The sequence below is a fragment of the Thalassophryne amazonica genome, chromosome 2 (genome assembly GCF_902500255.1).
Source record: "Thalassophryne amazonica chromosome 2, fThaAma1.1, whole genome shotgun sequence".
Lineage (NCBI taxonomy): Eukaryota > Metazoa > Chordata > Actinopteri > Batrachoidiformes > Batrachoididae > Thalassophryne > Thalassophryne amazonica.
Genome location: NC_047104.1, coordinates 47,242,437 through 47,314,525, shown reverse-complemented (window position 1 = coordinate 47,314,525; position 72,089 = coordinate 47,242,437). Strand labels below are relative to the sequence as shown.

The 72,089-nt window shown below is 42.3% G+C and overlaps 2 protein-coding genes across 2 annotated transcripts; both read right to left on the bottom strand.

The window, feature by feature from the left end:
• Window positions 1–5,316: 5,316 nt before the first annotated feature.
• Window positions 5,317–7,042, bottom strand: LOC117524006 (growth arrest-specific protein 1). The gene is made up of 2 exons (XM_034185725.1): window positions 6,424–7,042; window positions 5,317–6,390 (listed from the first exon to the last, which is right to left on the bottom strand). The coding sequence occupies exon 2, from the start codon at window positions 6,328–6,330 to the stop codon at window positions 5,578–5,580; it is 753 nt and encodes a 250-aa protein (XP_034041616.1). The 5' UTR covers window positions 6,331–6,390; window positions 6,424–7,042; the 3' UTR covers window positions 5,317–5,577.
• Window positions 7,043–26,900: 19,858 nt separating this feature from the next.
• Window positions 26,901–43,030, bottom strand: cplx3b (complexin 3b). The gene is made up of 3 exons (XM_034185737.1): window positions 42,720–43,030; window positions 27,366–27,453; window positions 26,901–27,207 (listed from the first exon to the last, which is right to left on the bottom strand). Exons 1-3 carry the CDS (start codon window positions 42,875–42,877, stop codon window positions 26,983–26,985), a joined length of 471 nt encoding a protein of 156 aa, XP_034041628.1. The 5' UTR covers window positions 42,878–43,030; the 3' UTR covers window positions 26,901–26,982.
• Between the last annotated feature and the right edge of the window lie 29,059 nt (window positions 43,031–72,089).

Below are 72,089 nucleotides of genomic sequence, written 5' to 3'. Positions count from 1 at the left end.
TTTCCGATGATTTAGATTTGGGTTATTTTGTGGATTCTAAGTGTGAAGAACAATTGGCAAAACATTCAGGAATACTCATACGTATCCAAATAAACAAATTTATAGACAGTTATGTCCATTCACTTGCAATCATATAACCTAAAATTTGTACCCACTCCATTAATAAATGTGAGTAGTATATTTCAGCTGATCGCCATGAAATTGGATCAATCAACTGTATCAAGAGAAACTGTTAAATTTGGGTGTTCACTGAAAGCCATGGTGCAGATTTTAACTCATTAGCTTGTTTTATATATATAAACATGGAATAGTTTGATTTATTTATGTTTTTGTTCTCTTTTTCCTCAAATGTTTTCTTTTCCCCCCCCAGTACTGACATTGTTTGTTTCTCTCTGACACACACTAATTTTGACATTTTGAACAATTTCTCCAAAGTTTTACAGCTGATTTCCACAACATTTGGTGGAATGATTAATGACATTTCGATATATCAAGAGAAGGAAGCACATTAATTTTTGATGTTGATTTTGATATGGATCTGAATTCTGGATCAGGTCTTTACTTTCAGTAAAGAGATTGACAGAGATTGGGCCCTTATTTTGTTTTCTTTGTTTTTGATATTTTAATCAGTTTCTCCAAAACTGTGGCACTGATCTTGATTAAACCTGCCTGTCATAGATGATTAACAGATATGACTATCACACAAATCTGAATCCTTATCCAGATCTGTTCCAGCTGGACTGGGTGCTTTTAAATAATTTGCTGCATTGTAAGAAATAAGGTTACAGATGTGCTGTTATGTTAATTCCAATGTAAAATTTGAAGATTGTATTAATTTTTATTTATCTTTAACCTTTCCAGATATTTGTGTTTTTCATATCTTCCTATTCATGTATTTTGATGACCGTCCTTTATGGTAAAAACACTCTACAAGTAGCATTACATCCCTTTGACAAACTTTGTGTGTTAAAAATATTTGGGTAAATATGAAGACAAAACTTGTTGTGCCAATCCTTGATTTATGCTGGCAGATGTTTGATGTCTCAGATTTAAGAGTTGAGATGACTGGATGATCTTAAGCGGTGTGTGTTGCACAGGTGCCCACTCATTCACACAAGGAGCACACAGGTTTTCCTGGGTTGGCGTTTCAGTGTGAATACAGTCATAAAAACCAGGCTCTTTTAAGGGTGTTAAGCCATAAGAAGGGGGTCGGAAGAAAAGTTCAATAAAACAATCGGGCACAGGGTCGGCACCCCCTGAGGGGCTGCTGCAGAGGCACTTCAATTAGTTTAAACACTTGGTCCAACACCATCGTGTGCTGTCTGGCTGTTCTCACAAATATTTGAAGTGTGGTTGATCCAACAATGTGGCCGCCCCTGAAGTGGAGAGGAGAGCAAACAGGGACTAGACGGTCCAGTGTTTGTCTAAGGTCTTAATAAGGCCATGCTCCAAGAGCACTTGAAAGCAAAGCAAACAAACAGCTATTTTAAAGCACCCAAACGGAGGACACGGTTTGGCCCGTGCATCCGGGTTCTGATCGCTTCTTCTCATCATCACCTGAAAGTGATCACAGCTTTACATGACACTTTCCAGCTTAGCAAATTTACAAAAGAAGAACAAGAAGAAAAAAACACACCCAAACCTTTCACTCAAAGGTCACAAGCTAAAAATAAGTTTTTTTTTTTTTTTTGTGATGTAAAGTGTATGGCTTTGTGCACAAAACACTACTACTGTGTGTAAATTCAGCAACCCCCCCCCCCCCCCCCCCACACACACACACACCCCAACTAAAGTGGGAATGGCATGAAAAAACTGAATTTTCATAAGCCAGCACAACTGCCAACAGGTCTAATGCGAGTAACGTGGACTTACAAGTTGCTGCAGCTGCAGGCGCTGCGCTTTTGTGTTATTCACATTATTGTAACAAATAACTTTTTGGAAGGTCCACACGATTGTCTTGTGCGGAGGAATGTTATGCGCACCATATGTTCCAAACTACCAGGACACACACACACGTATATTATATATATATATATATATATATATATATACATACCAGGACACACACGTACCAGTCAGTATCTGGTGTGACCACCATTTGCCTCATGCAGTGCAACACATCTCCTTCACATAGAGTTGATCAGGTTGTCAATTGTGGCCTGTGGAATGTTGGTCCACTCCTCTTCAATGGCTGTGTGAAGTTGCTGGATATTGGCAGGAACTGGTACACGCTGTCGTATACGCCGGTCCAGAGCATCCCAAACATGGTCAATGGGTGACATGTCCGGTGAGTATGCCGGCCATGCAAGAACTGGGACATTTTCAGCTTCCAAGAATTGTGTACAGATCCTTGCAACACGGGGCCGTGCATTATCCTGCTGCAACATGAGGTGATGTTCTTGGATGTATGGCACAACAATGGGCCTCAGGATCTCGTCACGGTATCTCTGTGCATTCAAAATGCCATCAATAAAATGCACCTGTGTTCTTCGTCCATAACAGACGCCTGCCCATACCATAACCCCACCGCCACCATGGGCCACTCGATCCACAACATTGACATCAGAAAACCACTCACCCACACGATGCCACACACGCTGTCTGCCATCTGCCCTGAACAGTGTGAACCGGGATTCATCTGTGAAGAGAACACCTCTCCAACGTGCCAAAAGCCAGCGAATGTGAGCATTTGCCCACTCAAGTCGGTTACGACCACGAACTGGAGTCAGGTCGAGACCCCGATGAGGACGACGAGCATGCAGATGAGCTTCCCTGAGACGGTTTCTGACAGTTTGTGCAGAAATTCTTTGGTTATGCAAACCGATTGTTTCAGCAGCTGTCCGAGTGGCTGGTCTCAGACGATCTTGGAGGTGAACATGCTGGATGTGGAGGTCCTGGGCTGGTGTGGTTACACGTGGTCTGCGGTTGTGAGGCTGGTTGGATGTACTGCCAAATTCTCTAAAACGCCTTTGGAGACGCCTTATGGTAGAGAAATGAACATTCAATACACGAGCAACAGCTCTGGTTGACATTCCTGCTGTCAGCATGCCAATTGCACGCTCCCTCAAATCTTGTGACATCTGTGGCATTGTGCTGTGTGATAAAACTGCACCTTTCAGAGTGGCCTTTTATTGTGGGCAGTCTAAGGCACACCTGTGCACTAATCATGGTGTCTAATCAGAATCTTGATATGGCACACTTGTGAGGTGGGATGGATTATCTCAGCAAAGGAGAAGTGCTCACTATCACAGATTTAGACTGGTTTGTGAACAATATTTGAGGGAAATGGTGATATTGTGTATATGGAAAAAGTTTTAGATCTTTGAGTTCATCTCACACAAAATGGGAGCAAAACCAAAAGTGTTGCATTTATATTTTTGTTGAGTGTGTATGTATGTGTGTGTGTGTGTATATATATATATATATATATATATATATATATATATACACGTGTGTGTGTGTCCTGGTAGTCAGGAGGATATTCAGTTTAATTTTGCTGAACTTTGACTGCAGAAAGTGTTGACCTTTGTGTGGCCAGCCAGTGAGCGTAGAGGAGGGTGACAATGTGGCATAATTACACAGCAACAAATTACTTTATTGTCAAGATAAAAATAAGATAAAGAATCCCAACTTCTAGAGCTGATAATATATATATATCTATATAGACCTTGTGAATTGAGGTGAAACTGCGCATGTGTTCTCACTGAAATCTGGGAAATAGTTTGGATATTGGCTGTGTTTCTATATATGGCCACCAGGGGGACAAGACTCTTAAAGGGTAGGTGATACAGTATTTCTTGCTTGACACTTGCACAAATTTGATCCCCACCCTGGCATACAATCTTGCATGCCGATGAGTAAACGTGGTGTAAATTGTTGTAAACTGCGTGTGCCAGTGGGCAAAGAAAATTTTGAAATGTTCAAAATTTCTGGCATGCATAAATTTTGTGCCACTTGCTTGAACTCGTGAACATTGCGCAACCTATTTCAATGTGCGACATTATGCACAGTGCATCTGAACCTGAAACTAGACTGATGAGATGTTACATCTATAATAAACATAACTTTATAGATACATTATCTAACTTATAAGAAGGAATGAAAATGTAACTGTTTTACCAATCATTACAATATCTATCATAAATAATTGCCTTTGAGACAAGATTACAAATGCGTTCTCCACCGCACGACAGGCACAAGACAGCCTGTAGCTGTAGATAATTTCTCTGTAATTCTGGGAGTGATGAGAGAATGGTTTCATCAGCCAAGTTCTGAGAGCAAATGTGTCATTGGCTATGAGGGTGATTCTTTAACTACGGGCACTATTGGCCTTGTAAATGTAATTTCCACCACACCATTGCCTTACAATATAAAGCGTCTTGGGGTAACTGTTGTGATTTGGCGCTATATACATGTGCTCTGATGTCACTGTTTATCTCCATAGAAACTACCCAAACAATCTTTCATACAAACTGTTTAGGGACATTACAGTGTTGTGGTGGAAATTACGGCAATAGTGTGGGACAACTACATTTTGTTTAAAAAAAAATCACAACAGTTGTATGACATTGAATACCCCAATTATGTTTTGGTTATTTTACTGATATTTTATTCAGAGATATTTTAAAACATTAGAAAAACGTTTCTTTACCATTCATTTTTATCATTGAAGATCAAAAGTCTGGGTGTGGGACAAGCACAAAACGGCAATATTTGCATATAATGATGCTGAAAAAAGGTGAAAAAGTCATCATAGACTACTAGAACAAATTTCTTAACACACTTTCATTGTAAAGGTAACTATAAAAGTGTGAAATTTCCCCTTTTTTCTGTTTTTCATACAATATGATCAAAGGACATAATAAGTGCCCGTAGTCTAAGAATCACCCATGAAGCACTTTATTTTATATAGCGTGGCATCAAGCGAGACAAAGCGGGATGCATTGGCACGACAAATTACACCGCAGAGTGGGGATCAAATTTGTCCAAGTGTCAAGGTGCCTTAAGACCTTGCTCAAGTTTGAGGATGGGCTCAGTGATGCTTGTAAAAACATGTAGCTACTAATGGTAGAACTAATGCCACCACTGGCAATTTAGCAACAGGTGCAATGTGAAACAGTATTGTATTGCACCGACAGTTCTGGGATGGTGAAAACTGGTGCAGATCAGTGCAACACGCACAGCGTAAGGCCGCAATAATACAAACAAGAATATGAATGTTCTAAGCAAGCTAATATGTAGCATAAAATCAAAAATAAAAAACAAAGCGTGACAGAAGTGATATTAAAAATCATCAAATCAAATGAACTTTTTTTAAATGTGCTTGTCACTTTAAATGGAAAGGAGCTGACAGACTGGCTCAGTAGGCTGTCTCCAAGGCTTGCACAGTACAGATCTCCACAAGTGACAGAATTTTAAATTCAACTGATTCTGGCATAAATTTTACAGGAGAGTTTCCACATTTACAAAAAGAATCGCGAGAATTTACTTGAAACTCCAACCAGATTTAATGTCTCACATGACCCCTTTAAACTCCATGCCGGGTAACAGTGCGTTAAATCTATCCACATGTTGCGATCAGCATAATATCCGTGTCAGCGGGAGGAAGAGGAGCATCCTGACGCTGGACAACCGCTGGGACCCAGAGGAGCGGTCTGGATCCACCTCCTCCCTGCCCGGTTTAGGCTCATAGTCTTCATCCTCGTAGACTTCATCCACATCCGGCTGATACGAAACCACGCTGTGGTCTTCTATGAAGCAAAGTTTGATCATGTTCTCCTTGATCACCTCGCAGAAAGGCCTCTCCACGCCGTCGCAGACGCAGCGGTTGAGCAGCACGCCGTTTGGGATGTCGAGCATCTGCTGGATGGTCGCTTTGCACCTGGAGGAGCACTTCCGGCCGTTGAACAGCTGTCCGCAGTAAGACAAGTACGCCGTGAGGGACGTGTGACAGCTGGTGTCCTTCTCGCAGCGCTGCCGGGCCTCCATGCACCCGATCTCCCCCCCGTCACTGGGGTGTCTGCGCGGGAGGCACGGCTCGATGGCGCGCTTGGCGCTGGTGCATTCCGCGTCCTGGGCGCAGTTGCAGGTCTCCAGGTCCGGCCCGCTGTGCGTGTGGTTGAGCCTGATGATCGCGTTGATGCAGTGGCTCGGGCATTGTCTCCTCGTTCCTCTGAGGTTGCCTTCACAGGCCGTTAAGTACTGGTTGTAGGCGAGCTCGCATTCGGGCTCGTCGTGGCACCGAAGGACCGCCTGCCAGCAGATGAGCTGGGCGTCCAAGGCCACCAGCACCCACGGGAGAAGCGCCAAGGCGCTGCGCCAGCATTTCATGCTTGGATGGCGTTCTAGTTAGGTGACGTGAAGGTTGTCCAGGAGCGCATCGGGAGCAGGGCATTCACAGGTTAAAGTCTTTCATGCGCATAAAAAAAAAAAACTTCACAAAATGATCGCAACAAATGCGCCAAACTTTACGTTTGTTCTTCCTTTTGTTGAGCCGGATGCGCTCAGAAGTGAGGACTCGTGCTCCAGACGGGGTCCTGTCTTTGCTCCATGGCCCGCCGGCGCAGATCCGGAATGGAGGAACAAACGCGCCGCGAGCGAGTTTAGCCGCACTTATCTTATTTTGTCACCTTGAACTCCTTTTTGTTGGACTTGTTTGTTTCGGATCCTCTTATCCTGCCGTCCATCTTCGCCGTCTGCATGCGTGTTTTCTTTCTTTCTTTCTTTACTTTCAAGTTTCTCTCGACATTTTGGCACACACTACGTGCGTCTTTGTCCCTCTCCTCGCTGTTACGCTTCACGGTCCGCCGAGCATTCTCCCCCAAACACCCCTCCTTCAGCAGGAAAAAAAAAGAGAAAAGTTTTCTTTCCCCTCCCCTCCCTTTCTCTCTCTCGCAGCCTCGGACACTGATTGGTCGTCACGGAGGACCGTGGGAGCCGTTTGTCCGCCGGCAGCGGCGTAAATCTGCGCGCAAATCCTCGGTGCCTAACGAGACGTGCTGGATGAAAACGTTTATCATTTTCCCCGCGTCAAACTCCAGGATCTGTGTGGTCGCCCCCCTTTCTCATAAAGGGGGAGGCAGTGGCTTTGCAGAAATCATTATTTTTGCAAGACGTTCACACGCGCGACTTCTCTGAGCGCGTAAAAACAAATCTGCAGCCACAAACTGAAAGGAAACCTCTCCGATAACTGCGTGCATTCTGCGGCTTTTCCTCTCGAATCGCGACTCTTTGCTTCTGTTCCTCTCCTGCCTCTGCTTTGGTGCAGTTTTCAGGATCCCACTGACAGGAGGAAATCACACATAATAGTATTTTCTGGCCCGTTTCACACCAATTGTGTCAGATTGGCCATGCAGCCTGTGTCAGAGCTGGGGAATGTTCAGGTGCTGCAGCCAATCAATGGAAAGCTGTTTCAGCATCAATATACCTGTTATAGGGAGCCCCTCTAACAGCAAAAACGTTACTACTATGAAATTGTGTTTTGTTTTTGCACAGCACTTTCATAGCCACCACATATATAAATTACACAAATTGCATACAATATTGTAATGTAATACATATGTGTAATGTGTTACATCTAATATACAAGAGCAATCAGAAATTTGTGATGTCTGCCAATCCTGATCCGGATCACCTCCAAAACTCAGTGGAGTCTTCCATGCCCTAATATGTATCTGTTGTGCAAATTTGATGAGAATCTGTGAAGTAGTTTTGATGTAATCCTTCAAAGCCTATATAAAGTAAAACTCCAGATCTGCATCTGGAACACCTCCAAAATTCAGTGGAGTTTTCCATGGCCTAATATCTATCTTTGGTGCAAATGTGGTGAGAATCTGTGCAGTATTTTTGACGTAATCCTGCTAACAGTAATCCTTTAAAGCCTATATAAAGTAAAACTTTATCCAGAATCCTGATCCGGATCAACTAAAAAATTTAATGGAGTCTTCCATGGTCTAATATCTATCAGGGGTGAAAATTTCATCAAAATACATGCAGTAGTTTTAACCTAATCTTGCCAACAAACAAATACATAAATAAATGAATGTAGATGATTTTATTGCATCCTTGGTGGATGCACTCAGAAATATTTACCCTAATTTTTAAGATGTATGTAATTTTATTACATGACAAATTCCCATTTACTTTTTTAAGATAATTTTAATACAAACCTACCAAATAAACCTTACATGATGTATATTCATTAATCCTATTTATTTGAAATGCATAATCCTCAGCTTTATGTATTTATTTTTAATAAAATATAATTACTCTACATCAATAATAATGAGAGTATTTATTTAAAATACATAAAGTATATTGTCTGAATTGCATAATAATTATGTTACCTATGCCATTTATCTTGTATAGGTAACATAATTATTATGCAATTCAGACAATATACTTTATGTATTTTAAATAAATAGTGTCATTATTAGTGTCATTATTATTGATTTTGAGTAATTATATTTTATTAATACTAAATACATAAAGCTGAGGATTATGCATTTCAAATAAATAGGATTTATTACAGTAATGAATATGCATCATGTAAGGTTTATTTGGTAGGTTTGTATTAAAGTTATCAAAAAAGTAAATGGGAATTAGTCATGTAATAAAATTACATAAATCTTAAAAGTTAGGGTAAATATTTCAGTGAGTGTGTAATAAGGCCGAGCGTGTGTGCGTTTGTTATGCACAGCCACAGTAATTAAGCAATTGACACCAAACTTGCTATGGTGACTGGGGGCACCAAGGGGGAGGTCATTGGGCCCCTTAGGTTGAAAGTGTATGTGTGCTTTAATTACAATCACAATCCGCTCACTGGACCCCTTATTTTCACTGTTCACGTGGTACTCAGGTCAGGTAGCAAGCACCAACCTTTACTTAGTACGTAGTAGCGGTTGGCTAGGGTGCACTTTAGAATCCAAATGGGCCAGCGCACACAGTGTGCAAATTAAAGTGCGCGTTTTTGCAATTAGGCCTCCCAAGAAGTCCCAGGGACAGTCACTGAAAGTGGTTGGGCTAAATCCGTACACGCCATGCTTCTCACACGGTCAGCGATACGTAGGGTGCTCCCAAGCATCCTATAATATATTTGTGCACCTCAGAGTCACACAAAGAACATTATATAACCCAGAGCATTGCAGTGATATGACATGCTGTCACCTTTTATCATCATTCACTTGAGCCTCATGAATGTCACAAATTGCTCTATGAAAATTAATGATGACAACATACACACAGTGCAATACAACTTACTAACTTAACTAACTAAAGTGACATGAAATATACAATGACATGGCTAAAATTCTTCTCTATTACCCATGCGTAGAACAGGTAATTCAGCTAGTAATATAACACAGGGGTTATTCATACTTGTAACAAGTCAGGCTCATTAAAAAGATCCCCAGTTATTTAGGATTTTCTCTTCTAATAATCTATTGTCAAGCGTATTAGTGGAATTCAACATGACTTGCTCCCTCTTACATATTAGAACCCAGGAATTGAATGAATGCAGTGACAACAAACTATAATCTGCATTGTGTTTTTGGCAGAACTTTAGTTTTATTTGTTATTTATTTAGTTTTATTCATTTATTTTTGGTGTCTGGAAAATTTCCATCTTTCCTTGCATCACAGCACAGAACATTAGCTTCTTAAACGCACTGTCTCAAATTGATGTTTAAAGTTGAATGAATAATGTATTATAAATTTATTATTTTAAGTTATTTAAAGTTTTATATGGTGTTTAAAACACTTAATTTCCATCTTTAGATTAATATTGCAATGTTATTATTCTTAATATTGTACATCATCAACTTCAGCTAATTAACTTTGACTTTAAAAACTTTTGTGGCCCACTAGATGGCGCAACAAGGCCCAGGATGCAGCCTAGTGGTTGCTCAACACATTAAAGGACAATATACATATTGCGTAACATGTAATGTAATATGTGTTTGATGTTTACATATGTAATTATACATATATATTACATTATGTAATATTACAAATATATTAGATATGTCATGTATGAAATCTGTAGGTGATGATACATAGATTACATTCTAGTCCATTACACATATATTAACATTCATTAATTTTCTGTACTTGCTTACTCCAGTCAAGGGTGACCAGGGTGGTGGTGGTGGGAATCTATGTTTCTTAATAGGATTTCTGAGATAAAATCTGCCTTTAGCAGAAAGGGGCAAAGGAGAGCAAAAAATACATGTCATCTCCCATGGTTAGACTCTGTAGAATGTTGATGGAAAAAAAGAGAGACTCACTATTTAAATGAAGTCTCAAGTCTTGGCTACTTGTCGACAGACAGAGATTTACTCATGCTCGTAACAAGGCAATACAACTATTAAGAAGGGCCAAGACTATTTTTTTTATTTTATTTATAAATACCATTAAAGGGGCCAAAGGGAATGGCAGAAAAGTTTGGCAACTATTAAACAAATTGCTAGTGAAAGAAAACAAGCAGGAGCACACTGTACTTGAATTGAGAAATAATGATGTCCTGGTTAAGGACTCTACAATATTGGCCCAAACGTTTAATGAATACTTCTTAAACAGTGTGAAAGACATAACAAAGCTTTTTGCCCTCTCTAATGTTTTGCCAAGATCATCATCCTGTTTTTAAACTAGAGCAGATTACTGAATCAGAGGTTAAAAACAGTATTTCTTCTGTGAAACGTTCAAAGGCCAAGGATACATCTGATTTAGATACCGACTTCCTAAAAACATATTCTAATGCACTGATAAAACCAATCACTATTCTTGCTAATCAGTCAATTATCTCAAAGGAAGTACCATCATCCTGGAAATTAGCCACAGTAATGCTCATCTTTAAATCTGGGAATAAGATATCAGTGGTTAATTACTGGCCAATCAGCATTCTTCCTGTGATTTCTAAAATAATTGAAAAATGGGTCTCAAAATTACTGATTGAACATCTGAATAGACGAGAGGACATAATCTACTTCATCCGATGCAATTTGACTTCCGTCCCCATCACTCCACTGAGTCAGTAAAGTGTATGTTTTTAGAACAGGTTAAGTATATGCTGGATAAAAACTCGTATGTGGGTGCTGTGTTCCTTGACCTTAGAAAGGCATTTGACAAAGTAGACCACCAAATTCCCAAATACTTCTGAAAAAACGTACACATTTTAACTTCTCATCTGAAACAATACAATGGTTTGAATCTTATCTAAAAAGAAGAGTACAATGTGTCGCCGTAAATGGTTTTAAACCCCCTTTTCTTAACCCAGTCGGTGTCCCACAAGGATCAATCCTTGGACCTTTACCTTTCTTGCTATACATAAATGACTTACCAAATATGTGCAAAGATTTCAATGCACAAATTGTACAGTACATGGATGATGTGGTCATTTTTACTCATGGAAACAATGTCAAAGACATCTCTTCAAAACTCATGGATGTGCTACACAATATACAATGAATAAATGACACCTGCCTTCAGTTAAATACAAAAAAAAGTATGCATGATGTTTAGCAAACGTCCCACTGATATTGGAAGGTCCAGTGTGTTCTCTGACGGGGAGGAGTTGGAGCTGGTATCTCAATTTAAATATCTTGGAATTATCTTGGACTAAAAAAAAAACCCATTAAAAAAGTCAAAAACAGTAAATTTTAATTTACTGAATTTTAAACATATACGTCCCTGTCTAATAATTAATGCAGCCAGAACATATCGCTTTTGCATGGTTTTTTCACACACATTGACTACTGTTTTACTAACTGGGCATTTGCAGCCACCTTGGTATTCAAATCCATAGAACAGCTGTATAATAGAGCAGTGAAGATATATGATAGACAATCTAACTCTTATCATCACTGTAAGGTTCTGGAAAAGCACAAGTTTCTAGACTTTGAAAATCTGAAGGTATTCAAATATGCCTGCTTCATATATAAATGTTTACATGGACCAGCACCAACTCCTGTTAAAGAATTCATCCACATAAAAAGACTCACAGGGTATGTTACAAGATCTGACACAAGAGGTGACTGTGAGATTACTCATAGAAGGAAGACCTTTGGTCACAACGTGTTATCCATTAAAGGTGGGCAAGCTTGGAACAACCTCCCAGTCATAATCAGGGGGAGCACCACTTTCAGTACCTTCAAAGGACAACTGAAAGCTCGGTTACTGGTAAATCAGACATGCAACCATCTGTAGTCTAAAACACAATTCAGCTGTGGAGGCACCATTCGAGTTTCTTTTTCAGTTATATGTACACAATATCCTTATGTATTTTATTTTATTACATGGTTTAGTAGTCTTTACATAATAAACTTGTGTATGATGCCCTGTGCAATATTTACACTTGTGCATGTGCAAATGAGTGTATTGGGCATCATGCAATACAACCTAATTACAACCAGGCACTAAAGCACTTAGCACTTGTCACTTTAATACAGTACTTTTGCACTTTAACACCCAACATGACACCCTTGGTTCCTCCACCTGTCGGCTGCTTATTAACTATCAGTTATTGTTACTTTGAATTGTAAATCTCTTTGTGTATTTTCTTTTGCTTTTCTGTCATGATTAATTTACTTTGGTAGGCTGTGTGGTCTTAGTCTGTTTTTATGTTACTGGGACTACGGATGGAAATTAGCACTTTGCTATAATCCGGCATATTTACATGTAACTATGTCCATTAATATGTGCTGTTCCATTTCAAATAAACATACGATCCTACCTCAGCAGTCATAGGGCAAGAGGCTGGTACACCGTAGACAGGACACGAGTGTATCGCAGGGCACATATATTACATGTACAACTCATATTAAACGTATATGTTATACATGTAATTATGCACATATTTCACATACATTATAATCTAATGTGTGTGATGTATGCTTTGTATGCAATTATATAATGCAACATCCATATTTTACATGTATATTTAATCATGTAATATGTTACCGGAATCAGAATTGAATTTATTGCCAAGTAAGTTTGCACATACAAGGAATTTGATCTGGTGTTATTAGTGCATAAACAACAATAATAAAAAGAAAGGAAAAATACTTCTGTAAGAAGTAAAAAAGTCACTGCAGTCTGCTCCCATCCTTAGCAGTGGCAGCAGCGAACCAGATGGTGATGGAAGAAGAGATGATGGACTCAATGATGGCAGTGTAGAAGTTAACCATCATTGTTTTTGGCAAGTTGAACTTCCTCAACTGTTGCAGGAAGTGTATCCTCTGTTGTGCTCTCTTGATGAGAGAGCTGACATTCAGCTCCCACTTCAGGTCTTGGGTGGTGGTGATCCCCAGGTAACGGAAGGACTCCACAATGGCCACATCCATTTCACAATGAGCAAATATTTGCACAAAAACAATAAAGTTTATGTTTGAACATTAAATATCTTGTCTTTGTGGTGTATTCAATTGAATATAGGTTGAAGAGGATTTTCAAATCATTGTATTCTGTTTTTATTTAAATTTTACACAATGTCCCAACTTCATTGGAATTGGGGTTGTAACGTATGTAATATATATAATTTATATGTATTAAGTAAGTTCCCCATAAGGGCATGGGACACAACTGTAAGTTGATTTTTGTGGTCAGCCCATCTTATTTTTTTATTTTTGCCAAAAATTAACTTCTCAAATGAAACAGTGAAGACCTTGCCACCCATCTGAGCACACACACACACACACACACACACACACACACACACACACACACACACACACACACACACACACACACACACACACATATACATATACATATATATATATATACACTCAAAAATATAAACGCAACACTTTTGGTTTTGCTCCCATTTTGTATGAGATGAACTCAAAGATCTAAAACTTTTTCCACATACACAATATCACCATTTCCCTCAAATATTGTTCACAAACCAGTCTAAATCTGTGATAGTGAGCACTTCTCCTTTGCTGAGATAATCCATCCCACCTCACGGGTGTGCCATACCAAGAGGCTGATTAGACACCATGATTAGTGCACAGGTGTGCCTTAGACTGCCCACAATAAAAGGCCACTCTGAAAGGTGCAGTTTTATCACATAGCACAATGCCACAGATGTCGCAAGATTTGAGGGAGCGTGCAATTGGCATGCTGACAGCAGGAATGTCAACCAGAGCTGTTGCTCGTGTATTGAATGTTCATGTCTCTACCATAAGCCGTCTCCAAAGTCGTTTCAGAGAATTTGGCAGTACATCCAACCAGCCTCACAACCGCAGACCACGTGTAACCACACCAGCCCAGGACCTCCACATCCAGCATGTTCACCTCCAAGATCGTCTGAGACCAGCCACTCGGACAGCTGCTGGAACAATCGGTTTGCATAACCAAAGAATTTTTGCACAAACTGTCAGAAACCGTCTCAGGGAAGCTCATCTGCATGCTCGTCATCCTCATCGGGGTCTTGACCTGACTCCAGTTCGTCGTCATAACCGACTTGAGTGGGCAAATGCTCACATTCGCTGGCATTTGGCACGTTGGAGAGGTGTTCTCTTCACGGATGATGCGAAGGAGATGTGTTGCACTGCATGAGGCAAATGGTGGTCACACCAGATACTGACTGGTATCCCCCCCAATAAAACAAAACTGCACCTTTCAGAGTGGCCTTTTATTGTGGGCAGTCTAAGGCACACCTGTGCACTAATCATGGTGTCTAATCAGCATCTTGATATGGCACACCTGTGAGGTGGGATGGATTATCTCAGCAAAGGAGAAGTGCTCACTATCACAGATTTAGACTGGTTTGTGAACAATATTTGAGGGAAATGGTGATATTGTGTATGTGGAAAAAGTTTTAGATCTTTGAGTTCATCTCATACAAAATGGGAGCAAAACCAAAAGTGTTGCGTTTATATTTTTGTTGACACACACACACACACACACATATATATATATATATATATATATATATATATATATATATATATATATATATATATATGTATGTATATATGTATGTGTGTGTGTGTGTTCTCCACTCAGATTGCAATAGCCAATCACAGATTAGCCTTTCTGTCTATAATTTACCTGTATTTTGGCATGCTTGGCGCCAGAAAGTTATGTTGGATCCAAAAGGATCCAAAAAGGCTAGGACCAAAAGTTATATTGGATCGGTTCCCAATGACCAATAGCGTTAGAGCTTACTGCCAACAGCTAGCCAATCAGAGCGCAGCATACGAAGGTCAGGAACTAGCTGACAGAGGCTGGTTGAAAAAATGGCAGCAAACATGTCAACAACAGCAGAAAATCGTCTGCCAGCGAGGTTTGCTGAGTTCACAGAGGAGGAACTGGTGGAAATATTAAACTCCAAGGATGCCAAAAACACTAAGAAGGTACTCTGAATCAATCATATGCTGTTCACAACGAAATAAATTGATCTAATTTGACTCTTTGTTGTTTGCTTAATTTGGGAGGGGGTGGAGAACAATTGATGGATGGCAAGTCGTCCAATATAGAGAAATATTGGATGAAGAAAAGTTATATTGGACTTGGCTACACCTCGTCCAATATAACTTCTTCATCCAATATTTCTCTGTGTTGGACGACTTGCCATCCATTATATATATATATATATATATATACACTCAACAAAAATATAAACGCAACACTTTTGGTTGCTCCCATTTTGTATGAGATGAACTCAAAGATCTAAAACTTCTTCCACATACACAATATCACCATTTCCCTCAAATATTGTTCACAAACCAGTCTAAATCTGTGATAGTGAGCACTTCTCCTTTGCTGAGATAATCCATCCCACCTCACAGGTGTGCCATATCAAGATGCTGATTAGACACCATGATTAGTGCACAGGTGTGCCTTAGACTGCCCACAATAAAAGGCCACTCTGAAAGGTGCAGTTTTGTTTTATTGGGGGGGATACCAGTCAGTATCTGGTGTGACCACCATTTGCCTCATGCAGTGCAACACATCTCCTTCGCATAGAGTTGATCAGGTTGTCAATTGTGGCCTGTGGAATGTTGGTCCACTCCTCTTCAATGGCTGTGCGAAGTTGCTGGATATTGGCAGGAACTGGTACATGCTGTCGTATACGCCGGTCCAGAGCATCCCAAACATGCTCAATGGGTGACATGTCCGGTGAGTATGCCGGCCATGCAAGAACTGTGACATTTTCAGCTTCCAAGACCCCGATGAGGATGACGAGCATGCAGATGAGCTTCCCTGAGACGGTTTCTGACAGTTTGTGCAGAAATTCTTTGGTTACGCAAACCGATTGTTTCAGCAGCTGTCCAAGTGGCTGGTCTCAGACGATCTTGGAGGTGAACATGCTGGATGTGGAGTTCCTGGGCTGGTGTGATTACATGTGGTCTGCGGTTGTCAGGCTGGTTGGATGTACTGCCAAATTCTCTGAATCGCCTTTGGAGACGGCTTATGGTAGAGAAATGAACATTCAATACACGAGCAACAGCTCTGGTTGACATTCCTGCTGTCAGCATGCCAATTGCACACTCCCTCAAATCTTGCGACATCTGTGGCATTGTGCTGTGTGATAAAACTGCACCTTTCAGAGTGGCCTTTTATTGTGGGCAGTCTAAGGCACACCTGTGCACTAATCATGGTGTCTAATCAGCATCTTGATATGGCACACCTGTGAGGTGGGATGGATTATCTCAGCAAAGGAGAAGTGCTCACTATCACAGATTTAGACTGGTTTTTGAACAATATTTGAGGGAAATGGTGATATTGTGTATGTGGAAAAAGTTTTAGATCTTTGAGTTCATCTCATACAAAATGGGAGCAAAACCAAAAGTGTTGCGTTTATATTTTTGTTGAGTATACATATATATGTGTGTGTGTGTGTGTGTGTGTGTATATGTATGTGTAGTGGTAGAATTGCTGCCTTTGGAGCGACAGACAAAGACCCCCCCCCATGCTTCTTCAGCCTACCTCGAAACCATGAGTGAGACACATACGAGTATATAGGCGCCTGGGTTAACAAGGTCTGCGTCAATTGTTGAGGAACCAGGACACACTGATGGGAAATGGGCCACTGGAATAAGACATACATGGACAAGGACTGACAACATGGAACTGATGGAGTGCTACTATGACAGCAGTCCTCGATGAGTTACATGCAGTGCATATAGGAACATCAGTAGAAGGAAGCTATAATGGAAACTGGAGGCTACAGCAGCACAGCACTGAACAGTGTAAATGCAAGCAACAGATGCTGGCAAGAGAGAGCAGTGTTAAGGATTACCAAATAAGATTGTGGCCAGACTAAAGGGGGACGACGGCAACGCGACCAAAAATACAACTCTCCCGTCTGGCCCATCAGAAGAGATTGATTGCAGACATTAACACAGCATATTATAGATGGTTTTGTATTTGTATAGGGTTGAGGTTTTTGTCTCCACCTGGTATTCAAACTGAAGAAAAAAAAATCCACAAATAACACATTCTTTTAAAAACCTGTTTATTGCCATTTAAACTAAATATATAGATAATTAAAAAAAAATCACTATCACTGTAGTTTCAGTCACTCATTAACAGAGATATTTACAAAAATAAAGTGGACAAGGAAGAAGGAGGAAAAAGTGTGCCGTGGCAGCCGTTTCCTGATTTATCGGCGCCGTAGTAGGACAAAATAAAAATCACATTGGTCTCTAGCTATTATTGGATTGTTCTTTAAACTTACAAACTTATACAAAGCAAAGAGTTTGCTTTATGGCTTCATTCCCATCCATGATGTCGCATAATCAGACACGACATTATCTACGAGTTTTGTTTTACATATTGCAGCTTTTTCTCTGTTTCTTATCATTGTAATGCAACAAATACACAATTTATCTATTACATGACAATAACCACTGTATTCTACAAATATTGCTTTAGATTTCATTCATGTGCAGCGTGACAGTGAGGAATTTACCACTGCTTTTACAGAGTTTAATATGCTAAATGTCACTTTGTCTAAATTTGTTCAAACATAAAAAGATGTAAAAATTAAATAGTTTATCGTCGTTGGAGTTACAGTGTGTAGGATTTATTGCCATCTGGTGGTGAGGTTACAGATTCCATTATGCTGTCTCCAGCCACAATTTTGCTTCCCCACACATTTTTGCTTGTTTGGTGACGGGGATTCATACTTCCTTGCCTTCCTTTGTGATAAGCAATATGTATTATCCTCCATTTCACAAATATGAGGACTGTCAAACTTGTATCGTGGAGCAGCCACTGATTCCTCTACTTTTTTCAGTCCTCCAAAAGACAGAGTATGTCCCTTTTAGGCTACTGTATCAACATGGCAGCCTCCACGTGGGGACCCACTCCCCTATGGATATGAAGGACTCACTCTAAGTTCATGAAAACACACTGATTGGTTGTTGAAGTACGATCGAACAGATGGTCATTGGTCATGAATGCTATATTCAATTTATGCTCATAAACGCCCCTAAATCCTACACACTGCAACTTTAAATCCAAAAGGAAAACCATTTTTGACATTAAAAGTAAGATACATCAGGTACAAGGACATAAATAAAGTTACTCAGCACCACTGGTGCACATACTGGCAAAAAGTCAAGGATAGGGGGAACACCGCAATGAAGGCGTCCCGCCTTAAAGGACAAGTTCACTTTTTCCAACACTACTCATATTAAAACATTGTTAGCAACCAAGCTTCGGCATGCTATACTCAAATCTGATGTTTGCTTTGTTTTAATTGGTATTATTTCTTATTTAAATTATTGAGGAAGGAATGAAGGCGTGAACAAAGTATAGTGAATGAGTATAAAAAATACACTCAAATTACCAAAAAATTAAAAATGTTTCTTGCAACCTATTTTGTCATCATTGACATGTTAGTGATACAACAATACTGTAAGTGTTTTTGTTTTAATATACCTCCTACAAGTGTGACAGAAAGCCTAGATTTATTTGGGATAGGCATACGGAAAATAAGCGCAAGTTGCATGTGACAGATACTAGTCTACATTGTAATGAAGCTGCAACAGGTACAGGCATATAACAAAATTTTGTAAATGTTCCTGAAAAAAATTACACCTTAATCACAAAGCTGTCACTATCGGTGGCTGTTGGTAGTAAAAGCAAACAAGAATGACAAAACCAGCAGCAAAAGTATGATATCAAATTTGTACTCACCGTTACTCTCAAACTGACACACATCAACGATTACCACCTGCGACAGTATTACAATAATGTTGCTATTACATGTGTTACGTATAAACTGTCACATTTTTGTAGACTATATGAGAACACCATTAGAAATTAACTTGGCAGGGGTGGTGGCCGGATCCACCTTGGATCTGCTGAGAGCTTTTTCCAAACTATGAACGCAACATACAGTGTAGTAAACAAAAGAATAAAACAAAATTAGGCAATATAAATAATAAGGTTAAAACCTATAATATTGTGAGCCTCTCTCGTAAGCTAACCTATGTGCAAGTGACACCGATTACTACCCCTAACCAGTGAATATACAGCTATATTTTTGAAACATTATTATTAATGTAATGTAATGCCATGAACACACAGTCAAGTAAATAGAAGAAAAACCAAATCAGGCAACATAATAACATTAAAGCATAAAATATGTTCTGAGCTTCTTTGGCAAGCTAACCTAGGCGTACGTGACACTTACCATTAGTCAAACCAGCTAATATACAGCTTTGCTTTTCATCCATCCATCCATCCATCCATTTTCTTCCGCTTTATCCGGAGTCGGGTCGCGGGGGCAGCAGCTCAAGCAAAGCTGCCCAGACCTCCCGATCCACACACACCTCCCCCAGCTCCTCCGGGGGAACCCCAAGGCGTTCCCAAGCCAGCCGAGAGATGTAGTCCCTCCTGCGTGTCCTGGGTCTTCCCCGGGGCCTCCTCCCAATGGGACGTGCCCGGAACACCTCTCCAGCGAGGCGTGCAGGGGGCATCCGGGAAAGATGCCCGAGCCACCTCAACTGACTCCTTTCAACGTGGAGGAGCAGCGGCTCGACTCCGAGTTCCTCCCGAGTGACCGAGCTCCTCACCCTATCTCTAAGGGAGCGCCCAGCCACCCTGCGGAGGAAACGCATCTCAGCTGCTTGTACTCGCGATCTCGTTCTTTCGGTCATGAGCCAAATCTCATGACCATAGGTGAGGATCGGAACGTAGATTGATCGGTAAATCGAGAGCTTTGCCCCCCTATTCAGCTCTCTCTTCACCACGATGGTCCGATACAGTGACCGCATCACTGCAGATGCTGCACCGATCCGTCTATCAATCTCACGCTCCATCCGTCCCTCACTCGTGAACAAGACCCCGAGATACTTAAACTCCTCCACTTGAGGCAAGGACACTCCACCGACCTGAAGAGGGCAAAGCACCTTTTTCCAGTCGAGAACCATGGCCTCGGATTTGGAGGTGCTGATTTTCATCCCGGACGCTTCACACTCGGCTGCAAACCGCCCCAGTGCACGCTGAAGGTCCTGATTTGATGATTTGCTTTTCAAACTTTTATTAATAACATATTGAACATGCAGTATAGCAAACAATAGAATCAAACAAAACCAGGCTATGTAAATAGTAAAGATAGTACGTAAAAAACATTGAGAGCCTTTGTAGTAAGCTAACCTTGGGGAGAAAGTGGCACATATATTTAGTATTAGCCAAACTAGCTAACATGCGGTTTTTGTATTTCAAACATTATCAAACATTGACCAACAATCAGCAATGTAATAATATCTCCTGCAATATGTGCTGCAAGTATGCATAAAATGCAACAAATCATTAATAATGATACTATGCAATTTTAAGGTTCTGGAAAGTGCCGTTTGATTTACTCCAGGCATTTTATTGATACCTGTGTATTTTCTTTTCATGAGTTTTTTTTGTAAATATGACTTGTGCCAAACACTGCAATTGTGAAACGGGAGTAGAAACTCATGTTGGCCTGCTAACAATGTATTAATATAATGAATGTTGTTTAAAAAAGGGGGAACTTGTCCTTTAATTCTCTCACATCCTCACCTGCACATGGTCAGGAAAGATCAGACACAAAATACCAGCTGACGCAGGACATCCGCCCTGACCACTTGCTGTGTGACATCATGCCTCAGCCAAAGGACAACATTTTCAAAGACACCACGTAACGCATCACATCAGCTAAAAACAACACAGACCCACCGGCACGACACAGCACCACCGATACAGAGGGGTCGGCGGGGTCGAGAACACGTCAAAGGCCATGTGAAGGTCAGAAACACAACTTCAAACCAAGATCCAGCGAGCTGTTGAACACATTAAACGAATGACTCCTGCTGGTCACACTGTAGACAGACAGGAAATACATTTACAAAACAGATATATTGTTGGCTTGTAGATTTATACACACAATGCAGTTACACATTTTCACATGAACTTGTGCCTTTTTTATGTTGGTCAGCAAAGGCTTTGGTATATATATATATATATATATAATTACTATATGTAGTTTATATTGATGTGAGGATAATTTTTAAAACACTTATTGTACACATTTCACTGTAAGTACTTATACAAAATGCAGCAAGTGTATTTTTATTTTCCTGTTACATAAGACATTGTTGCTTTAAAGGGTCATATTATATTCCTTTTCAGAAGGCTAACAAGTTTGTAACCAAAACAAACATAAATCATATCTGTAACTGGACAGGCAGATTAGCTACATGAGACAGAGGCAAAGCGACAAGCTGCTGTTAATGATCAGTCAAAGTGGGCGTTTTACAGCGACAAGACCCAAGTGGGTACTGTGCTGCCAGCTAGGTGGCGCCAAAATTAATGAGAAGTCTATTTATTGCAAATGCTGACCAATGCGACATGGCGACTGCCAGTCCGAGTGAAGACAGCATGATTTAAATTGGTTGGTTGCTTAAACCAAATCATCCAAGATGGTGGAATAGACTCTCAGATACAGTATTTCGGGTAGAAATCTAGCATTTTTGCATTTGTTTCAAATATTTTGTAAAATTTAGTGAGAAATAAACTTTTGAATCTAAAAAATAAATACATTTAAAAAATGAATCATAACACCTCTGAGGTGATTTACAAGACAGCTTACTGTTAACCAATAATTAGCAAGCAGGAGCATCACTGTGATACACGTTTTACTGAAATAAATCAATCAAACTTTAGTTCTGTCAAGCAACCACAAGCCAAGTAACCACGAGGTGGGCTCACCCGTGAATGCCCATTAAGCCATAAATGCCAACTGCTTGTCACCCTCATTTGCAGCTAATCCGACCATAGGGTAAGGCTATGTTCACACTACAGGCAAACTGGATTATTTTTTCTCAAATCTGATCTTTTGAGACAGACAGTCCACAATGATACAATAAACTGTGTCCAGGCATTACAAAACTACAGCTGTATCAGCATGAATTCCAGCATTTCTGTCTCTCTGCATCTGATGCTGTTGGCCGTTGGATTTTTAAATGACTTTTGAAATCCAATTTGAATGTCCAGACTGAGACGCTTCTGTAGAAATATGATTGGATTCACATTACAAAACACTTCAAATGTGGCTTTGCAATAAATCAATCAATAAATAAATAAATAAATAAAGTGCTTGTTTTTTTGAAACACACTTTCAGAAATCAATGTGGATACATTTTGGATATGCCAAGAATCAGATTTGAACTGACAGTCTGAACATAGCCTAATACTGTCTTCCTGGTTGAAATAACCTGAATTAGATTTTTTTTATTTCATTTTAATGAATGCAACACGGATGTGATCCTTTTTTATGTGTAGTTTGAACATGGCAAATGTGACCCCCCCCCCCCCAGACCCCAAAAATAGTGCATCATGAAATTTTCAAAAGTAAACATGATAAAACAAAATCACACATTTTGCCATTAATAATCTGCATATGTTTTTAAAATGATAATTTACAATTTATGTCCTAGGTTAAAACAAATGTGACTGTCCTTTCAAGGACCTTTAAAGTGTAGTCACTATATCATGGGGCTTGTCCAGGTTCAGGTCGGCTTTACATGCTCTTTCTGCTCAGAAAAAAAAGTTTGGGAAACACTTCTTTTTGAGGATGAAAAAATCAGATCTGGAAAAAAAAAAATCAGATTCAGGTCACTTCATATGATTACTATGAACACAGCATAAAAAAAACCTGTTTCTGTGCTTGTCACTTTAAATGGAGAGGAGCATCTGCTTGCCACGCTCCCTCTGCAGGACCAATGCATGTGAATGTGTCACACAGAGTGCTGGCCAGCTAAGTGGGCGTGTCTTATAGCAGTCTTTTCAGCTCTAAATTTAGTAGAGGAATTTCTACATGAATGATATTTAGCCGTATTGTACCATTTTAAATAAGATTTTAAAGATCAGTTTGCTGAAGAAACAAAGAGGCGTGTCATAGTGGAAAGTAGTTCACCAAAAACCTTGTAGGGACACTCAAGGCACGCTGAAGTCAGAAGCCTTTTTTTGTCATGATATGTCTGGTAATGTTGTGTGGGCCGCTGAAGAGGAGGTACTGCTGGCCCACCACCACCAGATGGCGCCCTGCTTGGAGTGCGGGCTTCAAGCACAAGAGGGCGCCAGAACCACTGGGAGTGACAGCCGTCACTCATCCTCAACACCAGCTGTCACTCATTCATCTCATCACCATCACCATAAAGGCCGGACGGCAACTCCACCTCCTCGCCGAGAAATCTTCTACGATTAGAGGTAATTCTCTGCTGTGATCACGTATTAATCTATTATTGTTCTGTGTGCAGTTGCAAACCCGTGAAGACCCAGGAGAGGGACAAACGGGAGCTTCACAAGTAAAGACGTTCCTGGAGGTGGAGGTTATCCCTCCCGGAGGAATCACTAATCAAGGTTGCTGGGTGTGAGGACTCACACTCACCACCTTCTGTTTCTGTCTGCCAGCAGTACCAGGGCCGACAACAGAGGACAGAGACCACCTGGGGACTCAGGGCTTGGCGGCTTCGGTGTTCTTCAGGCCGTTGGTGGTAGAAGCGGTGTGGGCCCCGGCTCTTCGTTCATCCGAGGTCTCCTATCTTCAAGCCTGCCCGCAGTCCTCTTGTGTATGATTGGCAGTACTCTTGTTTATATTCCGTTGTGTTCTTTCGCAACATTAAATTGTTACTCCTTCTCTTATCCATTGTCCGTTCATTTGCGCCCCCTGTTGTGGGTCCGTGTTACGACACCTTCCCAACAGGTAAAAGATAAAACATTAGTAAACTACTGACTACGGTGGTCAGCCTCCTTTGTTGCTTTGCAGGAATAACGCCTGTTTCTTTTTCAGAAATCTCCTTGTTGGTCCTCGTTTTCAGTGACCCTACACCGTGTACATGCTCCACTCAGCCGAGCTGCTCATCTCTGATTAATTCATCCTCTGTAGTCAAAGGTGCGAGTGCTCATCAGCAAAATTATCTACGGCCTTGATTGCAATTTATATCACACCTAAATAGATCCTTGTCATTTGATTGGTGGTTTGTATGTCATGTGATATAGATCATTCGTACCATTTGCTGTAAACTCTTGTACCATAAACTCTGATATGACTGAAATGATGGTTCTTGGTCCAGTGAGACATCGGCATCAATTTGAGCAGCTAATGCTGAGCTTAGGTTTGTGTGTTATATATCATATGGACAAAGTGAGGAACCTTGGGGTAATTTTTGATCCTACGTTGTCCTTTGACCTCCACATTAGAAATATGGAGGACTGCTTTCTTCCACTTGCGAAATACAGCAAAGATTCGTCCCATCCTTTCTATGGCTGATGCTGAGACCCTGATTCATGCGTTTGTCTCTTCTAGATTGGACTACTGCAATGTTCTATTTTCTCGTTTACAACAGTCCAGCATTAGGGGTCTCCAATTGGTTCAAAATGCTGCTGCCAGACTTTTGACACGAAACAGTAAGTTCGACCACATTACACCCATTTTGGCATCCCTTCACTCCCTACTTAACTGACCTAATCAATCCTTACGTACCGGCTCTGCATTCTCAGGGTGCAGGACTACTTAGTGTCCCTAGGGTGAATAAAAAGTCTGTGGGTCACAGAGCTTTCTCTTATCGTGCCCCTGTTCTGTGGAATGATCTCCCCGTGTCAATAAAACAGTCAGATTCTGTGGAGATTTTTAAGTCTAGACTCGAGACCCATTTATTTTCTCAGTCTTAGTAGATTGTGCTTCTATGTGTTTTTCAATATCGTTTTTTAATTCTTTTATATATTTTAATTCATTTTGTACTGTTTCTCAAATTTTGTTGTGTGAAGCACCTTGAGGCGACTCTGTCGTCACGTGGCGCTATACAAATTAATAAATTTGATTTGATTTGAAGTCAGTGCATGGTATCAGCTATACGGACTACATTGTCAGGATTGTTTTTGAAGTATCTGACTGTTTTTGCAAGTTGACTGAGAACAATTTTGGATCAGATTGGACTGCTATTTAAAGTTCATGTTAAACTGTTTGGAACCTCTTGATGTCAAAGCACCAGTGGCGCTCACCAAAATGTAAATCCCTTTTCTCTTGTTTATAAACTGATAAAATATCAAATAACAAGGATCCTTTTTAGGCGTTATATAAAACATTAGTGAATGTTTTTTCATTTGTGCAATGGAAAAAACATGTTTCATGAGGTGAAAGATGGAACATTCCATCTTTAACCGAATAACATTCTCACCATTGCACTCATAAACATTCATTATTTGTATAACAGTATATTTGCTATTGTGTGAGTTGCAGATGAGGAGGGTTGGGGGGGGGGGGGGGGCACTGGAATAAGGAGAGCAGGCAAACATTTCTCAGAGGAGGAGCATCTGTGGCAGAAATAATCTCAGTGGAAGGAGCCACAGAATAAATCACAATAAAAAAGCAGTAGTGTGTGTTCAATATGACAGTCAGTAAGCTGAACAGACGGCTGAACTGTCTGACAGAGTGGCCGTATGTATTTTTCCCGGTTTGTACTGAGAACCCCAAATTTTTCTACTTTGTATTTGCATTTGCTTCTGTTTAAGACAAAAACACAGTATTGACACATACTGTGCGTGCTCAAACAATTAGTGCATGAGCCCGCAGGCAATTTTGACCTAGTTGGGTCTACCTACGGTGAATAAACAACACTTCCAATCCAGCCTGAGTATACCATGGCTTGCAGAAAAATGTTTAACTTTACCAGCGTGGCAGCTAAAGATTACACAGTGGTCAAATTTTAAAAATGCTTCCATCATGTTGAAAAGGATACGACATTATTAGTCTGACCATCATGATTACAAAAAGGTATACTTTTGACTATCTATGCCTGAAGGTTGGGGAGTTATGATCAAATGCACAGGGGTCAAAAACTAAAGTTGCTTCAATTTTGGTAACAAGTGACGTAATTTGTTAGTTGAGCTCCTAGGATTAAAAAACAGAATAGTTTTGACTGTTTTGAATGCTTGGTCTCTAAAATGACAACAATGTCAACATCTATTGGGTTCTGGTAAATATGTTAGCACATACCGTGATAACAGATGGCACAAACTATTCCTCTTTTAAATCATATGAACTCGACCATAAATTTGCAGCACATTTTATTTTTTAAAAATCCTGCATCCTTTTTCACATTTTGCTGTTTTCAGATTTTTTTCTAGCCCCATAATTTCAAACGTGTCAGTCATGTGTAGTCCAAACAGTTCCTTTTTGTAATCCTTATGATCAGACACATAATCTCGTGTACTGTTCCTCATTATGTGAGAATCTGTAAATTTTGATCCCTGCGCAGGCCTTCATTGACCCACACCTGCTTATAGCTACTACTTTGGAAAGGTTATTGCACATTTTTATGGATGTCACCATGCCCTCAAACTGGATTGTAGATACTGTTTTCACCTTTGGTGGCACAGAAAACCTGCCTGGTCCACTGCACAAGAATATTTCTGCCTCCAGAATACTTTTTGCTCAAAATAAATAAGTATTTGTATAATGATACTGTCATCCAGGGAGATGAAGTCACCCAGATCACATGAGACTGCAGTTCTCCGTCTGCTTTTTGAGGTCTTCCAGTGTAGCCTGGGCTTTATCTTTCAGCTGATCGATGTCCACATTCTGGATGTTGGACAACTGGCCCAGCACTGACTGCTTGTGCGCTTCCTCCTGGTTGTCCTCGGCGATCATCTTGGCCAGCTCTGTGGGTAACACCACGTCCTCCCCTGCCTGCTGGATCTGGGTCTCATCCATCTCATTCTGAAGTGGAAACGCACGACGAGATAAAAACATCAGGTCAGCATTCCATTATAGCTCATGCAAACTTGTATCTTAAATAATAACAAAGGTGTGTCGATTACGCCATGATGATTTGAGACTTTGTGTGTATTGTCTTCTGCGATTTTTTGTTGGCATACCTTTGGCAGCCTGTACTTCTCCCGGAAATGAGTTCTAACTGTAGCTCTCTCGGCTTTCTTCTGGGCGAAGTGGGCCTCTCGTTCTTGTCTGTGGGAAAGAAATAAATAGTTTTATTAATATAGTGCTTTCCAACAAATGTTTCAAAGAGCTCTGTTGGGAACGTGTAGTGACATGGACCCACAACAAGGGGCGTAAATGAACGGTCAATAGATGAGCCAAAAGGTAACAATTTAATGTTGTGAATGTGCACAATGAAATACAGACAATCACAGAATTTGATATCAGTCAATATACAGAGGTGACGTGTGGGCAGGCTCGAGGATAGAAGACGTCTGTCCAGAGAAGAGTCGGGTCCCACACGATTTCCACTGCCAGCGGATCTGAAGTACGCCGGAGTCGCCAAGTCCTGACTCCCCAGGTGGCCACCGTCTCCAGCTGTCAGATCTGGTACTGCTGGCAGGAGGCAGAAAAACAGTTAAGGGTGAGTGTGTGAAAACACACCCAGTAAACAGTCAGCAATATGAGTCTCTCCTTTGTCGGGTGGGAACAAACACCTCCACCTCTGAACACCAGAAAACAGTTTGTGTCAGGTTAACCTTCTACTTGTTGCAGTTCAGAGTGAGGAGTGAAAATCGTTCACTCCTCGGCCATCCACGAACTCCAGCCTCCAGCTGACAGTAGTGGGTTAAACACCTGCAAACAGTTCACAACAGGAGAAAGCAAGCAACGTGCGTTGGCACAACAACGGCTGAGAATTTACCTATAGGGTAGACGATATCTCGGCAGCGAGGTGGAGTTGCTGCCCGGCTTTTATGGTGATGGTGGTTTGTGGTTGATGAGTGACAGCTGGTGATGAAGTGGTGATGACTGACAGCTGTCACTCCCGGCTGCTCCTGCGAGGTGGCTGCGCCCTCTCGTGCCTGAAGCCCGCACTTCAGGCAGGGCACCCTCTGGTGGTGGGTCAGCAGTACCTCCTCTTCAGCAGCCCACACAACAGGACCCCCCCCTCAATGGGCACCTCCTGGCGCACGACCAGGCTTGTCCGGATGACAGGCGTAGAAGTCGGCCAGGAGGGCCGGATCCAGGATGAAGCTCCTCTTCACCCAGGAGCGCTCTTTGGGTCCATAACCCTCCCAGTCCACCAGATACTGGAACCCCCGGCCCCGTCGACGAACGTCCAAGAACCTGCGCACCGTCCATGCAGGCTCTCCGTCGATGATCCGGGCAGGAGGCGGCGCCGGTCCGGGGGTGCAGAGTGGTGAGGTATGGTAGGGCTTGATGCGGGACACGTGGAATACTGGATGAATCCGCAGTGAAGCAGGAAGTTGCAGCTTCACTGCGGACGGACTGAGGACTTTGAGGATTTTGTAGGGTCCAATGAAACGGTCCTTGAGTTTTTGTGATTCCACGTGGAGTGGGATGTCCTTTGTAGACAACCAAACCTCCTGCCCGGGCTGGTATGCAGGGGCCGGGGAACGCCGGTGGTCCGCATGGGACTTGGCCTTCGTCCGGGCTTTGAGCAGGGCAGAGCGGGCAGTGCGCCACACCCGACGGCACCTCCTCAAGTGGGCCTGGACCGAGGGCACGCCGACCTCTCCCTCCGTGAGCGGAAATAATGGGGGCTGGTACCCCAAACATACCTCAAACAGGGAGAGCGTACTCGATCCAGGCCAGATGGTTGCTCCAGGCCGTCGGGTGCGCGGAGGTCACGCAGTGGATGGCCTGCTCCAGCTCTTGGTTCGCCCGCTCTGCCTGTCCGTTCGTCTGGGGATGGCACCCGGACGAGAGGCTTACTGTGGCCCCCAGTTCCCCACAGAAACTCCTCCAGACTTGCGAGAAAAACTGGGGACCACGGTCGGAGACGATGTCTTAAGGAATCCCATGCAGACGTACAACATGGTGGACCAGGAGGTCTGCTGTCTCCTGGGCCGTTGGGAGCTTTGGGAGGGCAACGAAGTGGGCCGCCTTGGAGAACTGGTCCACTATCGTCAGGATGGTAGTGATGGTTTCTGGTGGATCTGACAGCTCGGTTTTGACTTCCTCTTCGTGTACCCGGGGCAAGGCGTCAGATCGTTGATTCTTGGTCCCGGGGCGGTAGGTGATCTGGATGTCAAAATGCCCGAAGAACAATGACCAGCGGGCTTGCCTTGGGTTCAGACGCTTGGCGGTCCGGATGTACTCCAGGTTCCGATGGTCCGTGAAAACTGTAAAAGGTACCTCAGCTCCCTCCAACAGGTGTCTCCACTCCTCAAGAGCCTCTTTCACCGCTAGGAGCTCCCGATTGCCGACATCATAGTTCCTTTCTGCCGGGGTCAACCTGCGGGAGAAATAGGCACAGGGGTGGAGGACCTTATCGGACTCCCTGCTCTGGGACAGCACGGCTCCTATCCCTGAGTCAGAGGCATCCACTTCAACTATAAACTGGCAGCTAGGATCGGGCTGCACCAGAACTGGTGCAGTCGAAAACCGGCCTTTCAACTCCCTAAACGTGGCCTCGCACCGATCCGACCAGGTGAAGGGGACCTTAGAGGAGGTCAGGACTGTCAGGGGACTAACCACCTGACTGTAGCCCTTAATAAACCTCCTGTAAAAATTTGCAAAGCCAAGAAACTGTTGCAGCTTCCTACGGCTTGTTGGTTGGGGCCAATCTCTCACCGCCACAACCTTGGCTGGATCAGCGGCGACGGAGTTGGAGGAGATTATGAACCCCAGGAAGGACAATGAAGTGCGGTGGAACTCGCACTTCTCGCCCTTCACAAACAGCCGGTTCTCCAACAACCGCTGCAGGACCTGACGTACATGCTTAACATGAGTCTCAGGATCCAGGGAAAAGATGAGGATATCGTCCAGGTATACGAAGACCAATCGGTGCAGGAAGTCCCGCAAGATGTCGTTTACCAAGGCTTGGAACGTCGCGGGGCCATTAGTGAGGCCGAACGGCATGACCAGGTATTCAAAGTGACCTAACGGAGTGTTAAATGCCGTCTTCCATTCATCTCTCTTCCGGATCCGAACCAGGTGATAAGCATTCCTAAGATCCAGTTTGGTGAAAATCTTGGCTCCATGCAGGGGCGTGAACACTGAATCCAACAGGGGCAACGGGTATCGATTGCGAACCGTGATCTCATTCAGCCCTCTGTAGTCAATGCATGGACGGAGTCCGCCGTCTTTCTTGCCCACAAAAAAGAAACCAGCACCCATTGGGGAGGTGGAGTTTCGGATCAACCCGGCAGCTAACGAGTCCAGGATGTAGGTTACCATTGATTTGCGCTCTGGACGCGAGAGGTTGTACAGCCTGCTAGACGGGTACTCAACACCCGGGATCAAATCAATGGCGCAATCATATGGATGGTGCGGGGGGAGAGTGAGTGCCAGATCTTTGCTGAAGACGTCAGCAAGATCATGGTACTCCTCAGGCACCGTCGTCAGATTGGGGGGGACTTTAACCTCCTTGTTAGCAGTCAAACCGGGGGGAACTGAGGATCCCAAACACTCCCGGTGGCAGGTTTCGATCTACTGAGCCACAACCCCAGACGGCCAATCAATCCGGGGATTGTGTTTTATCATGCACGAGAAGCCCAAGATTACGTTGGAGGTAGAAGGTGTCACGTAAAACTCGATCTCCTGCCGATGATTTCCAGACACTACCAGAGTTACAGGTAGTGTCTTGTGTGTGATTAAAGGAAGAAGGGTGCCATCTAGTGCCCATACCTTCAGTGGTGAAGGAAGCACCACTAGAGGGAGCCCTACCTCCTTTGCCCATCTGCTGTCCAGCAGATTCCCTTCTGACCCCGTGTCCACCAGTGCTGGGGCCTGAAGGGTTAGATCCCCACTTAGGATCGTGACTGGGAGCCGTGCAGAAATGCGTGTGTGTCCCACGTGAATGTTATGACTCACCCTTAGCCCAGTCTCTAAAGGCGAGTGTTGTCGTTTTGGCCGTTTGGGGCACTTTTTCTGTATGTGCTCTCTTGAGCTGCAGAGAAAACACTCCCCGCGGGCCAGCCTCCTCATTCTGTCAACTGATCTCATTTTGGCCCTGCTCGTTTCTCTAGCAACGTCAGCAGGGGGAGCTGTTGCCACACGGAGCGCTGAGGCTGTGGAGCGTGGGGAGGGCGGAACCTTTTCGGACCTGGAAGGGAGAGGGACGGCGCGTGCCCGGCCACGTCCTTCGTCTCGCTCCCGATGGCGTTCTTCTAACTGGTTGTCTAATCGTATAACCAGGTCGATAAGCCCGTCTAAATCCCGCGGCTCATCCTTAGCCACCAGATGCTCCTTTAGGACCAGAGACAGTCCGTTTACAAAGGCGGCGCGGAGTGCAACAGTATTCCAGCCGGCTCTCGCAGCCGCGATGCGGAAGTCGACTGCATACTCGGCTGCACTCCGACGCCCCTGTCTCATAGACAGCAGCACCGTTGAAGCGGTCTCGCCTCTATGAGGGTGATCGAACACCAGTCTGAACTCCCTCACAAACTCAGTATATACCGTTAGGAGCCATGAATTTTGCTCCCAAAGCGCCGTAGCCCAGGTGCGTGACTCACCTCGAAGCAAATTAATCACATAAGCTACCTGGCTTGAGTCCGATGCGTACATAACGGGACGCTGTGCAAAGACGAGCGAACACTGCATCAAAAAGTCTGCGCACGTCTCTAACCAACCTCCGTACGGTTCCGTGGGACTTATGTATGCTTCAGGGGACGGTGGGGGGGGTTCATCGGACGACCAGTGGAATATCTATATTTGGCACCAGGACAGCAGGAGGAGGAGCTGCAGCCGCACCCTGTGCGCGCACTTCCACCTCCGCGGCGAGAGCCTCCATCCTGCGATCGAGTATTTTGCTCTGCTCGGTCAGTAAGTCCATCCGAGCAGTGAAGGCAGTTAAGATGTGCTGCAACTCATCTAACACACCTTCTGCTGGCGCCTGTGCACCCTGCTCTTCCATTGGATGTTCAACGGATGGTTGACGCCCCTCGGAATCCATGACATTGGCCGAGATATCCTGTTGAGAAAGTGTAGTGACACGGACCCACAACAGGGGGCGTAAATGAACGGTCAATAGATGAGCCAAAAGGTAACAATTTAATGTTGTGAATGTGCACAACGAAATACAGACAATCACAGAATTTGATATCAGTCAATATACAGAGGAGACGTGTGGGCAGGCTCGAGGATAGAAGACCTCTGTCCAGAGAAGAGTCGGGTCCCACACGATTTCCACTGCCAGCGGATCTGAAGTACGCTGGAGTCGCCAAGTCCTGAGTCCCCAGGTGGCCACCATCTCCAGTTGTCAGATCTGGTACTGCTGGCAGGAGGCAGAAAAACAGTTAAGGGTGAGTGTGTGAAAACACACCCAATAAACAGTCAGCAATATGAGTCTCTCCTTTGTCAGGTGGGAACAAACACCTCCACCTCTGAACACCAGAAAACAGTTTGTGTCGGGTTAACCTTCTACTTGTTGCAGTTCGGAGTGAGGAGTGAAATTCGTTCACTCCTCGGCCATCCACGAACCCCAGCCTCCAGCTGACAGTAGTGGGTTAAACACCTGCAAACAGTTCACAACAGGAGAAAGCAAGCAACGTGCGTCGGCACAACAACGGCTGAGAATTTACCTATAGGGTAGACGATATCTCGGCAGCGAGGTGGAGTTGCTGCCTGGCTTTTATGGTGATGGTGGTTTGTGGTTGATGAGTGACAGCTGGTGATGAGGTGATGATGACTGACAGCTGTCACTCCCGGCTGCTCCTGCGAGGTGGCTGCGCCCTCTCGTGCTTGAAGCCCGCACTTCAGGCAGGGCGCCCTCTGGTGGTGGGCCAGCAGTACCTCCTCTTCAGCGGCCCACACAAGAAGCTCCACAACATCAAAGACATTAAAGTAGTACATGAATGGCCGTCAGAGAGTGGAACATCTGTGCCATATGTTTGAAACCAAGCCATGGAAATGATTTCTTTATGATTCATTCATTTACAGTTGTATGCAGAAGTTTTGGCACCTCTGATAATATTCATGATTTTCCTTTATAAATCATTGGTTGTCTGGATCAGAAATTTCAGTTAAATATATCATATAGCAGACGAACACACTGATATTTGAGAAGTGAAATGAAGTTTCTAGTATTTACAGAAAGTATGCAATAATTATCGAAACAAAATCAGGCAGGTGCATAAATTTGGGCACCCTTCCCATTTTATTGATTTGAATACATTTAGCACTATTGGAATTATTGGAACACCTTGGGATTATTGGAACACAAAATTGATTTGGTAAGCTCATTGACCCTTGACCTCCTTACACAGGTGAATCCAATTATGAGAGGGTATTTAAGGTCGCCATTTGCAAATGTTTCTCCTCTTTGCATCTCTTCTAATGAATGGCAACATGGGAGCCTCTAAACAACTCTCAAATGACCAGAAAACAAAGATTGTTCAACAACATGGATACAAAAAGCTATCTCAGAGATTTCAGCTGTCAGTTTACACTGTGAGAAACATAGTGAGGAAATGGAAGACTGCAGGCACAGTACTAGTTAAGGCCCGAAGTGGCAGGCCAAGAAAATCTCAGATAAGTTGAAGCGAAGGATGGTGAGAACAGTCATAGTCAACCCACAGACCTGCTCAAAGACCTACAACATGATCTTGCTGCAGATAGTGTCTCTGTGCATCGTTCAACTATACAGCGCACTTTGCACAAAAGATGCTGTAATGCAGAAGAAGCCTTTTCTGCATACACGCCACAAACAGTCGCTTGAAGTATGCTAAAGCACATTTGGACAAGCCAGCTTCATTTTGGAATAAGGTGCTGTGGACTGATAAACTAAAATTGAGTTATTTGGACATATCAAGGGGCAGTATGCATGGCTAAAAAAGAACACAGCATTCCAAGAAAAACACTCGCTACCTACAGTAATATTTGGAGGTGGTTCCATCATGCTGTGGGGCTGTGTGGCCAGTGCAGGTACTGTTGAGGGTCACATGGATTCCAGTCAATATCGGCAGATTCTTGAGAACAATGTTCATGAATCAGTGACAAAGTTGCGCCGGGGCTGGATCTTTCAACAACACAACAACCCTAAACACTGTTCAAAATCTACTAAGGCATTTCATGCAGAGGAACAAGTACAATGTTCTGGAATGGCCATCTCAGTCCCCAGACCTGAATATTATTGAAAATCTGTGGTGTGATTTTAAGCGGGCTGTCCATGCTCAGAAACCAACAAACCTGACTGAACTGGAGATGTTTTGTAAAGAAGAATGGTCCAAAATAACTTCAACCAGAATCCAGACTCTCATTGGAAGCTATAGGAAGTGTTTAGAAGCTGTTATTTCTGCAGTAGGAGGATCTACTAACTACTGATGTATTTTTTCTGTTGGGGTGCCCAAATGACCGCCAGGCTGTCTTTGTGATTCATTGAGACCATAATTTTTTTTTTTTTTTTCTGGCCTTGACATTTGGTCAATTCTGTCCAAAACTGAACCACTTCATCAGTCAAATATCAAACTATTCCATCCCTTACTGACTCCAAGCTGTTTGACTTTAAGAGTTACACTCTTGAATTTCAAGGCCAATCAAGGTCATGTGACCAATAGAAAGGTGATATGTAAATTATATTAGTGTGTGGTGATTAGTTATTTATAGCACTTATTGATGTGACCTTGTGAATTTCTTTCTTTCTTTTCATCATCATAGTTTAATTTGGCGCAGTCCTGCGCTCTGAGCACTCCTGACTCCTGTCAGATCACAGCGGTGAGTCGGTCCTGATTAGTATCCTTAGAACACCAGGAGCTGTGCATCAGGATGGGCATGAGCTGTAAAACTTGTGCCAAATCCAATGGACCCTGAATAACTGGAGGACACTCGGATTAATTATATTTTTATTTCTTGTAGTCATCACAAATTCATACTGAATTGTCAGTGTTTCTATCCTGGTTTTACTCTTTCAAAATATTGCTTGTTTTTGTGGGATCACTTTATAAACGTTTTGAGGTTTTAAGTCTCATCATTAGGGCTGCCACGATCAGTGCACCAGTCACGATTACATTGACTGTCAAAATAGTTAATAACTGACGTCATAGTTTATTTTATTTATGTTTTTTTCTGTCAAACTGCTGCTGTATCTTCCGTTGCCTTTCTGTCCTTGATGCACATGTGCAGTAGTGGTAATCCAGGTTGGCCGTGATCTCACTGGAAAAGTACGCCCAAACAATATCATGGCTAGCTGGCAACGAAGCTCAAAAGTTAGCATTTTAACCAAATTAAGAGAAAACCTGCAATGGAAAATATGCAAAGCAGAACTTGTCTTCCATGGCAGTAGAACGGCGATACTGAAGCATCTGAGGAGGAAACACATTGTGGCTGATTTTGACAAAGTGAGAATCATCTGCATAAGCTAACTGGCTAGTTAGCCGCTAACATTAATATCTACTCAGCTGTAAACATTAACATGAACAATGACGAATTCATTAGCCTTAGCCACATATGTGTTTGCTGTAACGTTTATAACAGCGATGTTATGTTTGAAAATGAAATGTGATAATGCTAATGTTTTATAACGCTTCGTTACAGTGCTAAAAATATGTTCCTCTTCAATGGATGACTTTGTTTCCAAGTAAAAGTTGAATGAACTGCCATCTTAATTTTCTTTATTTTTAGTTAGCACATACCTTAAACACTTCAAGCTTGAAGCAATGATGGTTATATAAGAGCAGCTGCATGCTGGTGGATTAATCAGCAATTTAAGTATGATTAGCAACGAATCGCAAAAATAATCAGTGACTAGTCGATTATCAAAAATTTGTGGCAGCCCTACTCATCATCTCACAGCACAATTTTTCTTACTTTTTCCCTTGTTTGTTTAATTTAAATAATAAAACATTCAATGAATTATCTTTTATTACCGTGCCTTCAGTCTATTCTTTACTTTTTTAAGGTAGTGTACAATACATTTAATATCTGAAGTCTGTTCTTTCATCCTCCAGTAGGGGGCAGGCTACAGGACTGTCTGTCATCCAAATATACACGTCTGTATAGCTACACTTTCCATCATAATTGCTTTGAAAAAAATTGTTCCCATGTTCAATTTGCAGAACACACATGAGTCTGAGTCAACAATACCAATAACATCTGACCTGATGCTTAATATAGCGTGAAGACGGTGATAAAGGAGCACATTTCCTTGCAGTCAGTGAGAAAATATTCCCACAGACACGAATAATCTTTAAAGAAAGCTCCAGTGACAGAGGTTACACTGAACGCCTGCAACTATCTCATCAGCAGCGTGATGTGAAGCTGTCGCAGGAGCACATTGTGTTTTGCATAGTGTGCAAAGCGTTTGTGGTCAGAGTGCGAGGGGAAGGTCATGTTATCTGAAAACAGAGCGTTTGTAATGCTGTCCGCGTGAGCTCACTTTGTATTAACATGACACCAAACCAGGCTTTGTGCCGTTTCCTCTGAAGGGCATCAGAGGGCCCAAACTGTCACAGCGGCCCCGTGCCGAGCGATAAAACGCTCCCTCTCCTCCGATCTTATTCAGTGATACATGCTTATGTTTAGCACCTCTGACAAATAACTCGCTTCCACTGAAGGTCACATTATGATGGCGTCCCATTATGGAGAACATCCGACAATGTAGAAGTCAGTGTCTAAATTCGATATTCATCCGGCCATATGAGCTCCTGTGGAGGCCCCGTGTAATGCTGAGACATTTTAGAGAAAAGTGTTCTTCATTTACCAGCGAGAAACTCTTATGGAACATCCGTTTGGTCTCTTCAAATTGCAAGCAACTGGAAAACACTGGATTCTCTTAAAGGCGTTATATTTATTATCTTGTTCAGTTTTTGAGGCACGGCCTTCCCACTTTTGTTCTATTAATAAAAAAAAACAAAAAAAAACAAAACTGGGTTCTAATTGATCAACTGTTCATATACAACCCCTGGCAATAATTATGGAATTACCGGCTTCGGAGGATGTTCATTCAGTTGTTTAATTTTGTAGAAAAAAAGCAGATCACAGACATGACACAAAACTAAAGTCATTTCAAATGGCAACTTTCTGGCTTTAAGAAACACTGTAAGAAATCAGGAAAAATAATTGTGGCAGTCAGTAACGGTTACTTTTTTAGACCAAGCAGAGGAAAAAAATATGGAATCACTCAATTCTGAGGAATAAATTATGGAATCACCCTGTAAATTTTCATCCCCAAAACTAACACCTGCATCAAATCAGATCTGCTTGTTAGTCTGCATCTAAAAAGGAGTGATCACACCTTGGAGAGCTGTTGCACCAAGTGGACTGACATGACTCATGGCTCCAACACGAGAGATGTCAATTGAACAAAGGAGAGGATTATCAAACTCTTAAAAGAGGGTAAATCATCACGCAATGTTGCAAAAGATGTTGGTGTTCACAGTCAGCTGTGTCTAAACTCTGGACCAAATACAAACAACATGGGAAGGTTGTTAAGGCAAACATACTGGTAGACCAAGGAAGACATCAAAGTGTCAAGACAGAAAACTTAAGCAATATGTCTCAAAAATCGAAAATGCACAACAAAACAAATGAGGAACGAATGGGAGGAAACTGGAGTCAACGTCTGTGACCGAACTGTAAGAAAACCGCCTAAAGGAAATGGGATTTACATACAGAAAAGCTAAATGAAAGCCATCATTAACACCCTAAACAGAAAAAAACAAGGTTACAATGGGCTAAGGAAAAGCAATCGTGGACTGTGGATGACTGGATGAAAGTCGTATTCAGTGATGAATCTCGAATCTGCATTGGGCAAGGTGATGATGCTGGAACTTTTGTTTGGTGCCGTTCCAATGAGATTTATAAAGATGACGTCTGAAGAGAACATGTACATTTTCCACAGTCATTGATGATATGGGGCTGCATGTCAGGTAAAGGCACTGGGGAGATGGCTGTCATTACATTATCAATAAATGCACAAGTTTACGTTGATATTTTGGACACTTTTCTTATCCCATCAATTGAAAGGATGTTGGGGATGATGAAATCATTTTTCAAGATGATAATGCATCTTGCCATAGAGCAAAAACTGTGAAAACATTCCTTGCAAAAAGACACATAGGGTCAATGTCATGGCCTGCAAATAGTCCGGATCTTCATCCAATTGAAAATCTTTGGTGGAAGTTGAAGAAAATGGTCCATGACAAGGCTCCAACCTGCAAAGCTGATCTGGCAACAGCAATCAGCGAAAGCTGGAGCCAGACTGATGAAGAATACTGTTTGTCACTCATTAAGTCCATGCCTCAGAGACTGCAAGCTGTTATAAAAACCAGAGGTGGTGCAACAAAATACTAGTGATGTGTTGGAGCGTTCTTTTGTTTTTCATGATTCCATAATTTTTTTCCTTCAAAATTGAGTGATTCCATATTTTTTTTCCCTCTGCTTGGTCTAAAAAAAGTAACCGTTACTGACTGCCACAATTTTTTTTTTTCCTGATTTCTTATAGTGTTTCTTAAAGCCAGAAAGTTGCCATTTGAAATGACTTTAGTTTTGTGTCATATCTGTGATCTGCTTTTTTCTACAAAATTAAACAACTGAATGAACATCCTCCGAGGTCAGTGATTCCATAATTTTTGCCAGGGGTTGTACAGAGATTTGTGTATAAACAGTGCGTATGAACATTTTAAGCAATGTGTGGAATTTGTCAAATTAGGAATGTCTGACCCTGTGTATACACAGCATCTAGTGGTAGAACTGTGAAACTGCAACTGGAAAGCATTGCTGGTGCCACAGCACACAACCTCTTCCACACAACTTCATTTCCTCAAATTAATAAGTACACAATTAGTAATTATGTGGAGTTAAAAACAGACACGTAGCTTCACTGCTGTCGAATCCTACAAAAGACGCATGTGTGAACTAAACAGCAGCTTCTCACCTCAGCAACAAGGACTTGGATAATCTCGTGCCACTACCAGGCATGAAAAAAATCATTTCCCTCCTGCAATTTTCATATTAAAAAAGGGCCGACTTACTGATGTGCGTATGACCAGCATCAGTCTGTCTGATGAATACAGATTTTTTGTTGCTAAATTTTGTTCGTACGACAGCATTTAGGACCTTTTCTATGCACAGTTCAGGAGCAATAGGGGATTAAAGGCCTTGCCCAAGGGCGCTTAGTGATTTTCCAGTCAAGCGGGGATTTGAACCCATGAGCTTCTGGACTCAAGCCCAACACCTTAACCACCAGGGTATCACCTCCCCTCCCAGACATCTTTCTTTTGTTCCCTACATTTACTGATTAATGATCTAATTTTATTTATTATTATTATTTTACATTAAATTCACATCTGTTTGATTGTTACCTGGATGATGCAAACACAAATAAAGTGATTTTTAATATCAAGGAGGAGCCCATTAGGTCATGGTCCAATCAGACTTGGTGTTCATGTTCATAGGTCAGCCCTGATAATCAAATATAAGAGATCAAGATCAAAGATTATCAGTCAGGCATCAACGTTGAATCAACAGTTCGACGGTCACTGATCAGCATCAAAGGTCAGGATCACAGATGAGTGACCAGGATAAAAGATCAGCAGCCATGATCAAAGTCTGGTGTTCAGGTTCAAGGGTCAGCGATCCGTATCAAAGGACAGGATCCATGATGAGTGACCAGGATAAAAGATCATCAGCCATGATCAAAGTTTGGTGTTCAGGTTCAAGGGTCAGTGATCCGTATCAAAGGTCAGGATCAATGATGAGTGACCAGGATAAAAGATCAGCAGCCATGATCAAAGTATGGTGTTCAGGTTCAAGGGTCAGCGATCAGTATCAAGGTTCAGTAGGAAAGATCATTTGTCAGAATTGGAGACCATGATCGCAGGTCAACAACCAGAATCAGGATCAAAGGTTAACCATTAGGATCAAAGGCTATCATTCAGGCTCAAGTATCAGCAGCCATCATCAAAGGGCAATCAATATCAAAGGTCAAGAGAGTGATAATAGGTTAGAAACCAGAAACAAAGGTCAGTTGGGATCAAAGATCAGGAACATGATCAAAGATGAGTGACCAGGGTCAAAGGTGAGCAGTTGGGATGAAAGATGGTGTTGAGGTTCAAGGGTCAGAGATCAGGATCAAAGATTAGGATCACGGGACAACACTCACGAAGTAGAGGGATCAGGATCAAACATCACCAATCAAGATACTCATAAAAGATCAGGAACATGTTCAAAGTCAAGTGATCAGGATATCAGGATGATTAAAAATGAGCTGGAGTGATCAGGAACAAATGTCAGCAAAAGGATCAAAGATCCATGTTCACCTTCAATGATTAGGGATTGGTAGCAAAGTCAGGGCCAACGTTGAGTGGTCAGAATCCAAGATCATGATCACAGGTCAGCAACCAGAAAGAAAAGTGAGTGACCAGGATCAAAGGTCAGCAATCAAGTTCAAAGTTGAATGATGGTGAACAAAATCTCTTGGGTCAGGTGTGGTCCTCAAGAGCAGGCCAAGAATTAGAATTTAGCTTTGACTTAAATGAAAGTGGACTGTGGGGCCCAGGCAGATGAATACACTTTACTTAGTGCCCTTTTAGTTCCTGTTCCATTCGTTTTTGTGGAATAATCTGCTTGCTGAGATAAAAAATTTGAACTCTTAAAATTTTTGAGATTCACATTTCAGACACATTTCCCCTTCATTACATAAAATAACTAACAAATGGCACATTCAGATATTTAATTTGTGGCCATACACATATTGCTATAAAATATAATGAATAAACTGTAATGTCCCAATGTTTTATGTATCCTTTATGACTGTGTTTATAAACTGTTTTTTTTTTTTTTTGCTTTGTGTTTCAGCTGTCCTTTGCTGTGATAAGACACCTTGTTGCGTATTTGGAACGCCCTTTACAAATAAAATGAATATTACCCTGCATTCTGGTGAAGTAGTGAAGCTGGGTATTGTAGCTGTATTGTATTGTAATCAGTCCTGAGTGTGTTTCTCTGTCTGTGAACAAGATAACTAAAAAACAGCAAGATGTATTTTCACCAAACATGGTGGGAATGTTCCTTTGGCAGATATCTCGAGGTGATTATGTTTTGGAGAGGATAGGACAAAGGTGTGAAAAACATATTTTACGCTATAACTCCACAATCAAAAGGGCTAGTGGGCTGATCTCACATTTATACTGATCTGAAAAATATTTGTGATTGATTGGTTACATGATATACAATTGATTGGTTACATGAACTATACATATCTAATCCAGTGTGCAGAGTTCACAGGGTTTGCATCAGCCCTTTGATGACTTTCATTAATTATTTTACATAATCTGTTTGACCTGCTGCTTGCTGTGTTTTATGTTTGAGGTTCCCCCAATTTTGTACAGTTCTATCACTGTACAGAAGATCTCCACCTCTAAGCAAAAATCTGACCTGAAACGACTTATTTTAGACTTGTGTGACATATATAGCCAAAGTCCATATCTGGATTCAGAGCTGCCCTACGAGTCACGCCCAACGGTGTGCTCTGTGGGACAAGGACACACACACACTGTGGAAGAACGAAGTGGACGCCAACTCTCCACAGGGAAAGATCACAGAAAACAGCAACTCTTTTCCATTTAAAGTGACAGGGACTCAAATAAGTTAATTCTTTAAAGATGGATTGGAACAGAGGTATTTTGGTTACAAATATTCATTTTAACACATCTGATGACGTATATTAACTACTATATATATGAATTACATGACCCCTTTAATGTCATCCTGCATGACCAGGAGTGAACTCTTAATACGGGACATGAATGTGTGCTGTGAGGGGAAACATCACTCTAATCAATAGTGAGTTGCTGCCTGCTGGCTGAACTCTGCTTTCCAAATGACCTTGTTGCACATCATCATAAACATCAAAGACAAAGAAATTATGGAAAGAACTCTCATTTGCAAGTGAACACAAACAGCCGGAATCAGTCAGAAATAAGATCACGCGAAGTTGTCTACTTTATTGTTATTAATTTATTTGTTTAAGACTGCTACAAATACTTATAAATTGGTCTCGTGCGCCATAAATCTACTTTAAGAATGACGTCTGCGTAAAGACCGCGTAAATTGGATTAATCTGATTTGAGGTGTGGTCAGCCTCACGCACGGTAACAGGAAGATTTTGGAAGATATTTGTGTGGGATTTAAAGCAGAGCAGGAGGCACAGAGCTCCCGGGGCAAGAGGAGCAGCTGCGCGCGGAGCGCTCCTTTTACTGCACTGATGCGTAAAAGCGCGCTCGGTGCACGCGGAGCTCCCTGGTTTTTAACTCTCATCGTGCTTTGTAAGTGTGCCACACTTCCACCGCGTTTTGGTCACAGTTTCCACAATCACGAGTCATGCGTGGCCTTACTTTTCCTCCTCTAACTGTTGCTGATACTGCTCGAATTCCTCTTGAGTCATCCCCTGCGCGGCGGCTTCGGACTTCTCTCCTTCGGATTTTTCTTCCGTCAGTCCGCCTGTCAGGTTCTTCAGCTGTCCTCCCACCACGTGTTTCACCATGAAAGCCATGGCCGCGCCGTGCACGGTCCTTCGGTTGAAGTTGAGAGCTTTGGTGCGCTCCTGGAGAGAGCGTTCGCGGTGGATGGAAATCCGCCGTTTGACGCTTAAAGCGGACGGACGCACGGAGGTGTCACGCGCGCAGGCACGACAGGGAAGGGAAAGCAGAAAAAAAATTATTGGGAGGAAATAATTGCACGAGATGGGAGACGAGCGGACACTTTCAGAACCCTGGACAGCTCCGCGCCGTGACGAGCCGCGCAGTTATGAGTCAACAAGTTTGGCGTGGAAGTCCACCAATCCGCGTCCACCGCACCCTCTGCCTCTGCCCAATCACACCCCGCGATCCTCCGTCTGATTATAACTCACGAAGGACTCGGACAGGACCCCCTGAGGTGCCAAACGCACGTGACGAGCTTGTGTGTCTCGTGGCGGGTTTGATGCCCTTCTGTGTTGTCTGAACAGTGTGCGTGCCTAAAAATTAGTCCGTCTCTCTGCAATCAGTTTTCACAGGCGGTTCTTGGAGGAGCATGATGTGGCTGCAACCCCCCCCCCCCCCACCATCCTTGTCAAAGAATTTCAGCAGCTCTACCAAAACCCCACCACCAAAAAACTGTCACCTGCCATTCAGAATCCATCAGTTTGTTCTCCTCCACCATCATTCTCCTGATCCTCGAGATTCCAACTACTGCACATTTTTCATTTCTCCCTGCTCTAACAGCACACCAAGAGCCAAATCAGGTGCTATGGAGACTGGGGGCATGATAAGACCGAATCAGAGCAGTGATTCCCAATCCTGGTCCTTGGGACCCTGAGTGCTGCACATTTTCCATGTGTCCCTGATCTGCTCAGACCAGATCAGCTCAGTCAGCCGTGTTGGATTGTTGAGCCAGCTGTCGAGTTCAGACCAGTAACATAACACATTCATTTTTTTCATCATTACATTTATTTTGGGATGGTTCTGTTTTTGCTTCAGTCCAGGATGCAGACAGATTGAAGGTGAGCAGCCTCTTTTCCTGCTGTTTGTTTTAGTTGTGCAGGTTTTCTGTTGTTCAGCGTGGAGCTTTTTCAGAATTTTACAAATTTGCATTTACTTTCTGTCAGAATGGTAGTTGCTGTGTTTATTATGCTGCTGTTGTTAGTTCTGTTTGTGGGTTATATGTGTGCATGAGGAGCATGCATGTAATACACACTAGATTTAAAGTTACAGTATGTAGTATCTATATATTAAAGCCAAGTGGCCTCTGTGTACATGTGTGCATGCATGAATATGGCTTTGATCACGGACAAACTGGGGAGAGCTGACATTTGCTGTTTGGTATGCTTATGTATTTTGGGTCAAAGATGAACGCCACAAAAACAGGAAGTTGATAGGACTAATATTTTTGGAGAAATTAGGGATATTACCCAACAACACTGAACAAATGATGTTGATAATTACATTCTGGACTCACATGCCATTATCAAATCATTATAAAAACTTTGCATAATTTATTACCACCCTTGAAAAATGTCAGCTACCTATTTTTAAACACTACCCAATCTACAGCCTGTGGATCCCCACGGGCAACATGCTATCTTAGGGTGTTTATTAGCATAAATGGAACATAGCATTCATAACATTCTGTTCATAAGTATATAATTACCTGCAACAATAAACCAGTATGTTTTCATCAGCTTAGAGTGAACCTTTGATATATATACATGGAAGTGCGCCCCCTCATGGTGGTTGCCCATCATGTTGATATAGCAGCCCAAAAGGGACATATTTACTTGGTCTTTTGTATTTTGCAGAGGGGCCAAGCCTGCAGAAAAAAGAAGAATCAGTGGCTGCTCCCCTATACACTGTCTAATGCAGGTTAACAAGTTTGAGCACCATCATTTTTGCAAAATGGAACATGCGCCGGTGCCACATGTCATCATCACAGTTTTGGATGGATGGATGTATAGCTTTATTATCATTGTCATTACAACAATGAGATCTCCACAGTCACATTCCACAGACAGCAATTAATCCACAATTATTACTTGTTTACCATAGTAATGGCACACATCAGAATTAAGACAACACATATACATTTGACATTGTTTATATGCACTAAACTTGAAACAGTCCGTTTTCCAAATTGAGGCGATGTGAGTGTGTGGCAGCCGCTGCAACTGGAGTCACGCCGCCGCCAGCTTGGGGGGAATGGGGACCTGCCGCAGCTAAAAACCGTGCAGCCCCTGCAGGGGAAGGGGTGGCATGAGTGGTGGCCGGGATGGGGTGTGTGATAGGGGGAAGGGAGAGTGGAGGAGATGTGACCCTCGTCGGAGTCCCAAGCCTTTGTTGGGACTCTGACGAGGGCGCAGTCCCAACAAAGTTGATCCATCTTTGGTCCTGGAGGGCAACCATCCAGGTAGACAACCGGCCCGCCCCAACCCCTAAAAAGTTAACTATCAATCTGCTGCAGCCACGTGAAATGTGGGTGTGTCCTTGTCCTTTTCCAGTTACTTTGCTCCTGGGCACAGAGGCACCTGTGTGCTGCATCATGCACAGAAAACCACACTGGCAAAATATTGCCGCTGATGTTCCCCCACAATACAAGTTGAATGCCTCATCTGTCTCACCTCATCTAATTTTTTTTTTTTTTTGGCCCAGTTTGCTTTTGTTCCCTGCATGTCCGCCAAACGGCAGTAGCAGGATATTGTTTTTACTGGAATGCACGTGCATGTGTGTCTGTTGACAAAATATTTCAAAAACAGCTGGACAGATTTCCTTTGATAGATGTTTAGAGGTGATTAGATTTTGGAGTAATTTGGTGAAAGGTCAAGGAAAATGTTGTTCATTCGGCTGCTTCCGGTTTTTGTTTGGGGTTGCCACAGTGGATACAGCCCGATCCGTATTGGGAATTGGCACAAGTTTTACACCAGATGCTGGTGTTCCAAAGAGGTCTCCCATCCAAGTACTAACCAGATCCTGCTCTGCTTAGCTTCTGAGATCTGACGGGATCAGGCTGACACAGAGCAGACCAGCTGCAATGTCAAAGGTCAAGGAAAATATGGTTTTCAAAACACCTTTTTTTTTTGCATATCTTACCAACCAAGAAGCTTAGATGGATGATTTAAACCATATGTTGATTAGCAAAATATCTGTGATTGATTGGTATGAATGACTTCATAATGAAGTCACACAGATGTCAGGTGATGAAGTCAGACACACACACACATAAACACCACTACAGACGTATGTGTATTTACATGTAGATTTATATATTGTGGTACGTAGATCTCACAGCAGCCCTTTGACGCCTTTCATTTAATGTTAAGTCAGATGCTCTTTAGTGTGATACACACAGAAAAACATAAGAAATCAGGAGATGCAGATTAGTGATGATCTTCACAGTATTGTATGATTTAATGTCTTCCTTTTTAAATGCTCATTTGGGGTTTGGTGTGAAACTGAGCGGAGTGACTGCATAAATATTCACCAGTGCCTTTGTGATGTCATCCTCATACTTTACGCTCATTAGGCCTCATACAGTATTTTTGGCTGCTTCGTTTCATGCCTCTGTGTGTGCACGCGGGAGTAGGCGAGGTGAATAGTTCGTCTTCCGCCACCACAAAAGATGCTTCATTAAAAGCCCGGCTGCTTCTGAATGTCACTCTGCGACGCTGCGCCGAGCTGCAAAACTGCACTTCTAAAAATATGACCTGCACGTGTGTGCGTGCAGAATAATTTAAATCTCTCTGTGCGAGGATCTCAGAGTGCGAAAAAGAACTTTGATCACAAGTCAACAGCTTCGGCTGATCCTCGTAGCGGTGTGACACCGAGCCTGGCCTACTTTTTTCATTCCCTGCAGATCAGGAGAGACAGATCATGTCTTGGTGTCTTTTTGTCACTGGCTTAGCGAGGCCCTGTAGCCCACCTGCGTTTCTTTAAATCTCCGTCAAACTTCAAAGCTGCTGGAGGTGAATGGATTGAAATGTACTGTAACATAGAGAATGAGATCAGAACTGTAATCTCAGTGAAATTGAAATAAAAAGAAAGAATTTGCTCAACCAGCATGTTTCAACAGCAAATTATCTCCTCCAGCTTTTGATATTTGCAACCAGGGGATCCGTCACCAGCCGGGTCTCACCTACTTTTCACAGATTATCATCGAGTCCCCACTCGTGCTCTCGCAGGTACACAGTGGTGTTTGTAGCTGAAACTCCTGTGACAATCAAGCTGGTGTGTAAAAGTGTGCACGGAGGCCTCCACTGACATGTGTTGTGGTTTTTCCTTGGGAGCTTTACGGAAGTAGGGATGAACGGTTGTCTGCCAGTGAAGATCAAGCTGTTGATCGATTCCCCTACATGATGGTAGATGCAGAGATGTCTGAACAGGCCCAGGCTTGATGTGCACTGTTTCTTACAGATGCTGCACATGGATGTTGTAGGAAGCTTCTGCTGGTCAGGATCCTGCTCTGTCTCCTTCCTAGTTCTCCTCTTCTCCTCTGTGTTGTTCATTCAGTTTTTTTGAAGACTTCCACTCCCATGTGTATCATTGTTTCATGCTGCATTCTTTCCAGGTCTTCCAGTCAATGGAGCAGTTCTTGAACTTGTGCTTCAGGAGGTCCTTGTAGCGTTTCTTCTTCCCTTCTCTGGACTGTTTGTCTTTGCTCAACTGGGATTAGAAGATCTGCTTGGGATGTGACCCGCCCACAGAAGCTGGTCCTTGATGATGGCACACTATGCTCTGGAGCTTGGCTTCAGCTGTGACCGTGATGTTGGTACAATTGTCTTCGTACGTGATGTGTAGGATACTCATCAGGTAATGTTGGTAGAATCACTTGAGGGTCTTCAGGTGGTGGTGCCAGGTGGTCCAGGTCTCAGATCTGGACAGCAGAGTTGGCATGATGATGGCTTTATGCACAAGGAGGTTTGTTTTCTGTCAAAGGTCTCTGTTGTTGAAAACATGGGTGCAAAGTTGGTACTGGATCTCATCATCGATATTAGTGTTTGATGACACATGGTTGCCCAGGTATAGAAAGTGGATCACATTTTCCATGACCTGTCCATGTAAGTTTCACAGAAAGAAGCTTTGGATGGACCATGTTGGGTGGAAGCTGGTACAGGATCAGTTTCTTCTTTGATATGAAGACCAAGCTTGTTGTAGGCTTCATTGAAGGTTTCAAGGATTTTCTGAAGACCTTCTTCTGTAAAGGATGACAAGTTGCTGTCACTGGCATACTGGAAGTCCAGGATCAAAGTGGTGGTGATATTTTTGTTGGCTCTCAGCTGGCTCAAGTTGAAGAGCTTTCCGTCCATTCTGTACACAGTGTCAATTAATGATTGCACCTTGTCCTTGATCAGGTGGAGAACTGTTGCCATGAAGATGATAAAGAGCGTTGACAATGGGCAATGACGGAGCCCTGCTTTACTTGTTACTGAACTCTGCAGGATGCAGTTGTGCCATTTACCAGAACTTTGGTGGACATGTCATCATGGAGAAGCCTCAGACTCTTGATAAATTTCTCTGGACAGCCCGTTTTGCTCAGGATCTTTCACAGAAGAGGGTGGGACATACTGTCAATTGTCTTTGTCAAGTCAATGAAGGTGAGGTACAATGATTGGTGTTGCTCTCTATACTTTTCTTGGAATTGGTGGACAGTGAAGATCATGTCTGTTGTCCCTCTTCATAGTCAGAAGCCACTCTGGGTTTCAGGAAAGATGATTTCTGCTAGTGATCTCAGACAGTTGTTGGGAATTTGTAGAAGAACCTTTCCTGCAGTAGACAACAAGGATAATCCACAGTGTTTTCCACAGTCAGACATATCTCCTTTCTGCTTGTAGATGGTGACAAACATTGAGTCTTTCAGGTCTGTGTGTATTTCTTCTTGAGTCCAGATTTTGAGGATGTGTTGCTGCAGCTGGCTTTTGAGAAAGGGACCTCCTTCTTTAACAACTTCAATGGGAAGGTTGTCTTCCCTGGGTGCTTTTTTGTTTTCATACCTTTAAGGGCAACAAGAATTTCTTGGAGAGTTGGGGTTTGGTTGAGTTCTTCAGTAATGTCTTGTGTTGGTAAATGACTGAGCACTTCCTCCTCCTCTATGATTAGGTTGCTGAAGAGGCCTTCAAAGTCTTCTTTCCATCAAGTACTGATGTCATCCCTGGTCTTCAGCAGACTCAGTCCATCCTTGCTTCGAAGAGGTGCTTGCCCTTTGGTGGAGGAGCTGTAGATTGCTTTGGTGGTATTGAAAAAGCCTCTGCTGTTGTTTCTGTCACCAAGGGCTTGCTCAACAAGTCTGCTTCAGCAAGTCTACCACTGATTTTTTCAATTTGTGAGTTTCACTTTACAGAGTTGCATTGTTTCGCTGTAGTTGAGACTTTTTCTCTTGTGATGTTGCATCTTCCTGGAGGCTGAGGAAAGCTTTTCGCCTTTGGCCGATGAGTCGCTGGAAGAGCTGGTCATTCTCATCAAACCAGTCCTGGTGCCTCCTCTTCTGGTGTCTGAGTGTTTCTTGGCAGGCTGTTGTTATGGCAGTCTTGAGCTCCTCCCAATGCTTAGGCGCCAGGATGGAGAACTTCATGGGGACTTCTTTTGTCAGGCACTGCTAAAACTCTGCTTTTGTTTCTTGGTCTTTGAGTTTGGCGATGTTGAACCTTTTGACAGTTTTGCAGTATCCAGGCCTCTACTTGGGCTGGATGTTTAGCTGGATCAGTTTTATTTGTTATTATCTATCGTCCACCTGGTCGTTACTGTGAGTTTCTCTGTGAATTTTCAGACCTTTTGTCTGACTTAGTGCTTAGCTCAGATAAGATAATTATAGTGGGCGATTTTAACATCCACACAGATGCTGAGAATGACAGCCTCAGCACTGCATTTAATCTATTATTAGACTCTATTGGCTTTGCTCAAAAAGTAAATGAGTCCACCCACCACTTTAATCATATCTTAGATCTTGTTCTGACTTATGGTATGGAAATAGAAGACTTAACAGTATTCCCTGAAAACTCCCTTCTGTCTGATCATTTCTTAATAACATTTACATTTACTCTGATGGACTACCCAGCAGCACTAGAAGTCTTTCAGAAAGCGCTGTAACTAGGTTTAAGGATATGATTCCTTCTTTATGTTCTCTAATGCCATATACCAACACAGTGCAGAGTAGCTACCTAAACTCTGTAAGGGAGATAGAGTATCTCGTCAATAGTTTTACATCCTCATTGAAGACAACTTTGGATGCTGTAGCTCCTCTGAAAAGAGAGCTTTAAATCAGAAGTGTCTGACTCCGTGGTATAACTCACAAACTCGTAGCTTAAAGCAGATAACCCGTAAGTTGGAGAGGAAATGGCGTCTCACTAATTTAGAAGATCTTCATTTAGCCTGGAAAAAAGAGTCTGTTGCTCTATAAAAAAAGCCCTCTGTAAAGCTAGGACATCTTTCTACTCATCACTAATTGAAGAAAATAAGAACAACCCCAGGTTTCTTTTCAGCACTGTAGCCAGGCTGACAAAGAGTCAGAGCTCTATTGAGCTGAGTATTCCATTAACTTTAACTAGTAATGACTTCATGACTTTCTTTGCTAACAAAATTTTAACTATTAGAAAAAAAAATTACTCATAACCATCCCAAAGACGTATCGTTATCTTTGGCTGCTTTCAGTGATGCCGGTATTTGGTTAGACTCTTTCTCTCCGATTGTTCTGTCTGAGTTATTTTCATTAGTTACTTCATCCAAACCATCAACATGTTTATTAGACCCCATTCCTACCAGGCCGCTCAAGGAAGCCCTACCATTATTTAATGCTTCGATCTTAAATATGATCAATCTATCTTTGTAGTTGGCTATGTACCACAGGCTTTTAAGGTGGCAGTAATTAAACCATTACTTAAAAAGCCATCACTTGACCCAGCTATCTAGCTAATTATAGGCCAATCTCCAACCTTCCTTTTCTCTCAAAATTCTTGAAAGGGTAGTTGTAAAACAGCTAACTGATCATCTGCAGAGGAATGGTCTATTTGAAGAGTTTCAGTCAGGTTTTAGAATTCATCATAATACAGAAACAGCATTAGTGAAGGTTACAAATGATCTTCTTATGGCCTCGGACAGTGGACTCATCTCTGTGCTTGTTCTGTTAGACCTCAGTGCTGCTTTTGATACTGTTGACCATACAATTTTATTACAGAGATTAGAGCATGCCATAGGTATTAAAGGCACTGCGCTGCGGTGGTTTGAATCATATTTGTCTAATAGATTACAATTTGTTCATGTAAATGGGGAATCTTCTTCACAGACTAAAGTTAATTATGGAGTTCCACAAGGTTCTGTGCTAGGACCAATTTTATTCACTTTATACATGCTTCCCTTAGGCAGTATTATTAGACGGTATTGCTTAAATTTTCATTGTTACGCAGATGATACCCAGCTTTATCTATCCATGAAGCCAGAGGACACACACCAATTAGCTAAACTGCAGGATTGTCTTACAGACATAAAGACATGGATGACCTCTAATTTCCTGCTTTTAAACTCAGATAAAACTGAAGTTATTGTACTTGGCCCCACAAATCTTAGAAACATGGTGTCTAACCAGATCCTTACTCTGGATGGCATTACCCTGACCTCTAGTAATACTGTGAGAAATCTTGGAGTCATTTTGATCAGGATATGTCATTCAAAGCACATATTAAACAAATATGTAGGACTGCTTTTTTGCATTTACGCAATATCTCTAAAATCAGAAAGGTCTTGTCTCAGAGTGATGCTGAAAAACTAATTCATGCATTTATTTCCTCTAGGCTGGACTATTGTAATTCATTATATCAGGTTGTCCTAAAAGTTCCCTAAAAAAGCTTCAGTTAATTCAAATGCTGCAGCTAGAGTACTGACAGGGGACTAGAAGGAGAGAGCATATGTCACCCATATTGGCCTCTCTTCATTGGCTTCCTGTTAATTCTAGAATAGAATTTAAAATTCTTCTTCTTACTTATAAGGTTTTGAATAATCAGGTCCCATCTTATCTTAGGGACCTCGTAGTACCATATCACCCCAACAGAGCGCTTCGCTCTCAGACCTGCAGGCTTACTTGTAGTTCCTAGGGTTTGTAAGAGTAGAATGGGAGGCAGAGCCTTCAGCTTTCAGGCTCCTCTCCTGTGGAACCAGCTCCCAATTCAGATCAGGAGACAGACACCCTCTCTACTTTAAGATTAGGCTTAAAACTTTCCTTTTTGCTAAGCTTATAGTTAGGGCTGGATCAGGTGACCCTGACCATCCCTTAGTTATGCTGCTATAGAACGTAGACTGCTGTGGGGTTCCCATGATGCACTGTTTCTTTCTCTTTTTGCTCTGTATGCACCACTCTGCATTTAATCATTAGTGATTGATCTCTGCTCCCCTCCACAGCATGTCTTTTTCCTGGTTCTCTCCCTCCCCAACCAATCCCAGCAGAAGACTGCCCCTCCCTGAGCCTGGTTCTGCTGGAGGTTTCTTCCTGTTAAAAGGGCTTTTCCTTCCCACTGTAGCCAAGTGCTTGCTCACAGGGGGTCGTTTTGACCGTTGGGGTTTTACATAATTATTGTATGGCCTTGCCTTACAATATAAAGCGCCTTGGGGCAACTGTTTGTTGTGATTTGGCGCTATATAAAGAAATTGATTGATTGATTGATTGGATCCTGGAGCAGATTAGATGATGATCTTTCCAACAGAGTGGTCTGCATCAGTCATTGCCTTGGTGGACAGGACATCTTTCTGGTCACGCTTTCGTTTATATGTATATTAAAATGTGCTGAAGCTTATCCCAGCGGTCACTGGGTGAGAGGTGGGGTACGGACTCATTCACACTCTCGGTCACACCTGCAATCAATTTGGAGCCACCAGTTCACCTAACTTCCATACATGCACACGTGCACACACGTGCACGCGCAAACACACGTTCAGTATTTTACAATCTTAGTCATATATTAGAATATTAACAGTCAGCTGTCGCTAAATTGTAAATTTTGTGAATGTGTAATGACTGATTCTCTGCAGGTGTTAACGTCAGTAATGGGGGGTTAAACCTTCCAGGGTGTGCGTTAAGTCAGTCTCCGCTTGCCCCTCAAAAACCATTAACAGAACGAGCAGTCAGAGAGAAACACTGTGACAATGTATAATGAAGGATGGATTTGTTTTGCTGCCATTGTCAGGGCTAGTTAGAGCAAGACTGATTTATGTGTGGAAAGGATACAGCACTCACTCACAGATGATGAGACACCTGGGTTGTCATGACAACCATGCTTCACAGTGTCACTGTGAAAACATGAACCCTTTTCCTCGAGAAGGCTGTATGCACGGCAGGAAGTAGAGACAGTAGCGATGCTGCGGTGTGAGCTCTGGGATGTGAAACAGGCCAGGAGGAGGTCGCTACAACTGCACATTGTGCCCTTATCTTTATTGTTTTTTGTTTTGTCTCGAAAGTTGTTATCTCTAATAACTGTTTTTTTTTTTTGTTTTTTTTACCCACCCAAAATACTGTAAATGTTGATTGAGGACCCTTCCAGCAGTGTGGGATGTGTATTCTACAGGACATGTCAGATCTGGGAGCATACACTGACAGCATCCACCACACTGTGCAACTGTTGTGGGTCCTGGGTGGCAACCATCCAGGCAGACAACCGTTCATCCCTACTTCCATAAAGTAACCATCTATTTGCTGCTACCAGATGATACATGCGTGTCTTTTTAGGCCTTTTTTTTGTTAGGCCTATTCTTCTCACTGCTGCTGACTCTTGAAATAGTGTTGTTTTAGATCATATTGATATGGTTCACACCTTTGCAGCATTTTAAAATACTGAAATCCTGTGCTGCTTGTTGTAAACTAAGAATATTTTGAGTAGAAGTTCTACTCAAAGCATTCTTAGAGTCCTGGCCCTGGTTCTACTGTACAACCAGGGACATACTTACTGCACAGACACACTCAGGGCCTCTTCATTCTATGCACATCTTGACCAGTGCTCATATCAGGTTATAGCATTTGTAATTCTCACTTTTTAAAGAACACACAATTAATTCTTGGCAATTTTGACCATCTTGGCTGGTGCAACTGACGCAATAATTACCATTTAGGTAAGGAAAAAAGTATTTACTAGGGATGAGCGAGTACACCACTCTCTGTATCTGTATCTGTTCATCTACATTATCTGCATCCGTATCTGTACTCGTAGTGGGCGGGGCCTAAAGCAAAAGTGGGCGTGGTTTAACCCCAAATGGCTGGGGCTTAAGCCATTATTTTATGTCTGAAATTGATATGGATTGATCAGAAGTTGCATTATTGTTTATTTGAAAACTATTTACAGATTCAAATCAATGTTTATGATCACAAAAGTAAGAGAACTATTTACAGAACAAGTTTTTTTATGAACTCAAAACATGAATATTCTTAAGTGTATGAATGAATATTTACAGAACAGCCTCAGAATTGACATTCAGTGTAGTAGGAAATTATGAACTGCTAAGTATCCATGAACAAGAGTTGTCATACTCAACACAACTTTTTTTTTTAATTTTGAATTTATTTTTACTACCTAACGTTCTTGGCATTTTTTTTTCCACACAAAGTTAAACAATGTTGATTAAGGTGTGTGTGTGTGTGTCTATGTGTGCATGACTGTCTGTCTGTGTGTGACTGAGTGACTGTGTGAGAGGGAGAGAGAGAGGCTGTTCGACTGACCAATTTATTTTTATGAACTGCAATGAGAAAGTGTCAACTGCATGCAGCCACATTCAATAAAAATATTAATACAGGCTACTTTGTGCGTTCAGCTATATGTGTGTAAGTGGTCTGTAAGACTATCTTTTAATGATGTGTGTGAACTTGGTGATTCATGCAGACATCCAGTGATGGCAAACAGGGAAATAATATGTCAGCCTTGTTCACTGTATTCTTCTCAAAAGCACCATGTTCAGTAGGAGCAAAGTTTTCCAACTGACTTTATATCACCAGCCAAACTAAGAGCAAAGAAAGTTTTAAAAAAATAAATAAAAAACTCAAACGGAGTGGAGGCAGTGACCGACGCAACACGAGCCATTTTCAGCTCTGTCTTGTCAAATGCACCGCGTACGATACGAAACAAGTTCACCAAGTAACTTTAAAAGAGGTGAGCTGAAGAAAATTTAAGGAGTACTGAGAGAGCAGTGTGAGGTAGAATCAAGCCAAACACAGAGAGAGATCCTGTCTGTGTGTGTGCGAGAGGCTGCAGAGAGACGAGTCTGTGTAAGGGAGGGGCAGGCGCGGTGTGTGACTGGCCAATGACAGAGCGTGAAGATGGTCAGTTAACCAAGGAGAATTTTCCTTCAGCACGAGCACAGATATTGATGAGTTTTACTCCTAACATGCTTGTACCCATCAAAAATGCTTTATCCGTACCGGATAACTCTTGTATTTACCATGAGCATGTGAAGTTATTGATACTATTTGATTTAAACATACTAAAATATGATCAGTGTTTGTTTATTTGTCCCACTACCACTCTGAGGCGCTTATGCCAAACTGGGTGCATGTAGTTGACCCCAGAATTTCCATTAAGGGGTTTTGCACTCAAATGTCCACCAAACATAGTAAACATATGTAGGGTGGGCTGTGAAATAGCCCAGGTGATATACAACTGACCAAAGGCCAATCAATTTGGTCAAGGTCATTGGGATCAAAGATCAAACGTACTGTTACACTTTGATTTATACCAAACTTGACACGCATATGGAGGTGGGTTCTGGCATTACCCAGTTTGGTAAAATTTGTCATTGTCAATGACCGGGGTAAATTTTTTAAAATGTTATTTTACTGTCTTAATGTATTTATAAATTGTTTAGGTTCTCGTTATCGTACACATTATTATTATTATTATTTTTCCCATGAGTGTTTCTTTTTATTCACCTCTTTTTGCTCTGTATGCACCACTTTGCATTTAATCATTAGTGATTGATCTCTGCTCCCCTCCACAGCATGTCTTTTTCCTGATTCTCTCCCCTCAGCCCCAACCAGTCCCAGCAGAAGACTGCCCCTCCCTGAGCCTGGTTCTGCTGGAGGTTTCTTCCTGTTAAAAGGGAGTTTTTCCTTCCCACTGTTGCCAAGTGCTCGCTCACAGGGGGTCGTTTTGACCGTTGGGGTTTTTCTGTAATTATTGTATGGCTTTTGCCTTACAATATAAAGTGCCTTGGGGCAACTGTTTGTTGTGATTTGGTGCTATATAAATAAAATTGATTTTATTTTATTATTATTATTATTATTATTATTATTATCAGTACTTCTATTTTGTTGTTTGATTTTTAAATGGACCATAATGGAAATAAGTCTTTTCACTTTCTTGTGTCATCCATGTATTTTTAACATATTTACAATTATATTATGAACTTACATTAAACTTACTAAAAAAATCACACACGCATGCATGCTTTTTTTATAGGTGATTTACTGTCCCTTGCTGGATTGGCGTGTGAAGTCCAGAATGTAAATATCAACGTCCATTGTTCAGTATTGTTAGCTAATATCCATAGTTTCTCTAAAGATATTAGTCCTACCAATGTTCTGTTTTTCGCAGAACATTCTGTTTTCATCCGTGATCCAAAATACATAAACAGACCAAGCAGTAAATGTCAGCTCTCCCCAGTTTTTCCGTGGTTGAAATTGCATGCACGCACGTAATGACATTGTGATTATAGATCAAAAGTGCCGTTTTTCACTCTGATTTATACCAAACATGACACAAATATGGAGGTGGGTTCTGGAATTACCCAGTATGGTCAAAGTTGTCAATGTCAGTCACTAGGGTCAAGGTCATATCTGGCTGTCTGTTTGTTGGTCTACTCTTCCCAGATTCTTTGCTGATCTGTACCAAACCCACTGTGCCAGTGAAAGATGCAACTGCAATAAAAAATAATTTTGGCACACAATCACACCTCAAAATGAAAAGCAGCGAATTTGTCTGGCAGCCAAACATATCATCACAAAGTGTTCAATGTGGTGCACATACTCACCCTGCAAGGAGTTCAGGATAGTGAACAGATAGATCCAAAAGAGGGAGAAGTAAGAGAAGGTGCTGAACGCTACAGCCCAAGGTATCCCCAGGACAAAGCTGAGACCCAGCACTGTGGCGCAGTCTTTCCATAACTGGGTCCCTTTTTCTCTGTACATCTTCTTCCAACCACCACTGCCGTATTTGTCTCCACTTGCTCTCCTCAGCATCCTTAGCTTGAAAATCACCAGTCCCAACATGCAGGAATCATACAGTATCACCAGGCACATGAAGCCAACAATAGTGATATAGCTGACTATATTCCTCTGTGGGAAGTTGCTGCTGATCCAACATCTGAAATAAAGTATCATCAAAGGCCTTTTATGGTTAAAAATGGGTTTTTGGACACACATTTGCTCAGAAGCACTGGATGTGGTGGCATATTCACAACAATGAACATTCCTTACATTTGTGATGCTGTCACCATCTTTCAGTACCAGACTGTATTTGCTGTAAAACCTAATGTACCATAAACTACAGCAATTAATGTAGCAAATCCCAAAATGCATAAACAGGAAATACTGTCCAATATTTACAAAAAGCCACATTTAGGGAAAATAATATAAACTACCCTGACTGATTGCATAGAAAATCATGCCATAAGTGTGACTTTTCAGCAGGGATAACACTGAAAAAAAGTGCCAAACAAATCATGTCCAAGTGGCACCAGGATGACAGCAGTTTTGTGGAAAATATGTATGATGCATGACGTTTTAGATAGATCATTACCCTTATACTATGATATCATGCATGCTCTACAGATGCTAGATGATTCTGAATTATTCTGAGCCTTTAACTTTGACAAATTTGCACTCTGGATAATGACACTGAGTACATGTACATGTCACTCCCGGACACCAATGTTCCAGCTAGTGGGGCAGCATAGCAAAACAATTGTTCTTTTTGTGATAAAAGCATGGAATTTGGCAAATGTTTATTTTCAGATATGGATCCATCCTGGAGCTGACCTCTAATGAACTACAGGGGTCAAACTTTAAAAATGCTCCAATCATGTTGAAAACTATACCACATTATTTGTCTGATCATAACGACTCCAAAAAGGTATAGTTTGGACTATCTATGACTGAATGTTCTGGAGTTATGGGGTAAAAACGGCAAAAATGGTGACAAAGATCAGTTTCAGTTTGTACAGGGGTCCAAAGTTAAAGTTGCTCCAATTTTGGTAAAAAGTGATACAATTATTGGTTGAAATAAAAGAATAAATAAATAGAATAGTTTTGACTGTGTTGAATGCTTGGTTTCCAAGCTAAAGGTCAAACAAGGTCGATGTCCATTGGATTGTATGATGTATGACGTGTAACATGATATCTAAGCATGACAGATGGTGCCAACTGTTCCTTTTTAAAATGCTATTAACTCAACCAGTTCCCCAGCAGTGGAACTTGGGACTTTGAAAATTCCGACGAGAAATCAATTAAAATGCCGTGCATGCATGGTGCCAGAAATATTTATTATAAATTACATTAAATGTGCCAATAATGCATGGACGGAGTCCGCCGTCTTTCTTGCCCACAAAAAAGAAACCAGCACCCATTGGGGAGGTGGAGTTTCGGATCAACCCGGCAGCTAACGAGTCCAGGATGTAGGTTACCATTGATTTGCGCTCTGGACGCGAGAGGTTGTACAGCTAGACGGGTACTCAACACCCGGGATCAAATCAATGGCGCAATCATATGGATGGTGCGGGGGGAGAGTGAGTGCCAGATCTTTGCTGAAGACGTCAGCAAGATCATGGTACTCCTCAGGCACCGTCGTCAGATTGGGGGGGACTTTAACCTTGTTAGCAGTCAAACCGGGGGGAACTGAGGATCCCAAACACTCCGGTGGCAGGTTTCGATCTACTGAGCCACAACCCCAGACGGCCAATCAATCCGGGGATTGTGTTTATCATGCACGAGAAGCCCAACATTACGTTGGAGGTAGAAGGTGTCACGTAAAACTCGATCTCCTGCCGATGATTTCCAGACACTACCAGAGTTACAGGTAGTGTCTTGTGTGTGATTAAAGGAAGAAGGGTGCCATCTAGTGCCATACCTTCAGTGGTGAAGGAAGCACCACTAGAGGGAGCCCTACCTCCTTTGCCCATCTGCTGTCCAGCAGATTCCCTTCTGACCCGTGTCCACCAGTGCTGGGGCTGAAGGGTTAGATCCCCACTTAGGATCGTGACTGGGAGCCGTGCAGAAATGCGTGTGTGTCCCACGTGAATGTTATGACTCACCCTTAGCCCAGTCTCTAAAGGCGAGTGTTGTCGTTTTGGCCGTTTGGGGCACTTTTTCTGTATGTGCTCTTGAGCTGCAGAGAAAACACTCCCGCGGGCCAGCCTCCTCATTCTGTCAACTGATCTCATTTTGGCCCTGCTCGTTTCTCTAGCAACGTCAGCAGGGGGAGCTGTTGCCACACGGAGCGCTGAGGCTGTGGAGCGTGGGGAGGGCGGAACCTTTTCGGACCTGGAAGGGAGAGGGACGGCGCGTGCCCGGCCACGTCCTTCGTCTCGCTCCCGATGGCGTTCTTCTAACTGGTTGTCTAATCGTATAACCAGGTCGATAAGCCCGTCTAAATCCCGCGGCTCATCCTTAGCCACCAGATGCTCCTTTAGGACCAGAGACAGTCCGTTTACAAAGGCGGCGCGGAGTGCAACAGTATTCCAGCCGGCTCTCGCAGCCGCGATGCGGAAGTCGACTGCATACTCGGCTGCACTCCGACGCCCCTGTCTCATAGACAGCAGCACCGTTGAAGCGGTCTCGCCTCTATGAGGGTGATCGAACACCAGTCTGAACTCCCTCACAAACTCAGTATATCCGTTAGGAGCCATGAATTTTGCTCCCAAAGCGCCGTAGCCCAGGTGTGACTCACCTCGAAGCAAATTAATCACATAAGCTACCTGGCTTGAGTCCGATGCGTACATAACGGGACGCTGTGCAAAGACGAGCGAACTGCATGCAAAAAGTCTGCGCACGTCTCTAACCAACCTCCGTACGGTTCCGTGGGACTTATGTATGCTTCAGGGGACGGTGGGGGGGTTCATCGGACGACCAGTGGAATATCTATATTTGGCACCAGGACAGCAGGAGGAGGAGCTGCAGCCGCACCCTGTGCGCGCACTTCCACCTCCGCGGCGAGAGCCTCCATCCTGCGATCGAGTATTTTGCTCTGCTCGGTCAGTAAGTCCATCCGAGCAGTGAAGGCAGTTAAGATGTGCTGCAACTCATCTAACACACCTTCTGCTGGCGCCTGTGCACCCTGCTCTTCCATTGGATGTTCAACGGATGGTTGACGCCCCTCGGAATCCATGACATTGGCCGAGATATCCTGTTGAGAAAGTGTAGTGACACGGACCCACAACAGGGGGCGTAAATGAACGGTCAATAGATGAGCCAAAAGGTAACAATTTAATGTTGTGAATGTGCACAACGAAATACAGACAATCACAGAATTTGATATCAGTCAATATACAGAGGAGACGTGTGGGCAGGCTCGAGGATAGAAGACCTCTGTCCAGAGAAGAGTCGGGTCCCACACGATTTCCACTGCCAGCGGATCTGAAGTACGCTGGAGTCGCCAAGTCCTGAGTCCCCAGGTGGCCACCATCTCCAGTTGTCAGATCTGGTACTGCTGGCAGGAGGCAGAAAAACAGTTAAGGGTGAGTGTGTGAAAACACACCCAATAAACAGTCAGCAATATGAGTCTCTCCTTTGTCAGGTGGGAACAAACACCTCCACCTCTGAACACCAGAAAACAGTTTGTGTCGGGTTAACCTTCTACTTGTTGCAGTTCGGAGTGAGGAGTGAAATTCGTTCACTCCTCGGCCATCCACGAACTCCAGCTGACAGTAGTGGGTTAAACACCTGCAAACAGTTCACAACAGGAGAAAGCAAGCAACGTGCGTCGGCACAACAACGGCTGAGAATTTACCTATAGGGTAGACGATATCTCGGCAGCGAGGTGGAGTTGCTGCCTGGCTTTTATGGTGATGGTGGTTTGTGGTTGATGAGTGACAGCTGGTGATGAGGTGATGATGACTGACAGCTGTCACTCCCGGCTGCTCCTGCGAGGTGGCTGCGCCCTCTCGTGCTTGAAGCCCGCACTTCAGGCAGGGCGCCCTCTGGTGGTGGGCCAGCAGTACCTCCTCTTCAGCGGCCCACACAAGAAGCTCCACAACATCAAAGACATTAAAGTAGTACATGAATGGCCGTCAGAGAGTGGAACATCTGTGCCATATGTTTGAAACCAAGCCATGGAAATGATTTCTTTATGATTCATTCATTTACAGTTGTATGCAGAAGTTTTGGCACCTCTGATAATATTCATGATTTTCCTTTATAAATCATTGGTTGTCTGGATCAGAAATTTCAGTTAATATATCATATAGCAGACGAACACACTGATATTTGAGAAGTGAAATGAAGTTTCTAGTATTTACAGAAAGTATGCAATAATTATCGAAACAAAATCAGGCAGGTGCATAAATTTGGGCACCCTTCCCATTTTATTGATTTGAATACATTTAGCACTATTGGAATTATTGGAACACCTTGGGATTATTGGAACACAAAATTGATTTGGTAAGCTCATTGACCCTTGACCTCCTTACACAGGTGAATCCAATTATGAGAGGGTATTTAAGGTCGCCATTTGCAAATGTTTCTCCTCTTTGCATCTCTTCTAATGAATGGCAACATGGGAGCCTCTAAACAACTCTCAAATGACCAGAAAACAAAGATTGTTCAACAACATGGATACAAAAAGCTATCTCAGAGATTTCAGCTGTCAGTTTACACTGTGAGAAACATAGTGAGGAAATGGAAGACTGCAGGCACAGTACTAGTTAAGGCCCGAAGTGGCAGGCCAAGAAAAATCTCAGATAAGTTGAAGCGAAGGATGGTGAGAACAGTCATAGTCAACCCACAGACCTGCTCCAAAGACCTACAACATGATCTTGCTGCAGATAGTGTCTCTGTGCATCGTTCAACTATACAGCGCACTTTGCACAAACAGATGCTGTAATGCAGAAGAAGCCTTTTCTGCATACACGCCACAAACAGTCGCTTGAAGTATGCTAAAGCACATTTGGACAAGCCAGCTTCATTTTGGAATAAGGTGCTGTGGACTGATAAAACTAAAATTGAGTTATTTGGACATATCAAGGGGCAGTATGCATGGCTAAAAAAGAACACAGCATTCCAAGAAAAACACTCGCTACCTACAGTAATATTTGGAGGTGGTTCCATCATGCTGTGGGGCTGTGTGGCCAGTGCAGGTACTGTTGAGGGTCACATGGATTCCAGTCAATATCGGCAGATTCTTGAGAACAATGTTCATGAATCAGTGACAAAGTTGCGCCGGGGCTGGATCTTTCAACAACACAACAACCCTAAACACTGTTCAAAATCTACTAAGGCATTCATGCAGAGGAACAAGTACAATGTTCTGGAATGGCCATCTCAGTCCCCAGACCTGAATATTATTGAAAATCTGTGGTGTGATTTTAAGCGGGCTGTCCATGCTCAGAAACCAACAAACCTGACTGAACTGGAGATGTTTTGTAAAGAAGAATGGTCCAAAATAACTTCAACCAGAATCCAGACTCTCATTGGAAGCTATAGGAAGTGTTTAGAAGCTGTTATTTCTGCAGTAGGAGGATCTACTAACTACTGATGTATTTTTTCTGTTGGGGTGCCCAAATGACCGCCAGGCTGTCTTTGTGATTCATTGAGACCATAATTTTTTTTTTTTTTTTCTGGCCTTGACATTTGGTCAATTCTGTCCAAAACTGAACCACTTCATCAGTCAAATATCAAACTATTCCATCCTTACTGACTCCAAGCTGTTTGACTTTAAGAGTTACACTCTTGAATTTCAAGGCCAATCAAGGTCATGTGACCAATAGAAAGGTGATATGTAAATTTATATTAGTGTGTGGTGATTAGTTATTTATAGCACTTATGATGTGACCTTGTTGAATTTCTTTCTTTCTTTTCATCATCATAGTTTTAATTTGGCGCAGTCCTGCCGCTCTGAGCAATCCTGATCCTGTCAGATCACAGCGGTGAGTCGGTCCTGATTAGTATCCTTAGAACACCAGGAGCTGTGCATCAGGATGGGCATGAGCTGTAAAACTTGTGCCAAAATCCAATGTGACCCTGAATAACTGGAGACACTCGGATTAATTATATTTTTATTTCTTGTAGTCATCACAAATTCATACTGAATTGTCAGTGTTTCTATCCTGGTTTTACTCTTTCAAAATATTGCTTGTTTTTGTGGGATCACTTTATAAAACGTTTTGAGGTTTTAAGTCTCATCATTAGGGCTGCCACGATCAGTGCACCAGTCACGATTACATTGACTGTCAAAATAGTTAATAACTGACGTCATAGTTTATTTTATTTATGTTTTTTTCTGTCAAACTGCTGCTGTATCTTCCGTTGCCTTTCTGTCCTTGATGCACATGTGCAGTAGTGGTAATCCAGGTTGGCCGTGATCTCACTGGAAAAGTACGCCCAAACAATATCATGGCTAGCTGGCAACGAAGCTCAAAAGTTAGCATTTTAACCAAATTAAAGAGAAAACCTGCAATGGAAAATCTGCAAAGCAGAACTTGTCTTCCATGGCAGTAGAACGGCGATACTGAAGCATCTGAGGAGGAAACACATTGTGGCTGATTTTGACAAAGTGAGAATCATCTGCATAAGCTAACTGGCTAGTTAGCCGCTAACATTAATGTCTACTCAGCTGTAAACATTAACATGAACAATGACGAATTCATTAGCCTTAGCACACATATGTGTTTGCTGTAACGTTATAACAGCGATGTTATGTTTGAAAATGAAATGTGATAATGCTAATGTTTTATAACGCTTCGTTACAGTGCTAAAAAATATGTTCCTCTTCAATGGATGACTTTGTTTCCAAGTAAAAGTTGAATGAACTGCCATCTTAATTGTCTTTATTTTTAGTTAGCACATACCTTAAACACTTCAAGCTTGAAGCCAATGATGGTTATATAAGAGCAGCTGCATGCTGGTGGATTAATCAGCAATTTAAGTATGATTAGCCAACGAATCGCAAAAATAATCAGTGACTAGTCGATTATCAAAAATTTGTGGCAGCCCTACTCATCATCTCACAGCACAATTTTTCTTACTTTTTCCCTTGTTTGTTTTAATTTTCAAATAATAAAACATTCAATGAATTATCTTTTATTACCGTGCCTTCAGTCTATTCTTTACTTTTTAAGGTAGTGTACAATACATTTAAATCTGAAGTCTGTTCATTTCATCCTCCAGTAGGGGGCAGGCTACAGGACTGTCTGTCATCCAAATATACACAGTATGTATAGCTACACTTTCCATCATAATTGCTTTGAAAAAATTGTTCCCATGTTCAATTTGCAGAAACACCATTGAGTCTGAGTCAACAATACCAAATAAAATCTGACCTGATGCTTAATATAGCGTGAAGACGGTGATAAAGGAGCACATTTCCTTGCAGTCAGTGAGAAAATATTCCCCACAGACACGAATAATCTTTAAAGAAAAGCTCCAGTGACAGAGGTTACACTGAACGCCTGCAACTATCTCATCAGCAGCGTGATGTGAAGCTGTCGCAGGAGCACATTGTGTTTTGCATAGTGTGCAAAGCGTTTGTGGTCAGAGTGCGAGGGGAAGGTCATGTTATCTGAAAACAGAGCGTTTGTAATGCTGTCCGCGTGAGCTCACTTTGTATTAACATGACACCAAACCAGGCTTTGTGCCGTTTCCTCTGAAGGGCATCAGAGGGCCCAAACTGTCACAGCGGCCCCGTGCCGAGCGATAAAACGCTCCCTCTCCTCCGATCTTATTCAGTGATACATGCTTATGTTTAGCACCTCTGACAAATAACTCGCTTCCACTGAAGGTCACATTATGATGGCGTCCCATTATGGAGAACATCCGACAATGTAGAAGTCAGTGTCTAAATTCGATATTCATCCGGCCATATGAGCTCCTGTGGAGGCCCCGTGTAATGCTGAGACATTTTAGAGAAAAGTGTTCTTCATTTACCAGCGAGAAACTCTTATGGAACATCCGTTTGGTCTCTTCAAATTGCAAGCAACTGGAAAACACTGGATTCTCTTAAAGGCGTTATATTTATTATCTTGTTCAGTTTTTGAGGCACGGCCTTCCCACTTTTGTTCTATTAATAAAAAAAAACAAAAAAAACAAAACTGGGTTCTAATTGATCAACTGTTCATATACAACCCCTGGCAATAATTATGGAATTACCGGCTTCGGAGGATGTTCATTCAGTTGTTTAATTTTGTAGAAAAAAAGCAGATCACAGACATGACACAAAACTAAAGTCATTTCAAATGGCAACTTTCTGGCTTTAAGAAACACTGTAAGAAATCAGGAAAAATAATTGTGGCAGTCAGTAACGGTTACTTTTTTAGACCAAGCAGAGGAAAAAATATGGAATCACTCAATTCTGAGGAATAAATTATGGAATCACCCTGTAAATTTTCATCCCCAAAACTAACACCTGCATCAAATCAGATCTGCTTGTTAGTCTGCATCTAAAAAGGAGTGATCACACCTTGGAGAGCTGTTGCACCAAGTGGACTGACATGAATCATGGCTCCAACACGAGAGATGTCAATTGAAACAAAGGAGAGGATTATCAAACTCTTAAAAGAGGGTAAATCATCACGCAATGTTGCAAAAGATGTTGGTTGTTCACAGTCAGCTGTGTCTAAACTCTGGACCAAATACAAACAACATGGGAAGGTTGTTAAAGGCAAACATACTGGTAGACCAAGGAAGACATCAAAGTGTCAAGACAGAAAACTTAAAGCAATATGTCTCAAAAATCGAAAATGCACAACAAAACAAATGAGGAACGAATGGGAGGAAACTGGAGTCAACGTCTGTGACCGAACTGTAAGAAACCGCCTAAAGGAAATGGGATTTACATACAGAAAAGCTAAATGAAAGCCATCATTAACACCTAAACAGAAAAAAACAAGGTTACAATGGGCTAAGGAAAAGCAATCGTGGACTGTGGATGACTGGATGAAAGTCGTATTCAGTGATGAATCTCGAATCTGCATTGGGCAAGGTGATGATGCTGGAACTTTTGTTTGGTGCCGTTCCAATGAGATTTATAAAGATGACTGTCTGAAGAGAACATGTACATTTCCACAGTCATTGATGATATGGGGCTGCATGTCAGGTAAAGGCACTGGGGAGATGGCTGTCATTACATTATCAATAAATGCACAAGTTTACGTTGATATTTTGGACACTTTTCTTATCCCATCAATTGAAAGGATGTTTGGGGATGATGAAATCATTTTTCAAGATGATAATGCATCTTGCCATAGAGCAAAAACTGTGAAAACATTCCTTGCAAAAAGACACATAGGGTCAATGTCATGGCCTGCAAATAGTCCGGATCTTAATCCAATTGAAAATCTTTGGTGGAAGTTGAAGAAAATGGTCCATGACAAGGCTCCAACCTGCAAAGCTGATCTGGCAACAGCAATCAGCGAAAGCTGGAGCCAGACTGATGAAGAATACTGTTTGTCACTCATTAAGTCCATGCCTCAGAGACTGCAAGCTGTTATAAAAACCAGAGGTGGTGCAACAAAATACTAGTGATGTGTTGGAGCGTTCTTTTGTTTTTCATGATTCCATAATTTTTTCCTCAAAATTGAGTGATTCCATATTTTTTTTCCCTCTGCTTGGTCTAAAAAAGTAACCGTTACTGACTGCCACAATTTTTTTTTTTCCTGATTTCTTATAGTGTTTCTTAAAGCCAGAAAGTTGCCATTTGAAATGACTTTAGTTTTGTGTCATATCTGTGATCTGCTTTTTTCTACAAAATTAAACAACTGAATGAACATCCTCCGAGGTCAGTGATTCCATAATTTTTGCCAGGGGTTGTACAGAGATTTGTGTATAAACAGTGCGTATGAACATTTTAAGCAATGTGTGGAATTTGTCAAATTAGGAATGTCTGACCCTGTGTATACACAGCATCTAGTGGTAGAACTGTGAAACTGCAACTGGAAAGCATTGCTGGTGCCACAGCACACAACCTCTTCCACACAACTTCATTTCCTCAAATTAATAAGTACACAATTAGTAATTATGTGGAGTTAAAACAGACACGTAGCTTCACTGCTGTCGAATCCTACAAAAGACGCATGTGTGAACTAAACAGCAGCTTCTCACCTCAGCAACAAGGACTTGGATAATCTCGTGCCACTACCAGGCATGAAAAAAATCATTTCCCTCCTGCAATTTTCATATTAAAAAAAGGGCCGACTTACTGATGTGCGTATGACCAGCATCAGTCTGTCTGATGAATACAGATTTTTTGTTGCTAAATTTTGTTCGTACGACAGCATTTAGGACCTTTTCTATGCACAGTTCAGGAGCAATAGGGGATTAAAGGCCTTGCCCAAGGGCGCTTAGTGATTTTCCAGTCAAGCGGGGATTTGAACCCATGAGCTTCTGGACTCAAGCCCAACACCTTAACCACCAGGGTATCACCTCCCCTCCCAGACATCTTTCTTTTGTTCCCTACATTTACTGATTAATGATCTAATTTTATTTATTATTATTATTTTACATTAAATTCACATCTGTTTGATTGTTACCTGGATGATGCAAACACAAATAAAGTGATTTTTAATATCAAGGAGGAGCCCATTAGGTCATGGTCCAATCAGACTTGGTGTTCATGTTCATAGGTCAGCCCTGATAATCAAATATAAGAGATCAAGATCAAAGATTATCAGTCAGGATCAACGTTGAATCAACAGTTCGACGGTCACTGATCAGCATCAAAGGTCAGGATCACAGATGAGTGACCAGGATAAAAGATCAGCAGCCATGATCAAAGTCTGGTGTTCAGGTTCAAGGGTCAGCGATCCGTATCAAAGGACAGGATCAATGATGAGTGACCAGGATAAAAGATCATCAGCCATGATCAAAGTTTGGTGTTCAGGTTCAAGGGTCAGTGATCCGTATCAAAGGTCAGGATCAATGATGAGTGACCAGGATAAAAGATCAGCAGCCATGATCAAAGTATGGTGTTCAGGTTCAAGGGTCAGCGATCAGTATCAAGGTTCAGTAGGAAAGATCATTTGTCAGAATTGGAGACCATGATCGCAGGTCAACAACCAGAATCAGGATCAAAGGTTAACCATTAGGATCAAAGGCTATCATTCAGGCTCAAGTATCAGCAGCCATCATCAAAGGGCAATCAATATCAAAGGTCAAGAGAGTGATAATAGGTTAGAAACCAGAAACAAAGGTCAGTTGGGATCAAAGATCAGGAACATGATCAAAGATGAGTGACCAGGGTCAAAGGTGAGCAGTTGGGATGAAAGATGGTGTTGAGGTTCAAGGGTCAGAGATCAGGATCAAAGATTAGGATCACGGGACAACACTCACGAAGTAGAGGGATCAGGATCAAACATCACCAATCAAGATACTCATAAAAGATCAGGAACATGTTCAAAGTCAAGTGATCAGGATATCAGGATGATTAAAAATGAGCTGGAGTGATCAGGAACAAATGTCAGCAAAAAGGATCAAAGATCCATGTTCACCTTCAATGATTAGGGATTGGTAGCAAAGTCAGGGCCAACGTTGAGTGGTCAGAATCCAAGATCATGATCACAGGTCAGCAACCAGAAAGAAAAGTGAGTGACCAGGATCAAAGGTCAGCAATCAAGTTCAAAGTTGAATGATGGTGAACAAAATCTCTTGGGTCAGGTGTGGTCCTCAAGAGCAGGCCAAGAATTAGAATTTAGCTTTGACTTAAATGAAAGTGGACTGTGGGGCCCAGGCAGATGAATACACTTTACTTAGTGCCCTTTTAGTTCCTGTTCCATTCGTTTTTGTGGAATAATCTGCTTGCTGAGATAAAAAATTTGAACTCTTAAAATTTTTGAGATTCACATTTCAGACACATTTCCCCTTCATTACATAAAATAACTAACAAATGGCACATTCAGATATTTAATTTGTGGCCATACACATATTGCTATAAAATATAATGAATAAACTGTAATGTCCCAATGTTTTATGTATCCTTTATGACTGTGTTTATAAACTGTTTTTTTTTTTTTTGCTTTGTGTTTTAGCTGTCCTTTGCTGTGATAAGACACCTTGTTGCGTATTTGGAACGCCCTTTACAAATAAAATGAATATTACCCTGCATTCTGGTGAAGTAGTGAAGCTGGGTATTGTAGCTGTATTGTATTGTAATCAGTCCTGAGTGTGTTTCTCTGTCTGTGAACAAGATAACTAAAAAACAGCAAGATGTATTTTCACCAAACATGGTGGGAATGTTCCTTTGGCAGATATCTCGAGGTGATTATGTTTTGGAGAGGATAGGACAAAGGTGTGAAAAACATATTTTACGCTATAACTCCACAATCAAAAGGGCTAGTGGGCTGATCTCACATTTATACTGATCTGAAAAATATTTGTGATTGATTGGTTACATGATATACAATTGATTGGTTACATGAACTATACTATCTAATCCAGTGTGCAGAGTTCACAGGGTTTGCATCAGCCCTTTGATGACTTTCATTAATTATTTTACATAATCTGTTTGACCTGCTGCTTGCTGTGTTTTATGTTTGAGGTTCCCCCAATTTTGTACAGTTCTATCACTGTACAGAAGATCTCCACCTCTAAGCAAAAATCTGACCTGAAACGACTTATTTTAGACTTGTGTGACATATATAGCCAAAGTCCATATCTGGATTCAGAGCTGCCCTACGAGTCACGCCCAACGGTGTGCTCTGTGGGACAAGGACACACAACACTGTGGAAGAAACGAAGTGGACGCCAACTCTCCACAGGGAAAGATCACAGAAAACAGCAACTCTTTTCCATTTAAAGTGACAGGGACTCAAATAAGTTAATTCTTTAAAGATGGATTGGAACAGAGGTATTTTGGTTACAAATATTCATTTTAACACATGATGACGTATATTAAACTACTATATATATGAATTACATGACCCCTTAATGTCATCCTGCATGACCAGGAGTGAACTCTTAATACGGGACATGAATGTGTGCTGTGAGGGGAAACATCACTCTAATCAATAGTGAGTTGCTGCCTGCTGGCTGAACTCTGCTTTCCAAATGACCTTGTTGCACATCATAAACATCAAAGACAAAGAAATTATGGAAAGAACTCTCATTTGCAAGTGAACACAAACAGCCGGAATCAGTCAGAAATAAGATCACGCGAAGTTGTCTACTTTATTGTTATTAATTTATTTGTTTAAGACTGCTACAAATACTTAAATTGGTCTCGTGCGCCATAAATCTACTTTAAGAATGACGTCTGCGTAAAGACCGCGTAAATTGGATTAATCTGATTTGAGGTGTGGTCAGCCTCACGCACGGTAACAGGAAGATTTTTGGAAGATATTTGTGTGGGATTTAAAGCAGAGCAGGAGGCACAGAGCTCCGGGGCAAGAGGAGCAGCTGCGCGCGGAGCGCTCCTTTTACTGCACTGATGCGTAAAAGCGCGCTCGGTGCACGCGGAGCTCCTGGTTTTTAACTCTCATCGTGCTTTGTAAGTGTGCCACACTTCCACCGCGTTTGGTCACAGTTTCCACAATCACGAGTCATGCGTGGCCTTACTTTTCCTCCTCTAACTGTTGCTGATACTGCTCGAATTCCTCTTGAGTCATCCCCTGCGCGGCGGCTTCGGACTTCTCTCCTTCGGATTTTTCTTCCGTCAGTCCGCCTGTCAGGTTCTTCAGCTGTCCTCCCACCACGTGTTTCACCATGAAAGCCATGGCCGCGCCGTGCACGGTCCTTCGGTTGAAGTTGAGAGCTTTGGTGCGCTCCTGGAGAGAGCGTTCGCGGTGGATGGAAATCCGCCGTTTGACGCTTAAAGCGGACGGACGCACGGAGGTGTCACGCGCGCAGGCACGACAGGGAAGGGAAAGCAGAAAAAAAATTATTGGGAGGAAATAATTGCACGAGATGGGAGACGAGCGGACACTTTCAGAACCCTGGACAGCTCCGCGCCGTGACGAGCCGCGCAGTTATGAGTCAACAAGTTTGGCGTGGAAGTCCACCAATCCGCGTCCACCGCACCCTCTGCCTCTGCCCAATCACCCCGCGATCCTCCGTCTGATTAAACTCACGAAGGACTCGGACAGGACCCCCTGAGGTGCCAAACGCACGTGACGAGCTTGTGTGTCTCGTGGCGGGTTTGATGCCCTTCTGTGTTGTCTGAACAGTGTGCGTGCCTAAAAATTAGTCCGTCTCTCTGCAATCAGTTTTCACAGGCGGTTCTTGGAGGAGCATGATGTGGCTGCAACCCCCCCCCCCCACCATCCTTGTCAAAGAATTTCAGCAGCTCTACCAAAACCCCACCACCAAAAAACTGTCACCTGCTATTCAGAATCCATCAGTTTGTTCTCCTCACCATCATTCTCCTGATCCTCGAGATTCCAACTACTGCACATTTTTCATTTCTCCTGCTCTAACAGCACACCAAGAGCCAAATCAGGTGCTATGGAGACTGGGGGCATGATAAGACCGAATCAGAGCAGTGATTCCCAATCCTGGTCCTTGGGACCCTGAGTGCTGCACATTTTCCATGTGTCCTGATCTGCTCAGACCAGATCAGCTCAGTCAGCCGTGTTGGATTGTTGAGCCAGCTGTCGAGTTCAGACCAGTAACATAACACATTCATTTTTTCATCATTACATTTATTTGGGATGGTTCTGTTTTTGCTTCAGTCCAGGATGCAGACAGATTGAAGGTGAGCAGCCTCTTTTCCTGCTGTTTGTTTTAGTTGTGCAGGTTTTCTGTTGTTCAGCGTGGAGCTTTTTCAGAATTTTACAAATTTGCATTTACTTTCTGTCAGAATGGTAGTTGCTGTGTTTATTATGCTGCTGTTGTTAGTTCTGTTTGTGGGTTATATGTGTGCATGAGGAGCATGCATGTAATACACACTAGATTTAAAGTTACAGTATGTAGTATCTATATATTAAAAGCCAAGTGGCCTCTGTGTACATGTGTGCATGCATGAATATGGCTTTGATCACGGACAAACTGGGGAGAGCTGACATTTGCTGTTTGGTATGCTTATGTATTTGGGTCAAAGATGAACGCCACAAAAACAGGAAGTTGATAGGACTAATATTTTTGGA

What these genes read in the sequence shown, in the direction of transcription:
- LOC117524006 (XM_034185725.1), bottom strand. Translation starts at nt 6,330, where the DNA reads ATGAAATGCTGGCGCAGCGCCTTGGCGCTTCTCCCGTGGGTGCTGGTG.
- cplx3b (XM_034185737.1), bottom strand. Translation starts at nt 42,877, where the DNA reads ATGGCTTTCATGGTGAAACACGTGGTGGGAGGACAGCTGAAGAACCTG. An exon ending in CAACAGTTAGAGGAGGAAAA is followed by an intron (nt 27,454 to 42,719) that starts GTAAGGCCACGC and finishes TCTTTCCCACAG; the next exon opens with ACAAGAACGAGAGGCCCACT. An exon ending in AGAAGTACAGGCTGCCAAAG is followed by an intron (nt 27,208 to 27,365) that starts GTATGCCAACAA and finishes TTTCCACTTCAG; the next exon opens with AATGAGATGGATGAGACCCA.